Below are 72089 nucleotides of genomic sequence, written 5' to 3'. Positions count from 1 at the left end.
ATCTTGGCGGACCTATTATTACTACACAAGTAACTATTCCCAAAGATTTGGCTGGATCGGTTATTGGCAAAGGTGGTCAGTGGATTAAACAGATCCGTCATGAGTCAGGAGCTTCAATCAAAATTGATGAGCCTTTAGAGGGGTCCAAAGATCAGATCATTACCATTACAGGAACACAGGACCAGATACAGAATGCACAGTATTTGCTGCAGAACAGTGTGAAGCAGTATTCTGGAAAATTTTTCTAAGACTAGTGAAGAACTGAAGGAGTCCTGCATTTTTTTTTTTTAATCTGCTTCTGTTTAAAAAGCCAACATTCCTCTACCTCATAGGTGTTCTGCATTTGAGGTGTAGTGAAATCTTTGCTGTTCACCAGATGAAATGTTTTAGTTCCTTACAAACAGGGTTGGGGGTTGGGGGAGGGTGTGCAAAAACTAACATTGAAATTTTGAAACAGCAGCAGAGTGAATTTTAATTTTTGTTCATTGTTGGTGGTTTAAAAAAAGTCCCCCCATGTAATTACTGTGAACACTTTGCTTTGTGGTCGCTGTAACATCTGGGGGTGTGGGACAGGGAGGAAAAGTAACAATAGTCCATATGTCCCTGGCATCTATTCAGAGCAGTGTGCAGAATGTAATGCTTTTTTGTAAGAAACGTTTTATGATTTTTAAAATAAATTTAGTGAACCTAAAAAAAAAAAAAAAAAAAGAATCTGCCTTCCACTGCAGGGGACACAGGTTTGATCCCTGGTTGGGAAACTAAGATCCCACATGCTGGGGCAACTAAGCCCATGTGCCACAACTAGAGAGAAGCCCGCAAGCCACAACTAGAGAGAAGCCTGCATGCCACGACAAAGATCCCACGTGCCACAACTAAGACCCGACACAGCCAAATAAATAAATAAATATTTTAAAAAACACAAAAACTCCATCTCTGATTCTAGTGTACTTCCAAAATTGTACCCTGGAATTCCCTCTCCCTTCCTGCTTCAGCCTGAGAGTTCCTCCTCTCTCCCCTAGGTATTAGTTTCACCTTGGTTTTCTCTTCCCTCTCTGGGTTGAACAGTCAGTGAGACTTCTTCCTGAAATAGCAGGAGACAGGTTTGCTTGTATTTCTAATTAAAGAAAAAAAATTATATGTATATATACCTGTCACATATCCAACGTTGCAGGGCAGGGTATACATTTAGTCATACACTTCTAGAAGAAAAGGATCCTGGAGAGCATCTGGTCCAGCCACACTCTCTAGTTGAGGAAACTGAGGCCCAGAAAGAGGATGCGACTAGTCCAAGGTCATACAACAAATGAGGCACAGACCCAGAGACAAAACCCTAGTCTTCTGGTTCCAAGCCATGGTCCTTCCCTCCCCAGCCCCACCTTCACTCTGACTCTATTCCCTGGGGTGGAAAGTAGAAGACTCCAGGGAAGGATCTGGCTCTTTAAAACCATCCCCCATTTCCAGGCCTGTTCAGTGAGCAAGAGCCAAACCCCCGGGAGGTGACCTTGGGGGAGGGGAGGGTGCTCTCCAGAGAGATTCTGATGGCTCAAGATAAAGGAGATCTGCAGGGGGAGGGGACCCAGCCAGCTGAGACTATCACGTGGAAAGCAGAAAGCAGTGAGGCCTGCTTCTAACCACCTACTCACCACCCTGGGTAGGAGGCGGGTGGGGAGAGAAGGGGGGTGGGGAGGGGGAGCTGGTGGGGAGGGGAGGAAGAGGCACGATGCCAGGACTTGCAGATAAATAGCCCCCTCCCTACTGCAGAGGCCCTGGGCTGACAGAGGCCTGGAATCCGGGTGAGGATGAGTTAGGTCGGTGGCCCTCTTCACCCACCCCTAACACCTGCAGATCCTTCCCTCCCCTAAAGGGGTGAGTTGAGGGAGGAGGTGTGGGCAGGAGGGAACTCGGCCTGGCTGCCAAGCGGCAAGGTTGGGAGGGGGAAGCGGTGCGGTGTCCCAAAAATCACACACGCAGGCGCAGATTCAAAACACAAATCTGCCACCTCTTTCAACCGCGTGACCCGGAGCAAGTCTCTGAGCCAGGTTCCCTCATAAAATGGGGATAACAATGCCTGGTCCTTGAGGGGACTCTGAGAAAATACACGTTCATGTACGGTACAGGTGGGGCTCAGAAAATGGAAGGCAGCAGGAGGAAGGGTGGCAGCTTCCTGGGTTCAAATCCCAGCTCTGCCCCTTTCCACCTGGCACAGGACTGCCTGGTGCCTATTTCCTCTAATAGAACGTGGGGTGGCTGTAGCATCTACCCGATAGGAGTAAGTGAATTCATAGGCAGATGTGAAAGGCTTAGGACAGGGGGGCCTGGCTCAGTGGGTGCTCCAAAGTGTCAGCTTAATTTTGCCGCTGCTCTTGGTCTGTGGTGGGCACAGCCATCCTGTTGTACCCCTCAGAGACTCTGGACAAGTGCTAGGCCTAGGAGGTTTTCCTATCAATAGAAACATTTATATCACCTGGGAAAAAAATGTTTGGCCTCAAAATATGAAAGGAAAAGTGCAAAACCAAAACTAGTGAATGCCTTGGGAAGTGTCTACAAAACACTATTATTTTAACTTCCTTAACTGTCTTCGCAAACATTTAATAACATTTGAAATCCATTTATATGTTAGATTTTCTCATTCTACAAGAATCTTAAGTAATGACGACTAAGAATCAGAACCAATCGGAATGTAAGTAACTTGTAACCAGCTAACTTCAAATGCAAAACTGTAAAAATTATTTTCGTAAATCACTGTGATAGAGCTGAAAATGCAAACATTTTCAATCTGTTTCAGAAATATATATAAAGTTTAAGGAAATCAATGGGAACAATACACTCAAAATTCAGGATGGTAGTTTCCTCTGTAGGGAGGGGAGGGTATCAGAGAGAGGTACACAGGATATTTCAACTATCCTGGGAACATTTTATTGCTTAAGCTGGTGGTGAGTACCACAGGTTTTTATTATATTATTCTTTATTTTATTTATGAAAAATGTAATAAAATTTTACAATATATTTTTGTAGCAGAAAGAAGAGAAAGAAATGTCCCCACATCATTTCAAATGATTTTAGGGCAACTTTATATTTAATGTGAAATGTGGAGGCATTTTAATATGCTCTACATAATGTAAGGCAGGGCTCGCAAAAGTGCAAGTCCCCAAGGCCCTGCCTCTACCAGTGGTCCTCCAGGCCCCAGACCTCTTACCTGGGAATCAGGTGCTCACTGTGGACCCTGCAGAACCCAGCAGGGGCTCAGTTTCTTTATTAAGCATATATCTGTCTATGAAGTACAGATAAGTATACTTCTCCATATGTACTAATTAGGGAGGTCAGATACATGGAGTTGTGAGAAAGCCAGAGAGTTGCAGAAAAGTAGGAATCATGTGTAGGATTGGAGGTCTGAGCAGGCCTGGTGGTCCCCCCTACCAGCAGGTCTAAAGTGGATCCATCTGTGTGTGACAAGGTGCTGGCTCAGCCAAATGGCCTGAGAGGACAGCCTCCTTCACTTCTAGGGAGAGGAAGCGTCTGCCTGACCCCTGACAATTATAGAGAGATGCTGATAGGCATGCAGGGTAAAGAACAAACTGTGAGACTTCAAGGCCAGGCCTTGATGGACAGGGAGTCAGAGAGGGGAGGAATGCAGAGTGGGGAAGGGCCTCAGGGTTGAAAGAAGGAGAGAAGGGGGTTGTTTATTATCTGCAGTGTAAGCTGGACTCCACAGAGGGTCACCAGGCCCCACCCAGAACCCCGCTTGTTGGAGCTCCCAGGAAAAGGAAAAGATCTTAAATAAGAATCTGGAAAAGATGCCAACGGTCCTCTGGGTCATTCCTCTGGGATGGATTTGATTTGGGGCCTTGTTTGCCTTGAGATTAGGAGCCAGGGTCCAAGGAAGAGGTTAGCCAGCACCTGATCCCCTTTGGTTATCCTGGATGTGAAAAAGCAAGGTACATTGGTCTCTTTTCCAGCTCCTGACACAGGGCAACCTGAGTGTAAAACAAACAAACAAACAAAAAACACCCTTGTAAAAAAGTGATAAGAGCGTTTGGAGCATCTTTTGTTCTAATATTTGGTCTTTGACCTGTCCCTGACACATGGCTCCTAAATCCCTTGGAATTTTCTGGGTGATAGGAGTGTCTTTTGTTCTAGTGAGTTGACTCTGGGTGGGCTCTTGATGGGGGCTGGTCACAAGAAAGATCAAGCCATGATTAGAAGCTTGGAATTTTCAGCCATGCTCCCCATTCTCTAGAGAGGGGAGAGGGGCTGGAAAGGGAGTCAATAATTGATCATGCCCATGTGAGGAAGCCTCCATAGAATCCCAGTAGTGTGGGGGTTAGGGAGCTTGCAGGTTGGTAAACACATCCATGTACTGGGAGGCTGACATGCTCTAGCTCCACAGGGAGGGAAAATCCTGTGCTCCAGGGAACTCTACTTAATGCTCTGTAGTGACATAAATGGGAAGGAAATCCAAAAAAGAGTGGATATATGTATACATATAGCTGATTCACTTTGCTATACAGCAGAAATTAACACAACATTGTAAAGCAACTATACGCCAATAAAAATTAAAACAACAACAACAACACAAAAAACCCAAAGAAAGTGCTCAGGACCCTTCCAGGCCTCGCCCTGTGTATCTCTTCATCTGGCTGTTTATCTGCATCCTTTATCATAGCCTTTAATAAACTGGGAAACGTAAGTGTTTCCCTGAGTTCTGTGAGCTGCTCTAGCAAATAATCAGATCCAAGGGGGAGGAGGTTATGGGAACTTTTGATTTGTAGCCAAGTTGGACAGAAGTTGTACATAACTTGGGGACCTACTATGTGCCATTGGCATCTGAAGTGGGGGGCAGTCTCATGGGACTGAGCCCTTAACCTATGGGATCTGACACTCTCTCCAGGTAGATAGTGTCAGAATTGAGTTAAATTGTAGGGCACCCAGCTGGTGTCACAGAGAATTGCTTGCTGGGGGATAAAACCCACACAACTGGTGTCAGAAGTATTGTGAGTGTGGTAGTAGTGTGAGAGGAAAGGAGAAACACAGGAGGTGGACTGAGGTTTTCTCTATTTAAAAGGTTTCCCACGAAACGCTTGTAATCAACCAGCAATGGGAAAGAGAGCTAGTGGTGCAGGCTGAAGGCTGGACTCCAGTGCAGCCTCAAATGGGGCAGGAAGCCCAGAGCCTTGGCTAATCACAGGCCACCAGTAAATTAAACCCTGTGGGAATTGTCTTGATTCATGGCACAGACAGTCCCTGTCGTCAAGGGTCGAAAGGCCCCTGGAGAGAGAAGGTCAGCAAATAGACAACAAAGAACGTAAATACACCGATTACCTTAATTTACTGAAAAGCTATAGGAAACATCATTCTTAGTGGGGAAAATAGGAAGCATCCTTTTTAAAATTCAGATGAGGACAAGGCCCTCTATCATCCTTTCTATTTAGCATTATTCCAGAGGTCACAGTCAGGTCATAAAACGAATGGAAGGATAAGGATTGGAGAGGAGGAAATAAAACTATCCTTGCAAATTATGCGATTGTCTGCATGGAAAGCCAAAAGATGAATCTACAAACAAGTTGTTAGAAATTATAAGAGAGGGGCTTCCCTGGTGGCGCAGTGGTTGAGAATCTGCCTGCTAATGCAGGGGACACGGGTTCGGGCCCTGGTCTGGGAGGATCCCACATGCCGCGGAGCGGCTGGGCCCGTGAGCCACAATTGCTGAGCCTGCGCGTCTGGAGCCTGTGCCCCGCGACGGGAGGGGCCGCGATAGAGAAAGGCCCGCGCACCGCGATGAAGAGCGGTCCCCGCACCGCGATGAAGAGTGGCCCCCGCTTGCCGCAACTGGAGAAAGCCCTCGCGCGAACCGAGGACCCAACACAGCCAAAAATAAATAAATAAATAAATAAATAAATAAATAAGAAAATCCTTAAAAAAAAAAAAAAAAAAAGAAATTATAAGAGAATTTAGCAAGATGGCTGACTACAAGATCAATAAGAAATACATTGTACATTATAATAATAATGGCTAGGGCTTCCCTGGTGGCGCAGTGGTTGAGAATCTGCCTGCTAATGCAGGGGACACGGGTTCGAGCCCTGGTCTGGGAAGATCCCACATGCCACGGAGCAGCTGGGCCCGTGAGCCACAATTGCTGAGCCTGCGCGTCTGGAGCCTGTGCCCCGCGACGGGAGGGGCCGCGATAGAGAAAGGCCCGCGCACCGCGATGAAGGGCGGTCCCCGCACCGCGATGAAGAGTGGCCCCCGCTTGCCGCAACTGGAGAAAGCCCTCGCACGAACCGAAGACCCAACACAGCCAAAAAATAAATAAATAAATAAATAAATAAATAAGAAAATCCTTTAAAAAAAAAAAAAAAAAAGATTAATATATAATAATAATGGCTAACTTTTATTGAATTAACTATTTCCGGGTGCCACATGCTTTATATTTACTCTATGCTAAGTGCTTTCTATGGACTGGCTTGAGTCCTTAGAACAACCCTCACTTTAAGAATGAAGCAACTGAGGGTCAGAGAGGTCAAGTGAATTTATCATAGCAACACAGCTGTTGTGGGGTGGAGGCTGGACCGACTCTTGAACTCTCCCTTAACCACGACCACTATCCTACATACACAAGTGTGCAAATCTCTGACGTCCAGGGTGGGACTCAAGATCTAGGGCCCTTCTCCCATTCTCCATACATCATGAAAATTTTCATGTGTGAACAGAGAAAGAGAGAGAGGAGGAAAGCCCCAGTAAGAACTGAAATTGAATTCCCCTCCAGCCTATTGGAGTCAGACTTAAGCTGATTTAAAGAAAATAAGGAAGTGTGGTGCTTCTTGCACACCTGTGTTGTAGCGCAAAGTCTCACATGCCATTCACCTCTTACCTTATTTAATTCTCAAAAGATCTGTGCCTCCATTTTACCAATGAGGAAAGTGAAGCTCCTAGAAATTCAGAGACTTGTTCAAATTCACAGAGCTGGGAAGTGGCACAGCCAGCGTTCAATCCTGAGCATGCCCTCCTAACCTCACAACTCTCTAGACTTTTCCAAGGAACTAGAGGGAAAGGCAGGCAGGTGCACAGCATCCCTAAAGCATGTGATACATGAGTGGGGGGAAGACAGGCTGGGAAGGGAGCAGTTAGTTAAGGAGGGGCAGAGACAGCTTCCTGGAAAAGGTGGCCTTCAAGCTGAGTTTTCAGGAAGGAGCAGGAATGAGTCAGGGGAAAAAGGATGGGGAAGAAAGGTACAAAGTCCCAGAGATGAGAGTAAAACGGCAGATTCTGTCAACAGCTAAGAGTTCAGACAAGAGAAGAACTGACTGAGGATGAGCCTTTTATAGTCACCAGTAACCACTGACACAACCGACCAGTAAGACCCCTTGGAGGGACTTCCCTGGTGGTCTAGTGGTTAAGACTCCATGCTCCCAATGCTGGGGGCATGGGTTCGATCCCTGGGCAGCAAGATCCTGCATGCTGCATGGTGAGGCCAAAAAAAAAAGACCCCTTGGAGAGCAGCACATTGGGGACCTTGCCTGGTATTGCCCCTCTAGGCAGTGCAAGTGGATGGCGGGAGTTTGGCCTGGTGTCAGCTCTCAGCAGTCCCAATTCTTCAGGTTCCCCTCCCTTCCCTTCAATTCTCAGGGCTGCCTGGCCCTGGCTCTCTCCCCCGCTGAATTATGACACTGCATTCCCAATATGCCTCATGGCCAAGCTGGGCCAAGTCATACCATTTACTTCAGTACTTCTCAAACTTCAATGTGCATTCAAATCACTGGGGATGGTGTTAAGATGCAGAACCTGATCTGGCAGGTCTGGGATGGGGCCTGACATTCTGCATGTCTGTCATGATCTCAGGTGCTGCTGGTCCAAGGACTACACTTTGAGTGGCATCATCTAGGAAACTTCACATTGAGCCCCATGTCAGGCACCACTGTGCTAGCTACTTTCTATACATTTTCTAATGTAATAATTACAACATTGGAAGTGGAACTTACTCCTCTGAAATGGAACTTACTGTTTTTACTTTCCAGAATAGCGAACTGAGGGTCAGAAAAATGATTTTTTTTTTTTTTTTGGCCCTGCCACCTGGCTTGCAGGATCTTTAATTCCCCAACCAGGGACTGAACCCAGGCCACAGCAGTGAGAGCGCTGAGTCCTAACCACTGGACCACCAGGGAATTCCCAGAAAGATGAAATATTTTACAAAGTTAGTAAGTAGCAGAACTGGGCTTTGAACTTGAGTCTGTCTGACTTTATAGCTCATACTGGGCCTCCTGGTCAGCAAGACTGCTATGGACTGAACTGTGTACCCCCTCCAAATTCATATGTTTAAGCCCTAACTCCCAGGTGGCTATATTTAGAGTAAGGAAGTAATTAAGGTTAAATGAGGTCATAAGGGTGGCACCCTGATCCAATAGGATTAGTGTCCTCATAAGAGGAAACATCAGAGAGCTTGTTCTCTTTCTCTGCCATGTGAGGGCACAGTGAGGAGGTGGCCATCTGCAAATTAGGAAGAGAGCCTGCACCAGGAACTGAATTGGCTGGCACCTTGATCTTGGTCTTCCCAGGCTCCAGAACTGTGAGAAATAAATTTCTGCTGTTTAAGCCACCCAGTCTGTGGTATTTTGTTATGGCCCAAGCAGACTAAGACAGGGGCCCAGCTGCTGCAGATCAGCCAAGGATGCCAATTAAAATGAACAGCTCCTCTTCTATGGAATGTTGCTCTGCCCAAAAAGAGCAGGACTGGGGCAGAACCAAAATGATGATGATAATTATGATGATGATGACAATGATGATAATTCACACCCAAGCCAAAGCCACCTGTAACATTCACAAATGAAAACACATAAAAACAAGCTCAGAACAATAGAACCACCCCAAACATCACAACCTAAATCCAAACATTTTCCTTGAGAAGACAGGAAACGGCACAGCAATCAGGTATTACGCACTAATTTGCTGCACATACTGAGATGGCTGAGTCTGCAGCCTTGTAGAGTGGACAGGTGAAATGAATAAACAAAGCCCTGGCTCTTACAGTTTAGCCAAGCCCCCTGTGCCTGCAAGTCATTGGAAACCGTGAGTGTGGTAGGTTAGATACCTGAATGATTCTCCCAATGAGAAAATGAAAAAACTGAATACTGAATAAAATATTAAACAAAATATCTTTTATTTATTATTTTTTAATTTTTTGGCTGTGCCACGCAGCATGCAGGATCTTAGTTCCCCAACCAGGGATCAAACCCATGCCCCCTGCAGTAGAAGCATGGAATCTTAACCACTGGACAGCCAGGGAAGTCCCCAAAATATCTTTTAAAATGTATCACTGAACTGACACAAAAATGAGTAATGCACAGATCTCAAAACTGGGAGTAAAGGAGCCCCAAAGCCAGCTGGTACTCTGAGGCTTTCTGCTGGACACTGGAGACTGTGCGCTTGTACTTTGATGGCGCCCCAGGTGAGAGATCAAAGACAAATCTCAGGTTCCACCCAGTGATATGGGAAAAATGCATGCAGATATATGTACATAAATTTTACTGACATAAAGGATGTATGGAACCAATTTACAAATAATAATAAAATATACAATACTCCTTGTTGTAAATTCTACATAGAAAATTGATTCACACAAAACACTTGATGATTTTTGCCAAACTCTTGTATCCATAGCCAACCTATGGTTGCAATTCACTGCAGTTCTAACGTGAATGTTGGCTAACACTTTTATTTATGTTAAGGAGGAAGATAAAATGAAACAACAAAGACATACATTGGCACTTCCTTCATTAGTCAGTAATATAGGCTACTTCTTTGCTAAATCAGATAATAATTTTGAATAGTGGAGAATATTTCCTCAGTTTTTCTGTGCTATTCTCAATGTAATGGCTACACACACAACACACTTTTAAGTTTAAATTATTAACATTTTCCATCAGTTTCTTAAGGCTAGACAATAAAGCATTAAACCAAGCCTTCATTTGTAGCATTTGCTTATTTTCAGGTGTAAATACTCCCACCATGGCTGATTTCAAGCTACCAGTGTGACATCACTGAACATCACAATACTATTATATAGGATTTCCACCACCGTTGAGACCACTATAAAGACTGATGAAGCAGATTTGAAAAAGAACCAAATCAATTTATAATAATTGAAATAAAATATTCAATGGATGACCATGAAGAAATAGACGAATCCAGAATGTGGAACATACTACAAGCTCATTCTTTGGTTTCATCAAAAATCAATGTAAAAAAAAAAAAAGTGAGGTGAGGGAGGGGAGGAACAATCCTAGATTAAAGATAAGAGATAAAATAACCAAATGCATTGTGTGTTCCTTGACTGGATCCTGGTTTGAAAATGTAGCTATAAAAAGTATTTTAGAGTCAATTGGAGAAATTTTAATGCACTGGGTATTAGCCAGGATTAAGGGATTATTGTTATTTTTCGTGGGTGTGATAATGATATTGAGTTATTTAGGAGAATGTCTTTTAAAAAAGAGATACATGCTGAAGTATTTAATATTGAAGTATCATGATGTCTGTTATTTATTTTAAGATAGTTCAACAAACACATATAAATGAAACAAGTATGACAAGATGTTAAAATGATGGAATTTAGGTCACAAGAATATAGGTGGTTATTATACAATTCTTTCCTCTATATTTAATGTTTGAAATTTTCCATAATTCAAAACAAATTTTTTCAACAGTAAATGGTTTAAATCAGGGGTTAGCAAACTTTTCTTCAAAGTGCAAGATAATAAGTATTTTAGGCTTTGTGGGCCACATAGGTCTCTGTCACATATTATTTGGTTTTCTCTACAACACATTAAAACATTTTAAAAAAACATTCTTAACTTGAGGGCCATACAAAGATGGGCCATGTGCCAGATTTGGCATACAGGCTATAGTTTGCCAACCTCTGTTTCAAATAGGAGATTAGATACAGTAGAAGAGAGGATTAGTGAACTAGAAGATAGAGCTGAAGGAAATACCAAAAATCAGGTCAGAAAGACAATTTGAGAAGTCTCAAATATGTAAACTTAGAGTTCCAGAAGGAGATAATTGAGGGAGTAGGGAAGAGAAAAATATGCAGAAATTGTGGCTGAAATTTTTCTAGAATTGTTGAAACATACTAATTCTCAGATCAAGGAAGCTCAATGAATCCTAGGCAAATGAATAAAAAGAAACCCAAATTCAGGTACATCACTGCAAGACTGTTACACGCGCATGTGTGTGTGTGCATGCACACACACACACAGAGTGAGAGTGAGAGCAAGAGAGTCTAAAAAGCAGCTGGAGAGAAAGCACAGATCACCCACAAAGAAATAGCAATTAGACTATGGCCAATTTCTCAATGGCAACAAAGGGAACCAAAAGTGGGTGGAATAATAGCTTTAATTTGCTAACAGAAAATAACTGTTGACCTACAATAATTCTATACCTAGTGAAACTCTCTTTCAAGAAGAAAGGTGAAATAAAGCCATTCAAACAAATAAAAACAGAGTGTGCTGCCAAAAAAAATTCACTAAAGAAAACTTAAAGAATGTACTTCAGATATCCTGGATAGAAGAACTGAAATAAAATTAAAAAAAGAAATGGTGAGCAAAGATGTTAACAAATATGTGTATAAAACTAAGCACAGGGGCTTCCCTGGTGGCGCAGTGGTTGAGAATCTGCCTGCCAATGCAGGGGACACGGGTTCGAGCCCTGGTCTGGGAAGATCCCACATGCCGCGGAGCAACTGGGCCCGTGAGCCACAACTACTGAGCCTGAGCGTCTGGAGCCTCTGCTCCGCAACAAGAGAGGCCGCGATAGTGACAGGCCCGCGCACCGCGATGAAGAGTGGCCCCCACTCGCCGCAACTGGAGAAAGCCCTCACACAGAAACGAAGACCCAACACAGCCAAAAATAAACATAATAAATAAATAATAAATAAAAATTAAAAAAAAAACTAAGCACATATTGTCTGTATAAAAATATTAAATACTGTGAAATTTGTGTCTGTGTGACAAGGGAAACAGGCTACAGTGCTGGATGAGAATACCAAATAAATTAAGAGAGTGTGATTGGAATGAAAGAATTCTTAGATCCTTATGTACCTGGAAAGAATGCACAGATACTGATTGAACTTTAGACTTCACTATGTTAGGTATGCATGTTAAAGAAGATGCTACAGGGACTTCCCTGGTGGCGCAGTGGATAAGACTCTGTGCTCCCAATGCAGAGGGCCTGGGTGCGATCCCTGGTCAGGGAACTACATCCCACATGCATGCCACAACTAAGAGTTTGCATACCACAACTAAGGAGCCCGTGTGCTGCAACTAAGGAGCCCACGTGCCGCAACTAAATAGCCAGCAAGCCGCAACTAAGGAGTCCTGGAGCCACAACAAAGGAGACTACCTGCTGCAACTAAGACACGGTGCAACAAAATAAATAAATAAATATTAAAAATGAAAAGAAAATGCTACAAACAGAAAATAGAATAGTGGTTTCCATGGGCTGGGAGAGAGGAAAATGGAGATAATAATGTATCCATCATTACTTAATGGGTACAGAGTTTCACTTTGGGAAAATGAAGCTCTGAAGATAGATGGTGGTGATGGTTGCACAGCAGCATGAGTGCACTTAACACCACTGAATTGTACACTTAAAAATGGTTAAAATGTTAAATGTAAATTTAACGTTATGTATATTTCACCACAGTGAAAAGAAGAAAGAAGAAGCTAGGGTAATCACCAAAAGAACAGACATAAAGCACGTAAGTTGCAAACAAGTAGGAAGGTGGGAACAATGGAATGAAAAAATCTTTAAAAATCAAACGAAAACAAAGAAAGGGGGTAAAGTTCAGAGGCAGGCGCAACTAAATACTGTACTGTTTAGGAAACATGTATAAGTGGTTCAAATATACAGAACATCAGGGTAATGGATAAACCAGAATCAGGATAATGAGGAGGAGGAGGTGTGGAATCAAGGCGGGACACACAGTGGCTTCTAAGGCATTGGTCATATGTTATTTTTTAGCTGGGTGATGAGTATATAGATATTCATTCTATTATTTTGCTTTAAAATAGTTCAATTTTAATAATATTTTGTATGTATAAAATATTTTGTCATTATAATTACAATCATAACTTTTTTCAAGAAAGAAGGAAAAGGTAGTTGTAAAGGCAGATTAAAAATGGGACTCTGCAAAGGACTGGGGGTGAGCCATGCTGGGCGCCCTGCTTCAGCATCAAGTTCTGCAACTGGAGGACAATTTAAATGCAGCCTAGTTTGCTGTCCTCTCCCCTTTGGTTCTCCATAGATGGGGACAGTGTCTTCTCTACTCTCTGACCCTACAGTTCCTTACCTGTAGTTTAGGTGGGGCCATTGCACATGCCCCTCACTAGTTTGTTTTGTCTCCCTCTCCCATTTTTCATTTGTCTTTTATGATTCCTAACAGCAGGCCAACATCCTGCAAGTGTTTGTTCAAGGTCAGTTCTGTCTGGTGACCTCTGCCTTCCCTTGGTCTTTAGTGGTTTCCCAGTCTCTTGTGGGATTAGGAAAGAGTTAGGCGGCTCAGACGCTTTCCATCTGTCCTGTATTCATTGCGTGCAATGTAACTCTGGTGTGTGGATATGGACAATAGGGAAGACAACATATCTAATAATTACAATGAACATTCATTTAATCTGTATAAGCACTCTGCATGCATTATCTCATTTAACCCTCATAGCAACTCCATGAGCTGAGTAGTAGTATTATTCCTAATTTGCAAATAAGGACACTAAGACTCAAAGAGGTTAAGTGAGGCGCACATGTGGTCAGAGGAGAGCTAAGCAGTCTTACCAAGACGTCAGGCTCCTCTGCCTCCTCATGTGTGCTTGTCCAGGGAACTGAATACACAGAGAGCCACTGAAAACCCTTGAGGATCATGAGAAGAGACCCCTCATGTTCACAGAAAGCCTAGAGAAACGGCCTCATCCTCCAGACATTCTCAGAGTAAAAAGCCCTCCCAGAAATTAGGGTACAATTCTACAAACGCAATTCCCACTCTGCTTCTTACCCTTATGAGTAAATAGTAGAGAGTATGTGAAGGAGATGATATGACTTTGGGAAAGTCACTTAACCTCTCTGTGCCTCATTTATTTATTTATTTTAATATTTAAAAATTTATTTATTTTTATTTATTATTATTATTACTTTTGGCTGTGTTGGGTCTTCATTGCTGCGTGCGGGCTTCCTCTAGTTGAGGCGAGCAGGGGCTACTCTTCATTGTGGTGCGCAGGCTTCTCATTGCAGTGGCTTCTCTTGTTGCAGAGCACGGGCTCTAGGCATGTGGGCTTCAGTAGTTGTGGCACACGGGATCAGTAGTTGTGGCTCGCGGGCTCTAGAGTGGAGGCTCAGTAGTTGTGGCACACGGGCTTAGTTCCTCTGCGGCATGTGGGATCTTCCCGGACCAGGGCTCGAACCTGCGTCCCCTGCCTTGGCAGGCAGATTCTTAACCACTGCGGCACCAGGGAAGCCCCTGAGTATCACTTTTTTTTTTTTTTTTTTTAAATCTGATTAATATCTTTTTTTGTTTTTTTAAAGATTTATTTATTTTATTGATTGATTGATTGGTTGCTATGTTGGGTCTTCGTTTCTGTGCTAGGGCTTTCTCCAGCTGCGGCAAGCGGGGGCCACTCTTCATCGCGGTGCGCGGGCCTCTCACTATCGTGGCCTCTCTTGTTGCGGAGCACAAGCTCCAGACGCGCAGGCTCAGTAGTTGTGGCTCACGGGCCTAGTTGCTCCACGGCATGTGGGATCTTCCCAGACCAGGGCTCGAACCCGTGTCCCCTGCATTGGCAGGCAGATTCTCAACCACTGCGCCACCAGGGAAGCCCTCACTTTTTAATAAGAAATAATATTTAAGAAATGAAATCAGGATAAACACACAAGGATACTCAAAGAGTAGCCATACTAGGTAAGCAAACAAGAACTGAGCTGACCCAGGACCATGCCTTTAAGGTCGGAGATGCTTAGACAAGAGAACACCAGGCTTGTAGGTACCTGCAGGGATGTTACACATCTACTCATCAACTCTGACTCTCACAGTATTCACTGTCATCCTCACCACTCACAGTTACCACACTAATCACAGGGTGGGGAGGGGCAGGATGGGGTGACCAGGGCAGGATGCCACAGGCCCTTAGCTGAAAGAGTCAAGTCATCTTTGTCTTTGAGAGCCTTTTGATTATCTGGCCCTTCCCAGCCAGCCGTACCCCACTCCACCCCTGCCAGTTCTGGCAAGAACAACACAGGCTGGTGCCCTTGCTCTCAGGTCAACTGAGCAGTCACCCAACATGGTAGTCAAAGCCAGCAGGCCAGGGGGCAGGATGGTGCCCCAGTGACCTGTGGTTTTCAGCATGTAAGTCTTGCACATCTTTTGTTAAATTTATCCTTAAGTATTTTCTGTTTTCGTTGTTGTTTTGCTATAAATTGGTTTGCTTTTCCAATTTCACTTTTCAATTATCGACTGCCAAAGAAATATGAAATGCTTCACAAATTTGCATGTCATCCTTGTACAAGGACCAGTTTAATCTTTTGTGTCATTCCAGTTTTATTATATGGGCTGCCAAAGTGATGTTATATGTATTTTAAGTAAAAACATAATAAGATCCACTCTTGTGAATTTTTAAGTAAAAATACACTCCAGGCAGGTAAGTTCCTTCTCTCCCGAGGCCTCCTGTGCTCCTAGACACTGCCACAGACCCCTACCGGGGGCGTATGGGACCTCTGCCCGGAGAGTATACCTTCTGCTGCATCGTTAGCTGGCTCTTTCAGCCTGGATGCAGTCTGCGTTCTCCATTGCAAACTTCACACACTCACACCAGCTAAGATTCTGTAAAATGGTTCAGCAGTCCTAAAGCAGGGTGCAAAAATGCCAGGGGCTGACTTACTGGCTCGGTCCTCACATGCACCCTGAAATATTACTGGAGAGGAGAGAGACAATCCCATCTCATGGACCTAAGGATAGCCAGAAAGGGTGAGAAGGGAGGCACATCTGACAGGCTTTTAAGAATTCATTTCTAACCCCATGGGCAGATCATTTTGAGCCTTGAGGGGAAGATGATGCCTTCCCCAGAAGCCTGCAGGCGCCTCTGGAAACCTCTTTTCAGCCTCAGATGAGACTGTCTGATGATGTGCTTTCTGGTCTGGTGTGCTTTCTAAGCTAACCGCCGTTAAATCTCCTTTTTCTTTTTTTAAACTGTAGTAAAATACACATAACATAAAATTTACCATTTTAGGACTTCCCTGGTGGTCCAGTGGTTAAGAATCTGCCTGCCAACGCTGGGGACACAGGTTCAGTCCCTGGTCCGGGAAGATCCCACATGCCGCAAAGCAACTAAGCCCATGCACCACAACTACTGAGCCTGCACTCTAGAGCCCTCGTGCCACAACTACTGAAGCCTGCGCGCCTAGAGCCCGTGCTCCGCAGCAAGAGAAGCCACCGCAATGAGAAACCTGTGCACTGCAACGAAGAGTAGCCCCTGCTCACCGCAACTAGAGAAAGCCCGTGAGCAGCAACGAAGACCCAAAGCAGCCAAAAATAAATAAGTAAATAAATAAATTTATTAAAAAAAAAAAAGAATGAATTAGGGAATTCCCTGGTGATCCAGTGGTTAAGACTTCGTGCTTCCAATGCAGGGGGCGTGGGTTCCATCCCTGGTCGGGGAAGTAAGATGCCACATGCCGCGTGGGCAGACAAAAAAAAAAGAAAAAGAATGAATTAAAAGCAGGTTCCTAGGGCTTCCCTGGTGGCGCAGTGGTTGAGAATCTGCCTGCCAATGCAGGGGACACGGGTTCGAGCCCTGGTCTGGGAAGATCCCACATGCCGTGGAGCAACTAGGCCTGTGAGCCACAATTACTGAGCCTGCACGTCTGGAGCCTGTGCTCCGCAATAAGAGAGGCCGCGATAATGAGAGGCCCGCGCACCGCGATGAAGAGTGGCCCCCACTTGCCGCAACTAGAGAAAGCCCTCGCACAGAAACAAAGACCCAGCACAGCCATAAATAAATAAAATAAATAAATTTTTAAAAAAAGCAGGTTCCCCAGACCTCCACCCCCAAACTACTTGGCAGCCCCAAGATGAATGGTGTGATAGAAATCTTTCTTTCCTTGTGGCTTCTATTAGCTGGTCCAGGCCTTACTGGCTTAGCCCAGCTTGGGGCTGTGAAACTGCAGGTCTACTTGCCTAAGTGGAAGGGTGGGTGGATTCCTATTGGGAGGGGCCCTCCAGATTAGCTCCAGCCCTCCCCTCTGCTCTGGCCATGGCTCCATTAGAGAGGCTGCAGTCCTGCCCACCCCCTAAATTGTCTGGGGTCTGCATTACTTCCCAACGTTCCACCCCAGACCCCATGGCTTCCCTGAGCCAGGGAAGGATGGGCAAGATGCCATCCAAGGCCCTCCAACAGTAGGGAGGGGAATTTGAGCTCCTTCCTCAAAAGTGAGGCTATCCCACCTTGGGCAGAGCTTGAGGCTGACGGTCGGTCATCAGGATGAGAACTGCCCCAGTCTGTGTGCAGACTCTGGATCTTTGCAGCGTAACTGGCTTCAAAGAAGGAGTTTAATCTTAGAAGGAGTTTCAGCCTTGCTCAGCAGCTCCAGAGCCCCCCTTCTGCTTTAGTCCCATCTCTTGGCAGGCTTCTGTGAGGAGCCTGGGCTGCCTCCCCAGGGGACCTTCCTTTTGTCCTTGGGTTCTCACAAAAGTGAATGGACCCAGTGTTCCAGACCATTTCCATAGGACCCAACGTGAGCTGTTTCTGGGCTCTGTGCGGTCCTGATAAGGCAGGCCTGGGACATGCCTCACTGGCTTCATCCACAGCTTGGCTCTCTTTGCCAGAAAAGGGAGGGCCAGTCCCACAGGGCTCTGAGATTGTACTGGCCCTCAGACATGGTTTGCCCAGGGACTACTGGTGGGTGGGAGTGGAGGTGGGGTTGGAGCAAGACGGTAGGGGTCCCAGGCCTCAGGCTAGCAGGGGTCAAGAGAGATGATGGGGCAGACGTGAGGCAAGCACCACCCAGCCGTATACCTCCACTTCTGCACCCCACTCCACCCTCCACCATGTCTCTGAACCGCAGCACTGCCCCTCCAGTAAGTACAGGGACCACTCAATCAGCTGTGTGATGTCCAGCAACATCCTTAAGCTTTCTGAGCTGTAAAAATGGGGATTCTAGAAAATACCCAGAAGGGTTTTTGGAAGGTTAAATATGAATGTTCCTTGTGTAATGCCAGACACTCAGAAAGTGTGCAATACATATCATTTTCCTCTCTGCTTTCTTCTCTGTAACAGTTTTATGCACATTGCTTTGGTTCTATCAGGGAAGCTAGGCAAGCTGGCAGTTCCCAGAAGAGGTGGGGAAGCCACTGTCTTCTCTTTGTGCCCAGAAATACTGCCACCAATGGATGGCTTCCTCCAGAGGCCACCAGCTAACACTGGAGTACTGACACACTGGGCGGAACCGACGGCTGGGTAAATGGCTGCTGCGGAGGAGAAACGATGTCCTCGAAGACCCACCCTTTACCCAGACCCACCAAGGACACCTATTCTTCATGTCACTGCCAGTAAAAATTCCCATCTTGAGACTCAGTCCAGTTCAGTTAGAATCTGTGGAGGTGGGGCCAGCTTTGGGTATTGTTTAAAAGTCCCCAGGTGCTTCTAATGTGTAACCAGGGTTAAGAACTACTGGTCTAGTCCAACCTCCCCATTGTAGAGATAAAAACACACAGGGGGAAATAAAAAACAACCTCAGAAAGGTTAAAAGAAATAAAATATTTAAAGTGGCAGGGAGAATTTAGTGCAAAGTAGGTGCCCCAAAGAGGGAAGCTATTATTATTTCATTATTTCTATTATTGCTCTAGACAGGGCTGGCTTCAGGGACAGGCGACTTGCACAGTCACACAGGCCCTCATGCTTAGAAGGGCCCTATGCTTGGTTTAATGCTCTGCTGTTGCTGTTTTGAAATTTTTAATTTTTTTTAACAAGGGGGTCCCACATTTTTTCACTTTGCACTGGCCCTGGCCCAAGATCATACAGCTCTTGAAAGCAGAATGGATTATCACCCCTCTAAAGAAAGATGAGGAACACACTCAGGGCTCAGAGGCTTGCTGGGTGTGGGGCTGACCTGGGTTCATTGCCCAAGGAGGTTCCTTCTCCTGTTCATTCCATCACAGGGAGAAGGCCGCCCTTGCATCTCTTGGAGGAAGCAGTGTAAGAGCTTCAGAGCTCCCTCTTACTCTCTGTGAGAGGCTCTCTGAGCCTCAGTTTCTTCATCTGTAAAATGGAGGAAATAATGCCTGTGAATTATTGTGAGGAGTGCCCAGAAGCATGACTGTCCCTCTAGATGCTGGAAATATGTGACTTCCCATCCCTTTATTGGGAAGAGGGGGACCCATGTGCTCCCAGTACAGCCTTGTCAAGTCCTTTTTTTCCCCCCTGGGAGGCCCATCGTTAAGTTCCCAGACTTCAGCTTTTCTCACACAGACTAAGAGGAAGTAGTTCTGGGGAAAGGTTTCATTCTGGAGCAGGGTGTGTATGCTCCAGAGCCCTTAGTGACGTTTTGCTGCTACTGCCCTCTGGTGGTAATATATCTGTATCTGCCCAAATTCCTAACATCCTTCCGGGAAATACAAAAGTGCTTGATAACACACTACAATTCAATTAAAAAAATAATTTATTGCTACTCTGCTAGACACTAGGGATGCAAAGACGAAGAAAACACAGTTCTTACCCTCATAGTTTAGAATGTGAAACAAACTCCTAAAGAGATAGCTTGAATTATAGTGCAGTGTGATATTTTAATAAAAACAATGACTCCCGACTTCTGGTTCCAGACAAAATGGAGTAGACATATTTATTCCTAGTCTTCCCACTAGTAAAAGCTAAATATCCCCTGGACATTCCACATAAACAAACATAAGAAGACTCTGAGAGGTTGAGAGAATAGGCAGACTGGCTAGGGCTCTCTTGAGACCCAAGAAATGATATGGCAGTGAGTACCCTGGGTTTCCTTTTTGCCTTTTATATCTAACTGGATACTGGAGAAGCTGGCAACCTAATACGCCAATGGAGGCAGGCAAACAACAACAAAACAACAACAAAGCCTGCTCTCTCTAGTCAAAAGACGAGGAAAGAGGGCTTCCCTGGTGGCGCAGTGGTTAAGAATCCGCCTGCCGATGCAGGGGATATGGGTTTGAGCCCTGGTCTGGGAAGATCCCATGTGCCGTGGAGCAGCTAAGCACCACAACTACTGAGCCTGCGCGTCTGGAGCCTGTGCTCCGCAACAAGAGAGGCCACGATAGTGAGAGGCCCGCGCACAGCGATGAAGAGTGGCCCCCGCTTGCCGCAACTAGAGAAAGCCCTAGCACAGAAACGAAGACCCAACACAGCAATCAATCAATCAATCAATCAATAAATCTTTAAAAAAAAATACAATACCATGTGCAATTGCTCAAAAAAAAAAAAAAAGACTTTAGGTATAAACCTAGCAAAACACGTACAGGACTTGTATGTTGAAAACTACAAAACAAGTTTTCTTTTTAACCAAAAAAATCAAAGATCTAAATAAATGAAGAGACATTACCATGTTCACATATGTATTGGAAGACTCATAGTAAAGATGTCAATTTTCCCCAAATTGATCTATAAGTTTAAAGCAATTCCAGCAAGATTATTTCTAGATATAGGTAGGCTTTTTCTAAAATTTATATGGAAAGGCAAAAGGAACTAGGAGAGCTAAAACACTAGGAGAGCTGCCACATTATCTTACTATAGACAGAGGTTGTCTCCTCCCACTTTAGGCCGATACTCAATGCCTGCATTAAATTTTTCATGCTTTAGGGACTTCCCTGGTGGTCCAGTGGTTAAGAATCCGCCTTCCAATGTAGGGGATGCAGTTCGATCCCTGGCTGGGGAACTAAGATCCCCCATGCCGAGAGGCAACTATGCCTGTGCGCTGCAACTACTGAGCCTGCACGCTCTAGAGCCCATGCGCCACAGCTAGAGGGAAGACCGAGCGCTGCAACGGAAGATTCCCACGTGCCGCAACTAAGACCCGACGCAGCCAAAAGTAAATAAATAAATGTTAAAAAAATAAAATAAAATAAATTCTTCCTGCTTTAAATACCTGGAATGGTTTCTGAGTCCTGCACTGAACCCTCAGCCCTTTTTTTCCAGGCAATCTTCATCATCTTGATTTTAACCATTTACAGCTTTGTATATCCCCTAAGCTGACCCCATCTCCCACCCTTCCTTGACCTCCCTACAGTGTCTTCTGGAATGGTAGTGTACCAGGAACAAACTCCCCTATGTCCTCAGCCCTTCACCTTCCTGCTCTACTGAAAACCTGGCTAATGCCTGCGGATATTACTTCCAATGTAGTTTCCCCAAGTAAGGGCTGTTCTCCCTTTCACACCCCTTATTCCACCTGGCCTGCAGGTGGGAGTAGCTGTCCTCCTTTCCCCTTCTCCATAAAACCCCAGCCACTTAGACATTAGACTATACCCTGCCTCCTTGTCTCAGTCATCTGTAGATCTCTTCCTCTTCACTGAGCATTTTGGCCACTGGCTCACTGTCTCTCTCCACCACTGCTCCTGTCATCATTCTTGGTAACTTCAGCATCTGTGAAAATGATCCATCCAACACTAGACCTCTCAGTCAATCATAACAATCTCCCCGAATTCCCCAGCCTCCCTTGCAGCTAGAGGTAGTGCTATGTGACCCATTGAGACTTAAGTCAAAATCTGACGGTGGGATGGTTTCTGTGAAAGTTTTGCTTTCCTGCTGTGGGATCTGCTCTCTTCTTCCTAACTTGAGTATGAATGGGGTGTATGCAGCCTTCTTGTGATTATGAGCATGTGGAAAAGGCAGGAGGATGGCACACTTGTTGGTCCTGACATCATTCAACCAAGGAACTTACACCAGAAGCCACTTACCTCCAATCTTCTTGTTATGTAAAGGGAAAAAAAGCTGTTTTTTAAGCCACTGTGGTCAAATTTTCTGCCCTTGCAGCTGAAATAATTTCTAATCAGTAAACCTCTCCCTGGGGCACATCCTCAAATCCCTCACCTTCCTCTTTCACCTATTGTTCTTGTCCAGCATCACCAAATCCTGGGGTGTCTAAGGCTGCAAGTTATTCCCCAGTATCCATTCTCCCCTTTTCCCTTTAGTAATAGAACCGCAAAGTTGTCACAGAGCCCATGGTCACCCAGAAAAAGGGAGGAGCCCACCCTTCTCACCCACCCAGACATCAGGCTACTGCACTACTGCAGTCCTCTCCCTCCCCAACCCTTTTCTGTATCATCAGATTTTCAGTCCTTTTTTTTTTTGGCCATGCTGCGCTGCTTGCAGAATGTTCCCTAAACAGGGATTGAACCCACGCCCTCAGCAGTGAAAGCGCCAAGTCCTAGCCACTGGACCGCCAGGGAATTCCCCTTCACTCACTTCTTGATCATTCCCAACCACATACACTGTAATGTCTCCTACCTTACAAATACACACACACACACACACACACACACACACACACACACACACACACACACACACAAAACCTTTCCCTGGCTACCACCTCATTTCTCTGCTCTCCTTTATGAAAAATCTGTTGGCCGGTGAGAGCAGTGAGGTAGGTGTCATGGTCAGTGGGTGTGTGACAGAACTTGCAGAATGGGTGAGAATGGTTTGAAAGTAACTACCAGAGGCAGTAGTGGAGCATTCTTTTGAGAAATACTGCATTGCCAACACTCCTGATGGCAGACAGGATGGATGATAGTTTATGAAAACAGATGGACCCTGGAGAATGAATTGAAAAGTGATTGACTGGGATTCTGAAGAAGTTTTAGGAATACTTTAACCAATTAATTTTGCTTATATTCTTTTTTTCTTTCTTTCATATGTACAAGAGTGATAAATGATTTTTTAAAAATTATGTCTACATAAATCTAAAGCAGTTCTTTCATATATAAACCCCCCAAATTTGAAGTGATTAGAAAACATTGGGTTATAATTGGCTGAATTTTTCTTTTAGTGTGACATAAAATAATAAAATCTCACTACCTATATTATCCTACAGTTGATAAATGATAAAAACTCAGATAAATGTTTACCTGCTCTATGAAACCTCTGCAAAATACTGTCTAGTACACAGTGAACACTCAATAAACTAGCTCTCACTATGACGATATCTTCCAGTGGGGGTGGGAGCGCAGTTTTCTAGTATCTAACTGGACAGACCAGTGCCTTAACCTTTTCTCTGGTAAGATTTAAAAAAAATTAAGGACATGTATATTTCTATTTTTCATCATGATTTTGTATTCGGCTCCAATTTTGGAGCACTTTAAACCAAATATTCCACCACTGTCCACAGTGATGTGGAACATTTCCTCTGCTGTTTATTTCACACTATAGAAATAAGCATTTAGCAAGTTGCTGTTTTGATTGATATGTGACCTCTTTAAAATAGGAATCATTTTACTTTTGTCACTACAAGAAAGGTGCTCAGCTGCTGAGTTTTCACTTAAATTAGTTAAGCAGTATGGCAAGGAGGTATTTTACTTTTATTTTAAATAAAGAGACTTTGAATGTGTTTGGGCCACAAGCTCACCCCCCTCTATTTCCCATTTATCACTAATGCCCACCATGTCTCATTTCCTTTACCTATCTGGTGCCTAAAGGCATCCAAATTTTCCAGCAATGATAAAATGCTTCTCTCACACTCTCACCCTTCCCAGCCTGGTGTGAGGGTGGCATATCTGGAAACCCCAGCTCACTGTGATGGTTTCTTTTTGGATGGTTTCTTCTTTTGGCAATACTAAACATTCAGTTTAGCATTGAACTGTCTCTTAAGCATTCTGTGTATTTTTGTTTTTAATTCCCCCTAGGGAAAAATATTAAACTTATTCTTCCTTTACATCCATCCCTCACTTCCACTAACAGTAGGCAGATAGGCAATAACTTTTCGTTAACTAAATAAAAGTGTAGAAGACAGGGAGAGAAAGAGAAACAAATATTAAATAAACAAACAACCTTTAAGGGAGATTGTTGAATGGAGAGGGGAGAAGAAATGCAGATTAAATAGCCAGATCCTGTCACTGTTTTCAGTGAAGACCTAACCAATCAACTTTACTCTTAAAAGTATACTAAGTCCCACTCCTTATGAAGCTAGTTTTTCAATCTAGGTTGCAAGCATTGCGCCCCAGGAACCTGCTTTTTGGAATCTCAATTTGATTCCACTTGTGGTTCTGCTGTGTATAAAATCATGGCGGAGATTCTTCAATTGCTCTGAGGTTCAGTTTCCTCTGTTTATAAAAGCATGAGTTTAATAATAACTCTTTAGAAGTTAGCTTGGCGAATAGGGAGCAAAATCCTGTCCCAGGGCCTTTGCATTTGCTGTTCCCTCTTCCTGAAACCCTCTTCTCCCAGATGTCCATGGTGCCTCTCTCCTTATCCTGCATACTCCTACCTACTTCATATTCTTTTTTCCACTTAATTCTTCTCCAAAGATTTTTATCACCACCTAACATATTGTATCTTTTACTTACTTGTTTGGCTTCCCCTATTGGAATGTAAGCTTCCCAGGGGAAGTATAGTTAGCTCTTTTGTTCCCTGTAATGACTATTTGTTGAATGATGAACAACACAATGGGTGTGTACAGTTTAGTAAGCACCTGACACATTAAGACTAAAAAAGGTTTGTGACTCTAAAATGACAGTCAGTGGATCAGGAAAAGTCCATGAATAAAATAAACTGACAATCTACGAAGTATCATTGGTGGTCTTTCTTGAAACAACTGGTTCAGAGAATCTCAGGATTGGAAGGATATTTAAAGGTAGGCCAGTCCTAGCTAGAGAGAGTTTAAATTCTCCTCTGCTGTTAGAACCAATAATAGGGATTTCTCCCATCTAGAGTCACAACCTTCTCTACAATTGAGGATTCTTCTATTTGCAACAAAAGGATCCTTTTCATTAAGAATATTCCCCCCTCCTCGAATGTAAAAGTAAAATAAAAATATAGAACTTCAGAATTAAAAGAAAAAAAAACTTTTAAAAATCACCATCTCGTTACCCAGGTACAATTAAAAACAACTTTCAGTACACAGTATTATCTTAACAGTTTAAAAATATACACATAGGTAGATAGAAAATTTGGGGATCTCACTGCATGTGCGGTTTTGCAGTTTTTTCCATCTAACATTACATATAAAAACATTACTTTAAAAAGCTGCACGATGTTCCCCTTGGGGGTGCACCATACCTTATTTAATCATTCCCAAGCTGTTTCCTTTTTTTCTCAAATTAAACTTTTATCCTGATCTTCGATTACCTTCTTCAAGAGAAACGCTTAGAAATTACTAGGGCAAAGGAAGTGAACTTTTAATTTTTAATATATATTTTTTTAAATTACAGAAAATTAAGTCTTCGCCATCAGATCCCGCTCCATAGAAAGTCTAGGGTTGCTTTAAACCAGTTGGATTCAAACCATCCCAAATTCTCTTCCCCTACTATTTTCAAGGTCTTAGTAAACCTCTCCCAGTACAATCGCACGGAGCCAATCCTCCTTCGGAAAAGAGAAACTTAAAGCCACAGGCCCCCAGCACCACCTCTTTAAATTTTAAAACGAAGGCCCAGGCCAATGAACGTTAAGTTTCTCCCGGAACACAGCGTCCCGCCCGCCGTCCCGCAGTCCACCAATCAAGCAGGGCTCTTCTCCATAACCCTTCCAATCAGCGCCAAGGATGAAAGTTGCTCACGTAACTTATGTGAGGCAAGCGACCAATGGGAGCTGACCTTGGGGGTTAGCTCCGCCAATGCCAGCAGCCCTTGGAGAGCGCGGGAGGCTTTCGATCTGGGTCCCTGAGAGAAGCAGAGAATGGCGCTGGTTCTCTGAAGCGAGGGCCTAGGAGAGAGCGGCGCCGGCCCTGGCTCTAACCCTGAGGCGGCTGCGCGGCCGACATGGCCTGCTGTCACAACGTAATGCTGCTGCTGGATACCGCGGGAGGCGCCGCTGGTGAGAGCCCGGTCCGGCGGGTCGCCCTGCGCCTCCTCACCTACCTGAGTTGCCGGTTCGGCCTGGCCAGGGTCCGCTGGGCCTTCAGGTTCTTTGACTCTCAGGGTGCGCGGAGCCGGCCTTCCCGCGTGTCTGACTTCCGCGAGCTCGGGGTCCGCTCCTGGGAGGACTTTGAGGAGGAGCTGGAGGCCAGGCTCGGGGATGGCGCCCACGGCGCCCACCTGCCGGGCCCGGCGCCCAGGGCCACCCACACGCACAGTGCCCTTATGGAGACGCTGCTAGACTATCAGTGGGACCGGCCCGAGATCACATCGCCCACGAAGCCGATTCTGCGTAGCAGCGGGAGGAGACTGCTGGTCGTGGAGGGTGAGGCCAAGGAGGCCGAGTCTGCGCTCGGCGGCTTTGTGAACGCCGTCTTCCTCCTAGCCCCCTGTCCGCATTCGCAGAGGGAGCTGCTGCAGTTCGTGTCCGGGTGCGAGGCCCAGGCCCAGCGCCTGCCGCCTACTCCTAAGCAGGTGATGGACAAGTTGCTGCCCAAGAGAGTCCAGGAAGTCATGATAACCCGAAAAATCACCTTGTACTGGGTGGATACCACCGAGTGGCCTAAGGTAAGATTACACAGCGAACTCAGATTTTAGTGCGTGGTGCTGGTGCTGATGAACCAGAACTTGACAGCGTCTACAGAGCAGCCCGTGAACCCAGAGTGAGACTAACATGACCAACAGGTGTCCTTTCAGAAGGAAAGTTCTGGGGTCACAAAGAGGGACATTCATCACAACGGGATAGGTAGGTCCTCGGTACCTACTGAGTCAACACGTTTGAGGTCCTTCACAATTTGGGTCCTATCTGTCTTCCCAGACTTAATCTTTCCTACACACGACCCTTATTCCAGACTGTTGAAACAGTTTAATTGGCCAACAGGCCTTGACGGCTTGTTTTGTCTTAGCAGTGAAACGCCACTGCTCTCTCTTCTGTGCCAGTTTAAATCACACTCATTCTTTAGGGCCTTTGCCCACGTGGCAACTACTCAATCTCAACTTCTGAATTTCCAAACACTTTTGTGGCACTTACCCTTTCTCCATTATATGTTCCAGTCGTGCACTCCCTCACCTTCCATCTAGCCTAGAAATAACCTCAGAGGCAGGCACACACATCTCTGTATCTCCTGCAGATGTGTCGTTGCTTGTTATAGGTGTTCAGTAAATATTTGTTGACCAAATGAACAAATTCGTATGTACTTACAGTCCTAAGTGGCTAATTTGGATTTTCGTTGAGGCAGTGGAGCCCCTGCTCCAGTGCTTAAGTATAAATTTCTACCTCCATCATTTTCTTCCTGTCACTTCATTTTGTCAATAAATAACTTCATTTGAGGAGCCACTACATTGAGTACCGACTACATTGTTTTAGCTGCTGGGGATGCGGTGGTCAGCAAAGTGGAGTTTACCTTCCGGGGGAAGATATATTAGACAGGTATGGTTAACAGATTAAACAGATAAACAAGTGATAGGATTTCAAATAATGCTGTCAAGAAAATAAAGCTGAGTAAGGGGCTGACCGTGGGGCAGAGGAAGTAGAAGCAGGAGACAGTTGTAAATAGGGTCGTAGTCAGGGAAGGCCTTTTTGAACAGAGAACTGAATGGTGAAGGAGGAGGATAGTGAAGGTTGGGCAAGAACATTCCAGGCTAAGAGAAGAGCCAGTGTAAAGATTTGAGCTGGAAATGAGCCTAGTTTGTTTCAGAAACAAAAAGGCAAGGAATGCTGAAACCTAGTAGGCAAGGGCAAGCACGGTAGGAGAGGAAGTTAGAAGGTAGCAGAGGCATATCTGTAGGGCCAAGGTAATAAATTCAAATTTTGTTCTAATTGTTGGGAAAGTGGCTTAACCAGGTGAAAGATGTGATTGCATCTGTTGGAAACATATGTCACTAAAGCAGGGGTGGGTTAAATTGCAAGGTTGCAAATGGGAAATGAGCAGATACTTAACACAAATAATGATATAGTGGGTTAAAATTTCCAAATTGCTTTCACATGCAAAGCCTAAGGAAGACTTAGCAAATGCAACGTAAGGCAGCAGTGGCTGGTCAAAAGAAAAGGAAAAGGCAAAAGTGTTTAAGGGAATGGTAAACATTGACGGAGAAAATGGAATCCTATAATTTAGTTTAAGGCAGGAAATCAAGTGTTGGACACAATACACAACACATAAGGGCTCGATTTAGGATAGTTGATATTAAATCACATCAAAGACTTTATGCTGGAATTGTATTTTATCAAATACTGGCTAGAAATAAGTCTTAGCAGATTGGGCTTGGAGATTCTTTTTCTTTTTTCTGAATGGCATTAAAATAAGTAGGTTGACAGGATCTTTTTAAAGATTCTTCCAGTTCGCACATCCCATCATCTGTGGAGATGGGTCTTCTCTGAGGCTTCTTATATCTGTTATGTTGTTTCCCATAAGAAAAAGCCCATCAGATAATCTTAAGCTTTTCTGGAATTTTTTTTCTGGTGTAGATCTGTCTTTTCCTGTTCAAAAGCCTCTGCCTAGCCACACTGTGGAGGCAAAAGGGAGACTTAGGTTCTGTCTTTGGGGAGCTCTCACTACGAGGGTAGAGAGAAGAGAAGAGAAATTCCAGGGCCTGGCATGTGGAGCTTACAGTCTGGGAAGTAAAACTGGGAGAAACAGACTCAGGGAGGAGGGAATCCAAGCACACGGAACTCTTGCAAAGATATAGGATAGAAGGGAGCATAAGAGACCTCTCTCACATTTTCCACTTTATGCCCCTAATTTACTCAACACATACCTGTTGTTGAACAAACTGCGAGGTATGCTGAGTACTGGATGCACCATTAGTGAGCCAGACAGATGTGGTCCCTGCTGTCTTGGAGCTTATAGTCTTGTGGACATTTATAAATCCCTAAATTTGAAACTACCACTAGGACTTGTCTGTTACTTAGCCCATAATGTACATAAAAATGAAAAATGTAGCCATACTCTATATACTGGTTGTGGGTTTTTTTTTTTATCATGTTCATATATTTTTAATCAAAGCTGATGTCCTTTTCAGCTCCTTTTAAAGTTTTACTTTTCATTTGCCAAGCAATTTTTTTTTCCTGGCCGGTCCTCTGACTGAAATAATTTCAACAAATTTTTTGTTTCCCTTTGGCAGAAAATCCTAATCAGGATCTATGATGCCTGAACAGGCTTACCATTCTCCCCCTTGGCAGTGAGCACAGGTGTGGATATATGGGTGGTAACATCAAATACTAATTGATTAATCTACCACAGCATTTTCCAAACTGATAGGCATAACCAAAACAAAAGTTTAGCAGTACATTGCTTATCTTCACTACATGTGATAGTTTCTGTTGTGCTCTGATATTTTCTTTCCGGTTTTTTTTCTTTAACACTGATCTTAAACCATTCAGTTGATTCATCACAGGGTCCATCCAAGTTCATCAGGATCACGATCCTCATTTTAAAAGCACTATCCAAGAGAGTCGTGGGTTCTTAGACTGGACTGTCATTGCCTTGCTGTGAACTGGGGCACCCTCTGAACTTCAATATAATGGAAAGTTTGGAGAGGACCTAGAAGACCCTTCCAGTTCTAATTTTTCACATTCACATAGCAATTTATGGTTCACAGTTGTCAACTCACCTGTGGAGTAGGCAAAGCAGCATGATCAATGTATTCTAGGGTAGGTTCTCCTTCATGTTGCCATAGTACCTGAATATTGTCATGGCATATTGTGATTGTGAGTTAAATATTTCATGTTATTGCTTTTTTACTCACCCCACCCTTGACTTTAAGATCATAGAAGACAGGGACTATGTCTTGCTAGTTCATGGTATTATCAACCTGGGTCCTTGGACTCTTTAAGCAATAGAAATTGATAAGAGGCCAGATGAGAAATGCAGGCAAGGCTTTATTGGGACTCGTGCTGCACAAGGGAGCAAGAACAAGAAACAGGGGCCCTTCCTACTCCCCAGAGAGGGGCGGGGGCCTGGTTCCTTAAATGGGGGTGTAGCCCACCAGATTGGTGGGCTGGGCAGGAGGCGTAGCTTAGGTGGTCTGTGCACCCCCTTGGTGCTGTGTGCAGGGATCATGCTCAGTACCCTGCTTTTGCTCTCAGCACCTCAGAAATGGCAGTTGATTTGTGGCCTTTTTGTATCCTATTCATAATTGTCCTGACTGCATGCAGTTATTTTTAGTCCCTTATAGTTTCTTTGTATTCGTTTGTCCAGGTGCAAGCACTCCAATAAAGGGTCCCATGTCCCAGCCTATCTCAATGGCACATAAAGGTTGCTCAATAAAAGTTTGCTGAAAGAAGGTTGGACGAAGAGTCAGCTATGTGTGAAGGAGTGAGGAATGGGTTTTACAGAGACAGCAGGGTTTGAGCTAGATAATTAAGTATAATAAGCATCCAGTTGGTGAAGATGGAAGGGGAATACACAGCAAACAGAACCGGCAAAAACATGGAAGCATTGTAAAATGTGGCATGTTCAGGAAACAGCAAATGGTTCAGTGTGCCTGGAAGGTAGGGATGGGTGAGGGAAGGATAATGTGTTTGGAAATATTGTTTAGAGCTGGGTGGTAAAGGGCTTTATGGCTATACTGTAGGGCAGTGGGAAGCCCTTCAGAGTTTTTACAGAAGTAGCATGATCGGATATGTAGTTTCGAAGAATACTTCTTAACACAAAGGAGGAAAGATTGGAGGCAGAGCACAGACTCTGTAAGCTGCAGTTAAGAGTCCAGACTTTAGTGAAAACACTGAAGATAGAACTGAGAAGACCTGTTTGGTCTCCACACAGACCCGTGGGTGCGGGCAGGGTGGGTGAGTCAGTGGTGATCACTCTCTAAGGGAGGTGCTCCTGCCTCTCTCCTGTGACACTTGGCCGCTGTTGTGTTGTGGAGGACATGATTTTTTTTATTAATGTGTAATGACTTTGCATTCCTTCTAACATTTTATGATTTATCCCTCGTGAGTTGCATCACTTCTGTTCCTTGACAGAAGATAGAATTGAAGTGCTATTTTCACTAAATAGGTGCTTTCTTGAAGGCATATTATATAGCAGTTATTCAAGTAATGGGATGCTGACCATTATTTGTGTTTGGTTCAACAAATACATTAATTGTGTAATTTGATCCTTTAATGTACATATCAACTTTACTTTCTCCTGATTTCCCTTAGCTTTATGAATGCCTAACTTACAATAACCCAAGATTCTTTGTAATTTTTATTTTAGTTGTGGGAATCTCCAGACCACCTTGGGTACTGGACAGTATGTGAACTGCTCCACCATGTAGGAGGCACTGTCTTGCCATTTGAAACTTTCAGCCAGGATTTTACTAAAGCTGGGGAAACACTGCTTGGTAGTGAAAGAAAGCTGTCAAGGGAACCTCACCTCTCTTCATGGATTTCAACTCTGCCAACTGATTCTACTTTAAACTGTTTGCTCTGTAATTCTCCTGAGTATGAAGCCTCATTTCCACTGGTGGAAGGAACATTATTTTTCCCTGTTGAAGGTAAGCAAATAATACTTGGGGGCGGGGGAAGAGTGGTGATGGGGTGGTTGATCTGGGTTTCATTCATTTCTGCAAGGCAGGCCCATGAATTCTTTAGAATTTAGAATTTCCAGCAGCCTAGGCACTCCATTAACGCTTGTCATTGAAAGATATCTAAGCAAAATCAGAGATACCACAGGAAACGACTGAAGTTTGGTACAACTGTAAGCCCATGTAAAAAGGACAAGTGAATGTTTTTTTTTTTTTTTTAAATTTAAAGAAATTCACGTTCTTTTATTTATTTATTTATGACTGTGTTGAGTCTTCGTTTCTGTGCGAGGGCTTATCTCCAGTTGCGGCGAGTGGGGACCACTCTTCATCGTGGTGCGCGGGCCTCTCACTGTCGCGGCCTCTCTTGTTGCGGAGCACAGGCTCCAGACGCGCAGGCTCAGTAATTGTGGCTCACGGGCCCAGTTGCTCCGTGGCATGTGGGATCTTCCCAGACTAGGGCTCGAACCCGTGTCCCCTGCATTGGCAGGCAGATTCTCAACCACTGCGCCACCAGGGAAGCCCCCAAGTGAATGTTTTTAAAGAGTTTCCCAACTTTTTGCAAAGAAGGATAATATTGCTCAGGTGCCCAAGCAAATGGGTAGTAAGGTTTCACTGCTTCATAAAAGAGATTGATAAATTGAAGATCATAGAAAATCAGTGATTGACTAAGAGAAGAAATAACAAATTAGTCAATTGAAGCAGAAAATGGTGCCTGGTACCACGAAGAGCCAGCACGTTGGAATCTTAATAAATTTGCTTTATCATATGATTTGCTATATAGTGAATCTAATTTCTGAATCATTATGTAGTCACATAAATAATACCATATAGAGATATGTACATAAAACTATATTATACACTATGGACAATTTAAGGAAATTTCAAGAGTAGTTTTGAAACTTTCAGCCAGGATTTTACTAAAGCTGGGGAAACACTGCTTGGTAGTGAAAGAAAGATGTTAAGGGAACCTCACCTCTCTTCATGGAAAGCAGTTTTGTCTTACATGGTCTTTAGAATTTAAACTCGTAAGATAGGATGTACTGTATTTTATGGATTTAAGAAGCAGTGGGTTTTGTGTGTGTGTGTTTATTGCTTGAATACTTATTTCTAAGTCATAATTACTGAGAAGTTCTGAAATCAAATCACACCATTGTAATTCCAGTCATATACAGCTTTTCCTATAGAACTGAATGAACTTACTATGATAGCAGTAGAATGAGGGTTGAAGTGTGAACTAAGTGACAATACTAGTACCTCGGCTGGCAATCTAATTTTTTTTTCTTACTATTAAATTTCTTATTAGAAGCTATTTCTTATATTAGAATTTCAATATTCTTTATTTCGAACAGGCAAAGAGATTCAAGAAACATGGACAGTTACTCTAGAGCCCTTGGCCATGCATCAGAGACATTTTCAGAAACCAGTCAGAATTTTTCTAAAAGGCACAGTGACCCAGTGGTCCCTCCCAGCAAGCTGCACTTTGGGCACTGATAGCTGGATGCTACAAAGTCCAGAGGGTAACAAATCAACTCAAAGGATGTTATTTCAGCAGTTGGTAAACAGGCTGACTGCTGAAGAGTTACATCTGGTAGGTATCTTCCACATGGCAAGTTATTCTAGTCTAATAACACACTGGTAAAGAGAAATAAGTGCATTTATGAAATGCCAAGGAGTGCCCTACATAATACAGTCTCAGTGTAACAGATGATATTTTTGCAAGTATTATAGCATCATGACAATGCTCATTAGTGAAGAAACAGCTTATAAAAATTGCATGTACCTTGAATCCAGTTAAACCAAATTATATTCACATAGGGAAGAGGCAGTGGGCCAAATGGAATGATTATATTAGGGCAGTGAAGTGATGGGTGGTTTCTCATTATTTTTTAAATGTTGCATTATGTATTTATTACTTTTACATAATAAATATATTTCATTTTTTAAAAAAACCCTACATTGTAAAATTAGATATACTAGTGTCCAGTAGTTATACAAATTTAGTAATGTCTTCTGAAAAGGAATACATACATACCCAGGTTTGATATAAATTTAGTAGTCTTCTGAAAAGGAATACATACATATCCAGATTTGATGTAAAGGTGATGCTAATTTTTTAACTACCAGTAATTCCTTACCTTACTTGTCTTTTGCTTTTGTAACCTCAGAAAGCTTCTATCTTCTGGATTCCACTGTAAAACATTCCAGAGAAAACTGGATAGTCATTTGGACAGATGTTGTTCTAAGAGTTGTGAGCTCTGACAGAGCACTGGAGTCAGGGAGTCAGGTGACCTGGATTAGATCTCAGCTCTGCTGCCCACCATGTGATCTGAATAAATCCCCTTAAGTAGTAGAATTGATTCCTGGTTAAGAGCATGGGTTTAAAATTCATACACTCTTGGCTTCTGCCTCTTATTAACTGGGTGACAAACAGGTTGCTTATTCCTCAACCTCAATTCCTCCTCTATAAAATGGGGATAATAATCTTTTTTTTTTTTTTTTTTTGCTGTGCCTCATGGCATGCAGGATCTTAGTTCCCCAACCAGGGATCGAACCCATGCCCCCTGCAGTGGAAGCACAGAGTCTTAACCACTGGACTGCCAGGGAAGTTCCAATAATAATCATTTTTACTTCAGAGTGGTTATGAGAATCCAGTGAGTTATAATAAGTACATAATAAGTGCTTAGTAAATATTCCTAATAACCTTAGGTTTTTCTTATCTGTAAATTGAGGGATTAGGTTTAGATGATCAGTAAGTTCAATTCTAGCACTAATATCCGTGAAGTCTGTCTTTTCCAGTTTTCTCTTTTATATTAATCATTGGATGAAACTATCATCTGTCTCTTACTAAACTACATGCCTTTTTAGGCATATGTCAACAATATTCCCAACTAATTAGATCTTCTTATGTAGGTTACCAGTGTGGACCCTGGTGAAGGCTGGCCCCCCATCACTGGAGTTATTTCCCCCTTCTCTGCCAGTGCTACAATTCTCACTGTGTTCCACACCAAGGAGACTGAATTTCAAAGACATTTTCTCCAAACAGTTGTGGCAGAGAGCCCCCAGGATTTAGCTTCCCTTTTTTCTGAGGTTGTGGATGGTGTATTGAATCAGATTCACAATTCACTTGAAGATCCTGCTACCTCAGGTAAGCTTCTGAACCAATAACTACCATACTCTAGGTTAGTGGTTTACCATCTTTTCTAGCAACATAACTTTTTTTCAGTGTGCTCTTAGTAGAGCCCAATATCTGTTATAAAACAGATAAAAGTAGGCTACAATATTTCTGGCAGTTTAAATCATTATTTATAGAAATTCTGAAGCACTTCTGAGGAGGCCAAAGGCTCTTGTGAAACCAGTTTGAAATCGAAGGTATAAGAGGAAACCTGGTTTTTAATATGTTTAATAAAGTCTGCACGTAAAACTGTTATGATTCTGTCTTCCTTCCACTTTGTTGCACTGTTACTGATATGATACAAACCTTATTTATGCTAGATAGATATAAATATAATCAATTTGATATTTCTTCCATTCATATTTACTCAGTAGATTTATTGAGTGCCTGCTGTATGTCAGGCTCTGTTCCAGGGGCTGGGAGTACATCAGAGAACGAAATAGACAAAGGTCTCTGTTCTTAAGAAGCTTATCTAGTCAGGAGAGACAAGACAATAAATTAAATAAGGAAATTATATATTATGTTTGAAAGAGTTAAGTGCTATAGTTATAAAGCAGAGAAAAAGGAATGGGGAGTGTTAAAGGATAGGAGGGTTGTAATTTTAAACAGGCCTTGTTAAAAAAGTGATACCTGAGCAAAGGCTTTGAAGGAAGTGATAGGGAGACAACATTGTAGAAGCAACAGTAAGTGCCAAGGTTTGTGTGTCTGGTGTGTTGGAGGAACAGTGAGGAAGCCCGTGTTTGCAAATTTTTCATAGACAACATAGGCCTGTTGGGATTGGGGGTGCAGCTGAAGGAACATTGTTAACGATGCTGCTTTGTATGTCCTTTGGAAGAATGCAATCAGTCCAAGGGAGGAGCAAGTGCTTGGAATTCTCTGCTTTGCTTCTAATGCCTCTTTTCCTCTCCCATCTCTGCTCCTTTGTTTCTGTAGCTCCGCCTACTCCAGAATGGGCCCAGCAGGAGCTTGGCCGCACAGCTCCCTGGAATTCCGCTGTTGTGGAGAAGTGGTTTCCCTGCTCTAACTTTAGTGGTGCCAGTTCAAATTTGATGGAGTCATTTTGGTAAAACTTATTTTTTTCTCTGGGTATTGATTATTAAAGTCAGCTCTCAGTTATCTGCATGTGAGTTTGTTGTTGTTGTTGTTTTATTAATTAATTAATTTATTTATGGCTATGTTGGGGCTTCGTTTCTGTGCAAGGGCTTTCTCTAGTTGTGGCAAGTGGGGGCCACTCTTCATCGCGGTGCGCGGGCCTCTCACTATCGCGGTCTCTCTTGTGGTAGCACAGGCTCCAGACGCGCAGGCTCAGTAATTGTGGTTCACGGGCCTAGTTGCTCCGCGGCATGTGGGATCTTCCCAGACCAGGGCTCGAACCCGTGTCCCCTGCATTGGCAGGCAGATTCTCAACCACTGCGCCACCAGGGAAGCCTGTTGTTGTTGTTTTTAACAGACCACCTTTTCTGAGTATAGTCCAATAATATTAAAAACTAATTACAAATGGAGAATATTGTTTAATGGGTATAGAGTTTCAGTTTTACAAGGTGAATTCTGGAGATGGACGGAGTTGATGGTATTATGAATATTCTTAATACCACTGAACTATGTACTTAAGAGCGATTAAGATGATAAATTTATGTTGTGTATTTTATCAGAACTAAAAATTTAGAAAAAGTTAATTACAAAAACAAAATACACTCATAGATGTCAGAAAATATTTAGTATTAAATTTCAATAAAGGAAAATAGCAAACTTGAATAATGCAGCTAAATTAATACTTAAAGGAAAATTTTTAATATCTTTTGAAGAGAAAAATTAAAAACCAATTAGCTAAGACCAACACACGAAATAATACAAGAGAGTAAACCCAAAAATTAAAAAAAGAAGGTAATAATAAAAATAATAAATGAAATAGAAATCAAGAGAAACAAAAGATGATTCTTTGAGAAGCCAAATAAAATAATCTATAGCAAGATTGAGCTACTTGTATGAGCAGTCATAAATAATATTGGAAATGTAAAAGATACGGCAGAAATTCAAAATATTAAGAAGTAAAGTTGAGGTTTATTTTTTCCATAAAGATACCCAGTTGTTCCAACTCCATTTGTTAAGACAATCTTTTTCTCAATCACTGTGGCACCTTTGTCAAAATCAGTTGACCACCAATGTGCAGGTCTATTTCTGGAAAGAGTCTAGTCCAGAAATTATGTTAATACCACATTATCTTGAGTAGTGAAATCAGGTAGTCTGTGTCCTCTCAACTTTGTTCTTTTTTTTTTCTCAGAATTGCTTTGGCTATTTTAGACCCTTTGCATTTCCATGTAAATTTTAGAATCAGCCTGTTTCCACACACCCAAAAAAAGCCTGCTAGGATTTTTGATTGAGTGTGTATTGAGCTTATAGGTCCACTTGGGAAGAACTGACATCTTATAATAATGAGTCTTCTGATTCATGGACATGGTACAGCTCAAAAAGGCTAAGAGCATAACAGGTGCACCTTCCCATATGAGATAGCAAAATTTACCATAAAGCTCTAGTAAATAACATAGTGTGGTATCGGTGCAAGGATCAACAGATAGACCAGTGGAGTAGAAGCAGCAGGGAAAGAATAGACTATTCAGTAAATGGTGGTGTTGATGATTGGCTATCCAGAAGAAAAAAGATAAAAAATTAGATTTCTACTTCACAGCATACATAATGATAAATTCCAAATAAACTGAAAAACCAAACGTGAAAAGTAAAAACTTTAAAACTGTAAGAAGGAGAAACACGAGAGAAGATTAGGCTAAGGGTGGATTTCTCAAATAAGACCTAAAAAATTCAAACCATGAAGGAACATATATGACTATAATGAATTTTAAAATGTTTATATGATGACTAGTCATAGACTCAGGTAGCTGTAATCCATATAACCAGCAAAGGATTAGTATCCAAATTAGTACAGATCTCCTAAAAATAAGAAATCCAATAGAAAATCGGGCAAAGAATGTGAACAAGCGGGGTTTCCCTGGTGGCGCAGTGGTTAAGAATCCACCTGCCAATGCAGGGGACGCGGGTTTGATCCCTAGTCCAGGAAGATTCCACATGCCGCGGAGCACCTAAGCCCATGTTCCATAACTGCTGAGCCTGCGCTCTAGAGCCCACGAGCCACAACTAATGAAGCCTGCGCGCCTAGAGCCCATGCTCTGCAACAAGAGAAGCCACCGCAATGAGAAGCCTGCGCACCGCAACGAAGAGTAGCCCCCGCTCGCTGCAACTAGAGGAAGCCCGCGCGCAGCAACAAAGACCCAACGCAGCCAAAAATGAATAAATTTTTTAAAAAATTGTGAACAAGCAATTCAGATGAGGAAATCTAACAGAGCAGTAATTTGGAAAGATACTCAGCATAGGCAAGTGGAAATTAAAACCACAACATGGAAAAACCCACCAAGTTCTATTTTATACCTATTAGATTGTCAAAAATTAGCATGTGGGGAAATGAGCACATTTTAGATGGTAGAAGTGTAAAATGGTTACCATTTTAGAGAACAATGTTCCTAGTAAAGCAGAAACTTCGCATACTCTGACACTCAGCAATTCTACTTCTAGGTGTCTGCACTGAAGAAATTTTTGCACAAACACAAGGAGAGCTGTGCTAGAATGTTCATTTCCAGTGGAAAGGACTAGCAGACTCTCAGCAGGGAAATGGATAAATAAATTACAGTATCGTTATACAATAGAATATTATACATAGATTAGTAAAACGGTATAAACCAGAGCAACACGTGAAAAATATGTTGAGTGCAAACAAAATTGCCAAAGGATGGTGTTGTGTGATACCATTTTCATAAGATTTACAACATATGAAACAGCATTTTATTCGTTTTGTTACATATGTATGTCTCTGTAAATAAGGTACACACAAATCTAGGAATACCTCTGGGAGGAAGGGATGGGAAGAAATTGGGTGAGGCTTTCTCTGTGTCCATGATGCTTAATTTCATTTAAAAAAAAATCTGAAGCAGATACAGTAAATTAATGGGGGGAAAAAGCAACCCTCCTCACTGCTCAAGGAAATACCAGCACACTTAAGAGAATTAGGCTGCTTCAGACCTGCTGCTTGTATGAACTAATTCAACTAATGGCACCATAACTTTCTCCTACTTTTAAGTCAGATGGTATCAGATAATGGAAGATAATGAAATAGAAATAATACATTTTGAAAGTTGTGCTATTTTCATTATTTCCTTAGTGACTAATACTTAGCTCTAGGCGGGAAAGCAGTTAATAACTAATCATCTCCCCTGCCCTGTTTCTTTCCCTGCTCATCAATCCCAAATTAGTTTACTGGAGTGCGAAATAATTATTTAAAAGTTATTCTGATACTCACTACACTGTATTACATCATCTTGTACTTTAATGTATGGAAACTGGGTAAAAATTATGGAAGCCCAGAAGTGAGTGAAATAGTTGCCATAATTAGATATGTACCCTAGGACATGAAGAATCTTATTAATAAAAGTCAATACTGTATGTATTAATACATTAATGGTTTTGTGAACAGGTAGCTTCTGCCCCTGAATTTATACAAATCATAAATGAGAAGAGGGACATTTTCCCTCCTGAGAAAAAATACTTTTGAAGGCATCTTGTGGAGACATCTTTTGACTAGCTTTTAAAAGGATAATGGATATTGCTGTTGCTTTGTTTTTAAAGCATTTTGGAAAATCAGAATTTCAACTTTGTACTAGACATCTTGACTTATTCACAGGTTACTACAGGCTGCTTCATCTAATAAGGAAGAGCCTTCCAAAACTGAAAGTGAATTGACACGTTGCCTCTCTGAGCTCTACCAGAGAAAGTCTCGTGAAGAATACACTGTGTCCAATCAGGAAGACAGCAAAAAGAAGCGTAAGCACATAGAAAGGCTGTTTCTTACAGTCTTTTTTGACACTGTATGTTTTAAAAGATTGATATTCCTTAAAATGAAGTTGAAATGGTAACTGAATAAAGGACAAGTTCTTATATTTCGTATTTGAAAATAATTACATTAGTACAGTAGTGATTTTAAAAATCTCCCACAATCCTAACTTCTTAATGAATTAAACTATTTTTGTTTTTAGTTATAATAGAAATTTAAATACAACTTTGTGTGCTGCTTATAAATACTTGTTCATCTGCTACTTTGCTTTTTTAGTTACCTCATTGCTTAACAAAATTTGCAAATTTCTTATGTTGTTGAACATGTAGATTGTTTTCAGTTTTTACCATTATAAATAATACTATAGTGTACATCATGCATATGATTTACCTTTGAGTGATTTCCTTAGTATAAGTTTCCATGAACAAGTTATTCATGGAAAAGGGAGCTCTGGATGCAGACTGCTTAATTGCCTTTCAAAAGAGTTTCATCACAACTCTGGGACTACTGGGTAACACCAAAATGAGTCTGTTCGGCATTTGTCTGTTGTCTGTTTGGCATTAGATGTAAAAATCATCTAACCACCTTGAGATATTTAGTTCTTAAACTTCAGTTAAAAAAAGAGCTCTCTTTCTACCCTGTGTTGTAGGTAGAAAGAGATGCAAGAACTACCTAATTCAGATCATTCTGAATGGATATACTTCATTTCAATATTCCTTCACAGAATATTTCATCTGAATTAAAGTAGTTCTTGATTCTACAGAAGTAAAAGTTATTTTACTTTTCTTCCCACGATGTCGTTTTGGTAGGAGGTGTCCCTCGTACTCCAGTGAGGCAGAAGATGAATACCATGTGCCGTTCCTTGAAGATGCTGAATGTTGCAAGACTGAATGTAAAGGCTCAGAAGTTACATCCAGATGGCAGTCCAGACACAGCTGGGGAGAAAGGGATCCAAAAGATAGCCAATGGAAGAACAGCAGATAAATTGGAAAACAAAGGAAGGACACTGAGAAGTTCTAAACCTAAAGGTATTCGTCAGTTCCATTGCATTTTGGTATCTAAATTCATGTTTACTCTTCTGTACTCTCATATTTTTAAGTTTTAATCATATCCCTCGCTTAATGAACATTTATTGGCTATCTACTGTATGTCCACAAGTGTGTTATGGGGAGTACAGTAAATAATAAGATAATTTCTTCTCCTTAGATTTATGATCCAGCTACAAAGAGTAATAATGAACATATATATATATATACACATACATATACACAACGAATTGGTAAAATGAATACGTAAGAGAGCCAAGAGACTGTAACAGAAAATACTTGTTCATTTTGGAAGTAAAGACATACTAGGAGTCAAGAAAGGGAAAGTCCAGTCTTGAGCAGAACAGGCTGAGAAGGCTTTTACGGAGCCAGTGGAGCCCAGGTTAGACTTTGAAGACTGAGCAGAGTTTAGAAGGCAGAAAGGTAAAAGAAGTGTGTGCTACATGGAGGATTAGCATAAGCAAAGTCACAAAGAAGGGCTGTGTCTTGGCCCTTTAAGTGGTTAAAGAAGTTAAGTGGTTAAAGAAGTTTTATACATTTGTGAATAAAGAGAAGGGAAAAGGTTCGTGAATAATCTAGGGTTAGATTATTGAGGTCTTTCAAAGTCAGGCAGAAGAATTTAGTCCAGTAGCTTTTATTTTCCTATTTGTTTTTTTCTTCTTTAAAAATGGATTGAATTACAGTATGTTTCTCATTCTCAGGATACATTCTTAGCTTACACTGACAGTGCCAGTACTGTGGGGTGATTGTGACAATAGCTTATGAACTTCGGGCAATAATTACCTGATGTCACCTTTGAGTTCTTTTGAAAATTCTGGAATGAAAGTTTTCTGCTTCTTTAAACATTTTTTTTTCCTGTGGAATACTGGATCATAGATGATAATCAGTTTGAGTGAGATAGCACATCTTCGATGAGCTAGTATGGTATACCAGAATGCGGATGGGAGAGCAGAATTAACAGTAATGCAAGACAATGTGGCATTACCATAATTTCTGGACTAGATCCTTTCCAGAAATAGACCTGTACAACAGTGGTAAATTGATATTTGACAGTAGTGCCCCCAACAATTCAACAGGACAAGGATAATCTTCAAAAGATAGTGTAGGAGACATTACATGAAATTTCTAAAAATCTTATATTTGTATTTGTATGGAAATATGTATGGAAATATGTTAATATAAATGTTTCAGACATTACATGAAATTTCTAAAAATCTTATATTTGTATTTGTATGGAAATATGTATGGAAATATGTTAATATAAATGTTTCAGACATTAAAAAAAAAAAAAGATAGTGTAGGAATAATGATATGTTTATGGAAAAATTGAACTTAAACCTTATCTTTTAATAGTATTTTGAATTTCTGCTTTATTTTCTCGAATCATCTTTGTTTTTGTTGCTCTCTCATTTCTTTTTTTCCTACTTAATTCATTTCTGTTTTTATCTTTATTATTGCCTTCTTTATTATTTGGATTTACTCTTTTGTGTTATTTCTTATGTTGGACCCTTAGCTAATTTGGTTTTGAATTTTTCTTTAAAAAGATAATTTGTCTATAAATTTTCCTTTAGATATAAATTTAGCTGCATTATATAAGTTTGCTGTATTCTGTTTTCATTGATACATCTAAATATTTTCTGACATCAGTAATAGAAGGGAGTGTTTTATTTTTGTAATTAGCTTTTAATTTTTTTGGACTGTGCACAATGTGTTCTGTAAGATATTGAATCTTTAATATTTGTTGAAACTCTATGGCCTAATATGTGATTGTTTTGTTAATATTCCATGTATACTTGAAAATAATGTGTATTCTCTAATTTTGGGGTACTTGGTTCCATACATATTCATCTTAATATTTGAATATTCAAAATTCTTATTAATTTTTTTCTACTTAAAAGAATCTATAACTGAGATGATTGTATTATAGTCCTCCACCATGTAGATTTGTCTAAATTTCCTTGCAGTTCTGCCAATTTTTGCATCATATATTTTGAGGCTTTCTTTTTAGGTCCATACAAAATCATTTATGTTTTCCTTGTGATTATACCTCTATTCCTTTATTTCCAATGTTTCTTTGTCATGTGTTTTGGATATGTCTTTTGTAAACAGCATAATTTCTTTTTTTAACCCTGTCTGACAGTTTCTATCTTTTATTTAACCAGTGTATTCGTAAGATAAATATTTATAATTATTATGATTACTGATAAGCTAGGGTGTATTTTAGTGTCTTATTTTGTGCTTTCAGTTGTATTTTTCCTTTCTAGCAGGCTATGGGATTAATCAAGTTTTCTTTATGCATCTTTTTCCTTTCTGCTGAGTTTGGAGGTTGTATAGTTTATTTCTTCTCCATTACTGGTTATCCTTAAATTTATAACATGTACACGTGATTTGCAAACCCTTAAAATTAATCACTATCTCTGAACTTTTCAACCTCAGCATTTTTGACATTTTGGACCAGATAATCCTCTGTGAACTATAAGATGTTTAGCAGCCTCCCTGGCCTCCACCCCATTAGATGCCAGTAGTACCCTCCCTCTCCCCACCAGTCACTGCCACCCAGACATAGCCAGATGTCCCCTGGGCAGCAAAACTCCCAGTTGGTAACCACTGGCTTAAACAATACAATGACTTAAGCTGGGTCTGATGATCAATTTGACTTTTTTTCCCACAGATTTTAAAACTGAGGAGGAGCTACTATCTTACATACATGAAAATTACCAAAAGACTGTGGCCACAGGAGAAATCGTGTTGTATTCATGTGCTCGGAACATGATCTCAAACATTAAAGCATTCCTAAAGTCCAGAGGCACCAAGGAATTAGAAGTAAGGGAATCCGGATATTGTTGTTCGTCATAACAGTGTTAGTTGCTTGTTGGTGGGTCTGGCTCATATGTCTTGGAAAATATCTGTTATGCAGTGCACATTTCAAAAATGATGAGTGAGGGGGTAAGCACAGTTCTAGGTCTTGGAAGATGGACATGGTCCACTGAGAAGGCAGAAATCAAGGAAACGGGCCAGGTGGGAGTAATTACATGTACTTCCCTTCCAATGAAAGCTCTGTCCTCATCTAAGTTGCATGTTAGCTGCATGAATTAAGCCAGTGGTTCTTAACCCTGGCTGCACTTTAGAGTCACCTGGAACGTTTCTTTAAAATGTTGATTCATTTTGCTTAGACTTCTCAATCACTGCTTTATGGAATCTTCCTTTTATGAAAGTTCAAATCTGCAGGCTTGCTGTATCCATGCCCACTTGCTCTCAAATACTTTTCTACATGTTCTTTTAAAAAATATAAAAGAATATTACACTATTTTTCATTCAAATGAAAGAAAGAGGATGTACTTCCCTTCTTAGGGCATTGGTCAGCTGTGAAGAAATTAGAAATAATGATAAGCATTAATATTAATATTCTCCTACGTAATTTTGTATTTTCAGATGAACTGCCTACATCAAGTAAGAAACAACCTCTTGAAAACTAGCAAAAGTCTTCGACAGAATGTAGGAAAACTGGATAAAGAAGATAAAGTCAGAGAGTAATTAACTTCCTTTTTAATTTTTTTTAAAGATTTATTTATTATGATTTTTAAATTTTTTTTAATTTTTGGCTGCATTGGGTCTTAGTTGCGGCATGCGGGCTCTTCCTTGCGGTGCGTGGGCTTCCTTCTAGTTGTGGCGCGTGGGTTCCAGAGCACGTGGGTTCTCTAGTTGAGGTGCACGAGCTCAGTAGCTGTGGCGTGTGGGCTTAGTTGCCCCACGGCATGTGGGATCTTAGTTCCCTGTCCAGGGATTGAACCCACGTCTCTTGCATTGTAAGGCGGATTCTTTTCCACTGGACCAACAGGGAAGTCCCCTTTTTTTTTTTTTTAAACCATTACTCCAAAACAGAGCTCCCAAGATTTACTTGTATCAATTTAATATTTCATTTTTAAAAAATTCTTTTCCATTATGGTTTATTATAGGATATTGAATATAATTCCCTGTGCTACACACTAGGACCTTATTTATCTTTTTATAAAAATTTTTATTGGAGTATATAGTTGCTTTACAATGTCATTGTTTATCTATTTCATATATAATATAGTTTGTATCTGCTAGTCCCAAACTCCTAATTTATCCCTCCCCCACGCCCTTAGCCCTTTGGTAACCATAAGTTTGTTTTCTATGTTTGTGAGTCTGTTTCGGTTTCATAGGTAAGTTTATTTGTGTCATATTTCAGATTCCACATATAAGTGATGTATGTTTTTCTCTTCCTGACTTACTTCACTTAGTATGATAATCTCTAGGTCCATTCCTATTGCTGCAAATTGAATTATTTCATGTTTCTTTTTAATGGCTGCGTATATATCAGTTTAAAATAGATTGCCAATTGCTTGAAGAGGCTTTTGTAGCTGATTCTCTGTAATGTTCTAATGTTCAGTTTGCAACACCTGTTTACCTAATAACCATATTGCTATTTAGAAAGCAATGGCTCTTCTTTTTGGTTGTTGTTTCTTATGTAAGCAGATCTCTGCATAAGGAAGGAACTTTCATTTCAGTTAAGTGACACTCAAAGCAGATAAAACCAAGCTTTTTTTTTTCTCTCAAGGTGCCAGCTCCAGGTATTTCTTCATTTGGAGATGTGTCGGCAGTGCCCTTCAGTATATGAACGTATAGATGAAATGGAGCAAGTAGTGGAGGAGGCAAGTATACTGCTTAGTGCCACTGGGGATGTGCTGTAGATGCATTCAGCTTCCTGCAGAGGCCATGTGGTAATTTTCTAAAATCTTCAGGTGACAGATATGCTGCGCATGGTGTATTTAACTGAAGATTCGGCATACCTAGCAAAGTTTCTGGAAGAAATTTTGGAATTGTAAGTTTGATGACTACTAATTTAAATTTAAAATAATTTTACCAAGAACTTATATAGGTATTGTCTCAGAATTGTAGAATTGTAAGGACTATTTCTCCTGCTGGGTGAGGAAAGGAGTAGAGAGGGTGGAATGGTGACTGACTGTTCCATATTTAATCAATCTATTCCACAGGTATATTGATTCAGTCCCAAAGATACTTGGAAATCTTTACGACAGCCTAGGATTTCTGATTCCTCAGAAGCTGGCTCGTGTCCTTCCTACAGATTTTTTCGGTGATGACTCCATGACACAAGAGAGCAAATCACCCCTTTCTGTGCCTCTTATGTCAAATGCTCATAGGTCAGTGTCGGGTGGCACTGAATCTGACCAACTGGAGGAGCTTCGTACCAGATCAGCTAAGAAGAGAAGGTAGGAGCTCAAGGAATTAAAGGAATTACTTGCACTGTTACAGTTCTGGTATAGGGTATGTTTAAGCCATAGTCCAGTTGTCTTTGTCTATAATATATTGAATTAGTAGTTGCCCTTATGTCTGAATCACAGAAGCCAATTATTAGAGTTCTTAACAAGGAGCATCTGACACTTTATATTATCTGGGGAACATATAGTCTTGTATTGTGTAGTCACAGACCCCTCTTGACTCTCCACATGGGGTCTCCAAGAACTAGGAGCCTTCCATGAGATAAGCTTAGGGTTTCAGCTTACTTTGTATATTTTCCATGATGCTCTTCGTTGTTCATAACTAGTTAAATTTATAGTTGTTACTTTTAGAAATTCTGGGCTTGACTTGTTTTACTGTAAGTTCAGGCCAACCTCAAAATAACCGACTTTTATTTAAGTGTTTTATTTTAAACTTCAGTTCCATTCTCATCTAACTAGCTGTAACCTGTATTCAGTGTATATTGACTGTTTCTTTCTATTTTTAAAAGGAAAAATGCAATAAGACATAAAAGCATTGCAGAGGTTTCACAAAATCTGCGACAAATTGAAATTCCCAAGGTATCCAAGAGAACTACGAAAAATGTAAGTCATTTCCAGGAGATAGAAAGTGGTATCACTTTGGGCATGAGTTCATACAATAAATAAGAATGAAACACATGGTGTCTTTACTTTTAAGAAATGAGCATTGGAGGATACAGAAATAAAATTAGGTATTTTTATGAATGTGTCTACAACTGTAATCTAAGGAATAAAGAAATATAAGTTTATTAAAGATTAATCATTTTTCCCAGAAGTGTGACAGAGGTAATATTAAGGGGAAAAAGATAGTAAAAGTTAGGAATGAATAAGTTAATTCAAAGTCTTTAATGTAGTTAAGAAAACTCATGAAATAATAACATAAGCAAAAGAAGCCATTGAAAAATAATGTACAATCATAATAGGACTTTGTGTACCAGAAAGTACTTTTCAGTAAGTATTTTTTACGTCAATAGCAAGTTACAAAAGCAAACAAAAAAACTCATGAAGCCAGGTGGTAATTATTTTTCTGTGGCAGTAGATGTTAGGACTTGTTGGTTGCAGAAAAAGAAATCCAGCTGGAGTCTATTTACTAAGTAGAATTAATGTCTTACTAAGAGAAGGAGAGAGACAAAAAAATGCATTGAAACTTTGAACTGCATGAATTATGAGAAGAGTTAAAATTCTAGGAGAACTAGCTTTAGAAGCATTAATCATTACAATAGTGGTTTGTTTCTAGAGATTTATAGCTGTGCTTTAGTACTGGAGGTGGGGTTTCTTTTGAAGAGTTAGTGGTGTTCATTTTCTTAGTATACCTTAATACGTATGAGTGAATAAGATGCAAATTTTAGATATCTTGGAGATTTTGTTCAAAGAGTATGAAGTCTAAAAGGTATCAGACCACCTCTCTCACTAGATTTTACACGATTAGCAGTCCTTTCTAGCACTCCTTTTGGAAAACTTTTGTTTCAGATTGGCCTAGAAAGTTAACTTCTTTAAGACCAGATTTACTGAGATCAGGATTTGATTGTGGTTAAAAAAGAATATCATTTGTTAAGTTTCTGCTATTTGGCTGTTTATTCTTTAATGATTACAGTGGCATAATTGAAAAAACAGCAACAAAATCTTTAAAAACAATTCTCTTGTTTAGATGCCATTTGAGTTTAGGCACTTGAATCCTCTACTATAATAGCAAATAAATAGCAGGTGGGTATTATTTTTTTCTGCCGCGCCACACGGCATGTGGGATCTTAGTTCCCTGACCAGGGATCGAACCAGCACTCCCTGCAGTGGAAGCGCGGAGTCTTAGCCACTGGACCACCAGGGAAGTCCCCAAATAGCAGTTTTATACAGAGACGTTCCTAAGAGTATAGCCATCCTCTAATATTATGGGGTTTCCCTGATGATTTAGTTATAAAAGATATACAGAAACATCGTTTAAAAATTGAAATTATATAAAGTTAAATGTTAGTGCCTCTTCACCATCCATTCCTCAGAAGTAATCGCTGATGACAGTTTGTTGTGTATATTTCCAGGCCCTAGTTTTGTGCATTTTACAACTATTTCTGTTACAGATTCCTACAAGTGGAATTGCAAGGATCAAAGGGTTTCTTGTGGAATTTTTATTCTTTTAAATGAATTCCTATTTAAATTTTCTTATTGGATTTTCTCATCTTTCAGGAGAATTCTCACCCTACTCTTCAGCAGCCTCCACTCCCAGTGAAAGACACGGTACAAGGTATACTTTGTTTCCTTGTTGTACTCAGTGACAGTTTTATTTTGATTACATATATTTAAGCAGTTGCATATAGTTAAAAATTATAGTTTTGTGTAATTGTTGGTTTATGAAATATGTCCATATACTGTGTGCTAGAGGAGTAGGATGTTCACATGGTCTCAAAATACTGCATTTTGTAAAATAACTGGTCTAAAATTTTTTTTTTAATTTATTTTTTGTTTGTTTATTTTTTGCTGCATTGGGTCTTCATTGCTGTGCGTGGGCTTTCTCTAGTTGTGGCAAGCGGGGGCTACTCTTCGTTGCGGTGCGCGGGCTTCTCATGGCAGTGGCTTTTCTTGTTGCAGAGCACGGGCTCTAGGCACGCAGGCTCGGTAGTTGTGGCACACGGGCTTAGTTGCTCCGTGGCATGTGAGATCTTCCCAGACCAGGGCTCGAACCCGTGTCCCCTGCATTGGCAGGTGTATTCTTAACCACTGTGCCACCAGGGAAGCCCTAAAATATTTTTTTAATGCCATTAACATGAAAGCTGAAAAAGAAAAGAGGCAGTGGAGCTGGTTTAGATGAAAGGAATTTAAGTGTGATATAAGTGCACTACATGATCCCTGCTTGGGTCTTAAATTTAGGGTAAAAAGCTATAACGGGATTACTGAGACGATGAGAGAAATTCGAAGATGGATTAGATATATGCCCTTGTTCTTTGGAGATACATGCTGAAATACAGGAAACTGAAGAGTTGTGATGTCTGCAACTCACTCTCCAGCATTCTGGGATGGGCAGTTGTACAAACGTAGAGAGAGAGACGGAGGGAGAAAACAAATGTTGACAGTTGGTGAATTTTAGTGAAAATTCTATGTGTTTTTTTGGTTTTGGTTTTTTTAAATATTTATTTATTTGGTTGCACTGGGTCTTAGTTGCGGCTCGCTAGCTTCTTAGTTGTGGCATGCAAACTCTTAGTCGCAACATGCATGTGGGATCTAGTTCCCTGACGAGGGATCAAACCCGGGCCCCCTGCATTGGGAGCGTGGAGTCTTATCCACTGCGCCACCGCGGAAGTCACCATGATTCTACATTGAAATTTTCTATAGATATTAAACTTCTCCAAAACTTGGGAAAAATGGAAAACAAAAGATCAAATTTGGCTGTCAGGCCGTAAATCAGTTTCATAGACAGCCTAAGGCAGGTAACAGAGGCTTTTATAATGGAGATAGAGAAACATGTTTTTGAAACTTGGTGTGCATTATTGGTGTCCTTAATGTTTATGTCATTAATGGGTAAAAAAGGCTTCTCCCAGTTTGTGGATCCTGGTTTATTTGGTTTTTATTTAAGTGACTTGCTCTTAGAATTTTTTTACTCTTGGTGAATTTTTTTTTTTAAATAAATTTATTTGTTTATTTTTATTTTTGGCTGCGTTGGGTCTTCGTTGTGGTGCGCGGGCCTCTCACCGCGGCGGCCCCTCCCGCTGCAGAGCACGGGCTCCAGGCACGTGGGCTCAGCAGTTGCGGCCCACGGGCTCCAGAGCACAGGCTCAGCAGCTGTGGCACACGGGCCCAGCCGCTCCGCGGCGGGATCCCCCCAGACCAGGGCTCGAACCCGCGTTCCCTGCACTGGCAGGCGGATTCCCAACCACCGCACCACCAGGGAAATCCCGGTGAATTTTTTTTTTTTTTTTTTTTTTAAAGATTTATTTATTATTTTTATTGATTGAGTGATTGATTGCTATGTTGGGTCTTCGTTTCTGTGCGAGGGCTTTCTCTAGTTGTGGCAAGCGGGGGCCACTCTTCATCACAGTGCGCGGGCCTCTCACTATCGTGGCCTCTCTTGTTGCGGAGCACAGGCTCCAGACGCGCAGGCTCAGTAGTTGTGGCTCACGGGCCTAGTTGCTCCACGGCATGTGGGATCTTCCCAGACCAGGGCTCGAACCCGTGTCCCCTGCATTGGCAGGCAGATTCTCAACCACTGCGCCACCAGGGAAGCCCCCGGTGAATTTTTGAGTAGCCTCCACCACGCCATCTTGCTTAAGATTAAAATGCTAGCCTGCTAGATTTGTCAAGTATTTCCTGACTCTTCAGCTATTTTTCCTAACTTTGAGTCTAGATGGTTACAACTCTCATGCTTTGGAGTTAGGAAGAGGATTTAAAATATAGTAGTTCCCCCCTTATCCACAGGGGTTATGTTCCAATACCCTCAGATACCTGAAACTTCAGATAGTACCGAACCCTATACTATGTTTTTTCCTATACATACATACCTATGATAAAGTTTAATTTATAAATTAGGCGTGGTAAGAATTAACAATACCATAATAAAATAGAACAATTATAAGAATACGCTGTAACAAAAGTTACATGAATGTGGTCTCTCTCAAAATATCTTGTTGTACAAATTTAATGCCTTTTCCATCTTAACTAAGCACTTTCATGCGTTGTAGCCATAATTTTTGCAGTTTGAGTTGTGACAGCAAAACTAGCATGAATTTTTCCTTCACAGTTTCACAGATAGACAATTCACTCTTACCATAGATCGTAGCAACCTTAGCATACGATTTTATTTTTCCCTTAAGTTGAGAAACTTTTTATTTATAGGAAGCACTTTATGACTTCTTTTCAGCATATCCAAGTTGCCAGCATCACTACTTTTGTGCTTTGGGGCACAAGAAGTATTTAAGTAAAATAAGGGTTACTTGAATATAGCACTGCTATACTGCTACAGTCGCTCTGATAACCCAGCTGGCTACTAAGTGCCTAACGGGTGGGATATGCTGGACAAAGGAATGATTCATGTTTTGGGTGGGACAGAGCAGGATGACATGAGATTTTATCACACTACTCAGAAAGACACACAACTTTAAAACTTATGACTTATGTATTTCTGGGATTTTTCATTTGATATTTTCGGACTGCAGTTGACTGCAGGTAACTGAAAATGTGGAAAGTGAAACTGCGGATAGGGAGGGACTACTGTATCCCAGCAAATTAGTAAAATACTCAAAAGAAGAAAAATGAAATCTCTGGGGTTGAAAAGAACAGTTTCTCTGCTTGACGCTGAATACAAAGCAGCAAAAAGTTCCAATGTGAGAAAAATATCGTAACACTGGGATATATTAAAAGGACTATGATTTACATTATCCAACCTCTTACTTAAGGATTATGTCCATTTTACAGTGAATAAAACTTCTAATTTAAGTGATGTGGGCCTTCCTTGTATTCCTGAAAGGTTGGGTTTAAATTAAATTTATAAATGTAAGTAGTTTTTTTTTAATTAAAAAAAAATTTTTTTTTAATATTTATTTATTTATTTGGTTGCACCAGGTCTTATTTGCAGCACGTGGGCTCCTTTAGTTGTGGCAGGTGGGCTCCTTAGTTGCAGCATGCACGTGGGATCTAGTTCCCTGGCCAGGGATCAAAACCAGGCCCCCTGCGTTGGGACCGTGGAGTCTTAACCACTGCGCCACCAGGGAAGTCCTGTAAATAGTTTTGATATACCATGTGAGTGTACTGTTTAAAGAAATCCTATTAGTAAATGTGAATATAGCAGTCAGCCTGTAAAATAGTTTCCTCAAGCAGATTCTCTGTTTTGGATATCTTTCTTTTCCCACATGTGGCTTTTATTAATGATAATATTTGACTTTCTTTTTTTCTTAATGCTTTCAGAAGTGACCAAAGTTCGAAGAAATCTCTTCAACCAGAAAATAATTTCTCCTTCAAAGAGATCTGTAAAGCGGGGGTTGCCTAGAAGCCATTCTGTGTCAGCTGTGGAAGGTCTAGAGTATAAACTTGACAACTTCAAGAGGACCAAAGGTACTACATTTTAGGGTAACCAAGAGAAGGGGATTCTTGGACCCAAACCGGTCTCCAGACTCTTTGTTGCAGAAGCTCATTAATCTCATGTTTTCCTCTCCTCTTTGGTTACCATCAGTTAATTTTCCACTTGGGGTCTCTCCCTCCAAGTTTAGATGAAGAATTAATCCTGGTCTTTCTCATTCCTCCCTTTCTAGTTACCCCTACAGACAACAGACAAACATCTATTTTATAAAACCAATTAAACAAAAACGAAAGATAGTGACTAGCAATTTTCTAGTCTTTTGGTGTGTTGGTTTGTTTTTTGCTTTTTTTAATAATTGAGACCATTCATGTATCATAAAATCAACTTTTAGTGGTTTTCAGTATATTCACAGAGTTGTGCAACCATCATGACACGTTCCAGAACATTTTCATCACTCCAGAAAGAAGCCCTGTACCTACCCATTAGTAGTCACTCTCCATTTCTCCCAGTCTTCCCAGCTGTAGGCAACCACCAGTCTACTTTCTGTTTTTATAGATTTCTTATGGATATTTCTTTTAAGAGGAATCATATTATGTGGTCTTTGTAACTGGCTTTTTTTACTTTAGCATAATGTTTTCAAGGTTTATACATGGTGTAGTACGTCTCAGTACTTCATTTCTTTTTATTGACAATAATATACCATTGTATGGATAAACTACATTTTACTTATCCGTTCATCAATTGGTGGACATTTAAGTTGTTTCTGCTTTTGGCTATTGTGAGTGATGCTGCTGTAAAACATTCATATATAAGATTGTGTGTAGACACATTTTTAATTCTCAGGCATATGCCTAGAAATGAAATTGCTGGGTCATATGGTAACTCTATGTTTAACTTTTTAAGCAATTACCAAACTGTTTTCCAAAGTGGCTATACCATTTTATATTCCCACTAACAGTGTATGAGGGTTCTAATTTCTCCACATCCTTGCCACCACCTTCCATTGTCCCTCTTTGATTCTACTCATCCTAGTGGGTGTAAAGTGGTGTGTCATTGTGGTTATGAGTTGCATTTCCATGATAACTAATGTTGTTGAGCTTCTTTTCATGTGCTCACTGGCCATTTGTATATCTTCTTTGGAGAAATCTTTGCCCATTTTTAAATTAGGTTGTTTGTCTTTTTACTATTGAGTTGTAAGAGTTCTTTATATATTCTAGATACCAGTCCCTTATCAGATATACAATTTGCAAATATTTTTTCCCCAACCTGTTGGGTTTTCTTTTCACTTTCTTGATAGTGTTCTTTGATACAAAAAATATTTTTAATTTTGATGATATCCATTTTTTTAAATTTATTTATTTATTTATTTATTTATTTATTTATTTATTTATTTATGGCTGCATTGGGTCTTCGTTGTGGTGCGCGGGATCTTTAGTTGCGGCATGCAAACTCTTAGTTGCAGCATCTGGGATCTAGTTCCCTGACCAGGGTTCAAACCTGGGCCCCCTGCATTGGGAGCATGGAGTCTTAGCCACTGGACCACCAGGGAAGTCACAATTTTTTTTCTTTTTTTAATAAATTTATTTATTTATTTATTTATGGCTGCATTGAGTCTTCGTTGCTGCATGCGAGCTTTCTCTAGTTGCGGCGAGCGGGAGCTACTCTTCATTGCGGTGCATGGGCTTCTCATTGTGGTGGCTTCTCTCGTTGCGGAGCATGGGCTCTAGGCACACAGGCTTCAGTAGTTGTGGCATGTGGGCTCAGTAGTTGTGGCTTGCGGGGTCTAGAGCGCAGGCTCAGCAGTTGTGGCACACGGGCTTAGTTGCTCTGTGGCATGTGGGATCTTCCCAGACCAGGGCTCGAACCCGTGTCCCCTGCATTGACAGGCAGATTCTTAACCACTGCACCACCAGGGAAGTCCCCCCCAATTCTTTTTAAATGTTAGGTAGAATTCAGCAGTATAGCCATCTAGTCCTGGGTATTTTTTGGAAGTTTTTTGATAACAATTTCATTTTTTTACTTGTTATAGGTTTATTCAGATTTTCTATTGCTTAGTCTGTTTTCAGTAGTTTGTGTCTTTCTAGAAATTTGTCCATTTCATCTAGGTTTTCTAATTTGCTGCTATACAGTTGTTTGTAGTATTACCTAATAGTCCTTTTTTATTTCTGTAAGGTTGGTAGTTTTATTCTCTCTTTCATAGTTGTTTGAGTGTTCTGTATTTTTTCTTGGTCAATCTATTTAAAGGTTTGTTAACTTAAAGATCTTTTCAAAGAACCAACTTTTGGTTTCATTGATTCTTCTATTGTTTTTCTATTCTTGATTTCGTTTACTTCCTGTGTAATCTTTATTTTTTCCTTCCCTCTACTTGCTTTGGTGTTAGTTTGATCTTTTTCAGTTTTTTAAGATTAAGGTTTTGTTATTGATTTTTTAAAAATACATGCTTTTTTTTTTTACATCACTCATTGAACAGTTTATCACCACTGTTCTTTTTTTTTAATTTTTATTTTATATTGGAGTATAGTTGATTTACAATGTTGTGTTAGTTTCAGGTGTACAGCAAAGTGATTCAGTTACACATTATCATATATCCATTCTTTTTCAGACTCTTTTCCCATATAGGTTATTATAGAATATGGAAAAGAGTTCCTTGTGCTCTACAGCAGAAGCTTGTTGATTATCTGTTTTATATATAGTAGTGTGTATATGTTAATTCCCAATTCCTAATTACCCCCACCTTTCCCCTTTGGTAACCATAAGTTTGTTTTCAAAGCCTGTGAGTCTGTGTCTGTTTTATAAATGAGTTCATTTGATCATTTTTTTAGATTCCACATATAAGTTACATCATATTTGTCTTTCTCTGACTTACTTCACTTAGTATGATAATCTCTAGGTCCATCCATGTTGCTGCAAATTGCATTATTTCATTCTTTTTTGTGGCTAATATTCCATTGTATATATGTACCATGTCTTCTTTATCCTTTCCTCTGCCAGTGAACATTTAGGTTGCTTCCATGTCTTGGCTATTGTAAATAGTGCAGCAGTGAACATTGGGGTGCATGTATCTTTTCGAATTATGGCTTTCTCCAGATATATATGCCCAGGAGTGGGATTGCTGGATCATATGGTAGTTCTATTTTTAGTTTTTAAAGGAACCTCCATACTGTTCCCCATAGTGGTTTATGTACCAATGTAAATGTACCAATTTACATTCCCAACAACAGTGTAGGAGGGTTCCAGGCTTCTTTGTTGTTTTATTTGTTTTTGTTTTTGACCACGCTGCATGGCTTGTGGGATCTTAGTTCCCTGGCTAGGGATCGAACCCGTGCCCCCTGCAATGGAAGCACGGAGTCCTCACCACTGGACTGCCAGGGAATTCCCCAGACTTCTTTTTTAATACAGCTTTTTACAGGTACAAATTCCCCTCTAAGCGCTGCTTTAGCTTCATCCTGTAAGTTTTGGTATGTTGTGTTTTCAATTTCATCATCTCAAAATATTTTCTAATTTCCCTTGTGATTTTTTTTCTTTGGTCCTTTGGCTATTTAGGAGGGTGTAAATTTTCACATATTTGTTAATTTCACAAATTTCTGTTTATTAATTTCTAATTTCATACCATTGTAGTTGAAGAACATACTTTGTACGATTTTGGTCTTTTTAAATTTTTTGAGACTTGTTTTATGGCCTAACATTTGGCCTGTTCTGGCGAATGTTCTGTATGTACTTGAGAAGAATGTGTGTTCTGCTCTTGGGTAGAATGCCTATAGATGTCTGTTATGCCTAGTTGGTTTATGGTGTTCAAGTCTTCTGTTTTCTTGTTGATCATCTGTATAGATGCTCTATCATTGAAATCAGGGTATTAAAGTCTCCAAGTATTATTGTTGACTTATCTATTTTTTTCTTCCTTCAATTCTGTCAGTTTCATGCTTCATAGAGTTTGGGGCCCTGTTGTTAGTTGTGTGTATATGTTCATAATTGTATCACTTAATGGATTGAATTTTTTAAATCAACATGATGAACTTTGTCTTTTGAACCTTTTTTGACTTAAAATGTATTTTGACAATAATATAGCCATGCGAGCTCTCTTTTGCATACAATATCTTTTTCTGTCCTTTTACTTTCAACCTCTTTGTATCTAAAGTGAGCTTATAGACAGAATATAGTTGGATCATATTTTTAAAAATCCATTCTGCCAATTTCTGCCTTTTTTTTTTTAACATTTATTTATTTTATTTGGTTGAGCTGGGTCTTAGTTGCGGCTCACCAGCTCCTTAGTTGTGGCATGCGGGCTCCTTAGTTATGGCATGCATGTGGGATCTAGTTCCCTGACTAAGGATCGAACCTGGGCCCCCTGCATTGGGAGCATGGAGTCTTAACAACTGCACCACCAGGGAAGTCCCCAATTTCTGCCTTTTAATTGAAGCACTTGATCCATTTACATTTAATGTAGTTACTGATAAGGAAGGACTTCTGCCATTTTCTACTTATTTTTTTATATATCTTATACCTCTTTTGTTCTTTCATTTCTCTGTTACTGCCATTTTTGTAGCTGATTTTTTTTTTGTAGTGTACCGTTTCGATTCCCTTCATCTTTTTTTCTGTATATTTTCTAATTATTTTCTTAGTGTTTACTTTGGAGATTACAATTAACACCTTAAATTTAAACCTGTTGAATAATACGACTTAGTTTCAATAGTATACACTCTGTTCCTATATATTTCCATCATATTTAGCAAATTTACAACCATTATTTCTCCCGACTTTTTTCTGCCCTTTTCTCTCTTCTCCTTTTTCTTCCAGGACTCCCGGTGTCTGTATATTGTTATGCTTGATGGTGTCCCACAGTTCCCTTAAGCAGGCTTTGTTCATTTTTCTTCATCCTTTTTTCTTTCTGCTCAGATTGGATAATTTTGATTGTTTTATCTTCAAGTTTATTGATTCTTCTGCCTGCTCAAATCTGAGGTTGAACCCCTCTAGTGAACTTTCATTTCAGTTATTGTACTTTTCAGCTCAAAAATTTCTGTTTGGTTCCTTTTTATAATTTCTGTCACTTTATTGGTATTCTCATTTTATTTATCCATTGTTTTCCTTATTTCTTTTAATTCTTTGTTCTTTTTTTCCTTGAGCTCGTTGAGCATGTTTAGAATATTTGATTTAACATATTTGACCAGTGATTCCAATGTCTGGGATTTCTCAAGGGTGGTTTCTGTCAAATTCTTTTTTCCTGGACACACTTTCCTGTTTCTTTGTATGCTTTGTAATTCTTTTTTGAGAATTAGATATTCTGAATATTACAGTTGGTTAACTCCGGAGATCAAATTCTCCCACTCCTGAGGAATTGCTGATCTTTGCTTATTGAGGGCCTGTCCATTTGTGCCTTTTCCAAACTATTTTTTACAAAGCGTGTATTCCTTCTTGTGTGGTCACTGAAGTTTCTGTTCTGTTATCTCTGTGGTTAGCCAGTGACCTGACAAAGATTTCCTTAAGTGTCTGGCTCCAAAAAGGGAAAAACAAAAAGGTGTTCCTGTCCCTCTAAATCTTCTGTTAGATGCAGTGGGGGAAAGCTGCTACAGCCTGAGAGAGCAGAAACCAAGGCGAATGTCTGCACCAGCCCCACAGGACTCCACTCTCCAAAGCACACTGACTGAACTGTATAACCCCAAATTTGGAAGACAGGGTCCCCACTGTCTGCCCTACCACCAGCCAGCTGCTCCTAGGATGTGGGCCGCTGTCCCCACAGCTGCAGCAGGACTGAGGAAAGGAGGCTGGTAGCTGGTTCGTGCATGTCATTTCCTTACTAAATATCAGCCTCTCCCTTCATCAGGCACTTCCCTGGTTGTCGTAAGTGCCAGTCAGGTTCCAGAGTTCCAAAATAGTTTACTCTGATCATTTTTTTTCCTAGTTTACTAGTTGTTTTGGGGGAGGGACCAAACCCTAGAGCTTCCTACTTCACTGTTTCATGTGATGTCACTTTCCCTGGGGGTTACAATTAAGTATCTTAATTTATCTAGTTGAGGTTAATACCAACTTAATTTCAGGAGTATACAAAAACTTTGCTCCTGTATAACTCTGTTTTCTATCCCCTTCTTTGGGCTATATTGTCATACAGATTACATATTTATACATTGTATGCCCATCAGCACATTTGTAATCATTGCTTTATCTTTTAACTCAAAGGAGAAAAGAATTACAAACAAAAATACTTTTATTCTGTCCTTTGCATTTACTTGTATAGTTGCCTTTACCAGTGCTCTTTAATTCTTCACGTGGATTCATGTTGCTCTATAGTGCCCTTTCCTTTCAGCCTGAAAGACTCCCTGTAGTACTGACATTACTTTTAGGGCTGGTCTGCTAGTGTCAGATTCTCTCAGTGTTGTTTTTTGGGTGTTTCTTTGTGGGTGGAGAGGATGTGCTGATTTCTCCTTCATGTTTGAGTAACAGTTTTAGAGGATATAGAATCCTTGAGTCTTTTTCTTTCAGCACTTTGCCTTTCATCACAGTACCTTTTTGTTATCCTATGTTTCTGATGAGAAATCAGCTGTTAATCTTATTGAGGGTTCCTTGTACATGATGGATCACTGCTTTCTTGATTCTTTCAAGATTCTCTCTTCCCCTTTGGCTTCTAACAGTTTGATTATGATTTGTCTGGTGTGGATCTCTTTGACTTTATCATACTTAGGTTTGTTGAGCTTCTTGGCTACGTAATGCCTGTCATCAAACATCAGAAGTTTTCAGCCAGTATTTCTTCAAATATTTTTTCTGCCTCTTTCTCTCCTCTTCCTCCAGGACTCCCACTGTGTCTATGTTATTATGCTTGATTGTGTCGTATGGGTGTCTAAGACTGTTCATTTTTCTTCTTTTTTCTTTTTGTCCCTCAGACTGGATAATCTCAATTACTTGTCTTCAATTTTGTTGATTCTTTCTTCTGCCACCTCATATCAACTGCTGGGCCCCTTTAATGAGTTTTTCATTTTAGATAGTGTACTTTTCAACTTCAGAATTTCTATTTCGTTCTGTTTTTTAATGATATCTCTCTTTATTGACATTCTCTGTTTGGCAAGTCATCAGGCTCACTCATACATTCCTTTAGTTCTTTAGATATGATTTTTTTTTCCCTTTGGACATATTCCTGATAGGTAATTTAAGGTCTTGGGCTAATAAATTCAATGTCTGGACTTCCTCAGGGATGCTTTCTGTTGAATGATTTTTTTGCCCACTGTGTATGGGCCATTCTTTCTTGTTTCTTGTCTCATATTTTTTGTTGACAACTGGACATTTTAAATAATATAATGAGTCAACTCTGACGATCAGATTGCCACTGCTCCAGGGCAGGGTTTGTTGTTACCATTACTGCTTTTGTTTGTTTACTTTCCTGAACTAAGTCTTTTAAGTCTGTATTCTGTCATGTGTAGCCACTGAAGTCTCTGCTTGGTTAGCTTAGTGGTCAGCTAAGGGTTGGACAGAGATTTTCTTACATGCCCGGAACCAGTAAGTTTCCCAGCCTTTGCTGAGGGGCCCTATGTGTGCATTGGCCCATGTCTTCAATACTCAGCCAGACATTTTACAACTCTTTCTGTTTTCCAGAGCCTCAAGGTCAGCCAGAGGTGACAGCTAAGGGCCTTCTTAGGTCCATCCTGGGCATGCACACAGCCCTACCACACATGTACTTTTAGGGTCCCAGGAGTGTGTCAGAAGTCAGCAGAGTCCCTTAGGGTCATCTCACTCCCCAGTTTTCCCATCTAAACTTTTGGTCAGCTTGTGGTTTGCCCCAAGTGTTATCACCACCTCAGGCAGCTGTGATGTTTACAGTTGCTGCTGATTGTTTTCAGTAAATGCTCCCTGGGAAAAAGTTGTTTGCATTGGATGAGTTCTGAGTCAGGTCAAATAAAGACAGGCCTTGTGAGTGGGATTTTCCAGGGAACCGCCAGACAGGCCAAATAGACAGTTATCTGGGAATGGGGCTTTGGAGGAGCTTGGATCCCATTCTGTTCCATCCAGAGGCTCCTGGGCTGTTGGTTTTCACTGTAATTATGGGCTTTTGGTTCTCAAGGCTACCACAGGCCTAGGGAGAGGAGGTTGGGATTGGGGCAAGTTAAAGTTCCACAAAGCTTGCTCTTCTTAATGAGATTCAGCTGCTTTTGTTGAATAAATACTCCCTGGATTGTTCCAAACTGGTTAATTGCCAGAGTTCTGGAAAAATTGATTTTGAATTTTTGCCAGTGTTCTCGTTCCTTTTATGGAGGAGAGTTTTTTTAAGAGGTCCTTACTCCACATTCCTGCTGACATCACTCCCCTTTCTAGTCATTTTTATCTCCCTTAAAACCAGTCCTCCCATGAGTAGCTTGCATACCTACTCTATTGAGAAAACTTATGCCAGAGCATAAGTTAGATTTATCATTATATTAAATGTCTTATTGCATGACACATCAGCATTTTCACATGCTTTATTTCATTTAATCATAAATACAGGAACCACCAAGTAGGTGCACAGATGTGTTAGCCCAAATAAATGAGAACTTTTCACTTTTTCAGGAATATTATCTTAAAATTTTATAATATTTTACATTGGCTTATTTATTATTAAACTCTAATAGTGCTGATAAATTGTTATATCATGTTAAATTGAGTCTTATGGTTAGACCTTGGTCCAAAAGACCATTAAGAGCCACTCCGGTTAAGCATTAAACCATATTTAAGTTCAAACTGTTCCCTTTGCCTTGCTGTTCCTTCTTGATAAGACTATGTGAAATTTATCCTTTTTACATTTTAGGTTATCGCAAGCTGCTAACCAAGAGTGTGGCCGAGACTCCAGTACATAAGCAAATCTCCAGAAGGCTGCTTCATAGACAGATCAAGGGCAGGTAAATGACATCCTTGTCTAGCTTCTTCATACACCTACACAGCCCTCCTAATCTTATGGGCCATGTTTACCTTCTCATGACCTTTGTGACTCTAGTCTGAACTGTGTTGCTTATAACCAGAGCATTCTGTAGATTTTATGGGGGCTGGAGATCCCATACAGAATGCACTCTTTGTGTCTGGCCTCTTTCACTTGGCATAATTATTTTGAGATTTATCCATGTTGTTGCATATATCAGTAGTTCATTCCATTTTATTGCTGAGTAGTGTTCCATTGAATGCATACTGCCTGATTTAAAAATCTATTCATGTGTTGACCTGGGGAAGGAGGGAGTCTCACTGCCAGGCAAGGCTGGAAGTCTGGGATCCCAACTTGGCGTGTGGTGGGACCACAGCTTTCTATGGCACTTGGTTGGAGTAGGGCAGTTCTGGTCTGAAAGTTTCTGTCTTGCTTGGCTGCCTCTTTCCTGGTTCTTTGGCAAAGGAGAGCTAGCTTTCCTTAGGGCAGTTTTCATCTGCACCTCTTGGTGTATCGGGGTTGTCAGCTTGTCAAGCGCCCAATCCAGGAGCTCCGGGAGCTCGCTGCCCTGTCTCTCCTCAGGTCCTAAAGTCCCAAGCCTCTTCTCTCCACCTTCGAGAGTCTTACGCTTCCTTTATATGTAATATCCAGGGTTCTTAGCTGTACATAACAGGAAGAATGGGGAGAAGTGCATCTACTCCTTCTTGTCAAGGCTCCCTCTGGACATTATTTGTGTGTGGATTTTACACACTTGTGCTTGTTTATCTTCAGGGTAAATTGTAAGAAGTGAAATTTATGGGTCAGAAGGTATACATATTTTTAACTTTATGTTGTCAAACTGCTTTCCAAAAAAAAATATTCTTACCATTTCACTCTTGACAGTAATGTGTGAGAGTGCTTGCCAAAGACCACTTGTGGTCTTTGTTACCTTGTGAGGTGTGAACCTGTAGCTCTTTGACATGCATCATTTATGAGTGGTGTTGAATAATCCTTGTACTTGCTGTTCCTCAAGGTCCTCTGATCCTGGTCCTGAAATTGACGTTGTTGAAGAGTCCCCGGAAAAAGGAGAAGATGGTATTACCTACTTTTGTTTTGTTTTAGGGTTCTCAGTTTTTGTGTTTCCTCTGCTTTCTATGAAAGCTATTCTATACTGGTATTATCGCTCAGCATAGCCTAAGATATTTTACAGACATTGTGACAGCTCTGGGCCCACAATGTATATCAGTACATATTTACTGGTGAATGGTCTTTTACATACAATGTACTGAGAGTTTCTGGAGAAGAAATATTTTGACACAAGAGAAATGGGATTCAGAGTGGAAGCTAAACTACTACATTAATATAAAGTGCTGTGGCTTTTTTTTATATATATTTATTTATTTATTTGTTTATTTTGGCTGCACCAGGTCTCAGTTGCAGCATGCAGGATCTTTTAGTTGTGACATGCGGACCCTTAGTTGCGGCACGCGTGCGGGGTCTAGTTCCCCGACCAGGGATTGAACCTGGGTCCCCCTGCATTAGGAGCATGTAGTCTTACCCACTGGACTACCAGGGAAGTCCCCTGTGGCTTATTTTTAAAGTATACATGATGAAGGAGGGGTTTCCAAAAACTAACTTCTTTAAATCAAGTAGTTTATGTTTATTGTAGAAAAATTAGAAAACACAGAGAAGCCAAAAATTTATCACTTGGTAATCCCACAAATTAGAAATAAGTCTGTTGAGGGAGGAGATATGGGGATATATGTATACATATAGCTGATTCACTTTGTTATACAGCAGAAACTAACACACCATAGTAAAGCAATTATACTCCAATAAAGATGTTTTAAAAAAAAAGAAAGAAAAGAAATAACTATTAACATTTAGCTTTAATAATACTCTTACAGGTGTTGTTTCTATACAAGTATGTGTAACATAAATATGAAAACTGATTTTTAAACTTTTTAACAAGTCACACTATACAAACCTTTTTTCACTCTACATCATTCTTAAAGGTGGCAGGTTATGAGACTTCTGCAGATTATAGTGGGGGGGGGTCGGGGTGTTTTTGGTTTTTGTGGGGTTTTTTGTTGTTTTTTTTTGGTACTTTGTTGGGGCCACGTATCATATCCCTCTTAGCTTTGTCTCACTTCAGAGATCTCAAAGCCAGTAGCTTGTCAAATTTCTATCTTGTACGTGGTGTTGCATAGATCTTACCCATTTAATATGTGGGGAAACGTCAAGTTTGCATTTCTTCTTGTCAGAACTAACTGTGATCAGTTCTTACAGAAGTAAGTTTGAGACGAAGTCCTCGAATCAAGCAGTTGGCATTCAGCAGGAAAAATTCTGGTTCCTTCTACTCTGTGTCTCAGCCAAAGTCTCGAAGTATACAAAGAGTTCACTCATTCCAGCAAGTCAAGTCAGGTAACAATGCTTGCCTACCTGTCTTCAGAGGTCCATGCAAATTTGGTGGGAAGTGTTGTTGGGAAAAGAATGAAGTTTGACGTTGGAGAAATAGAATCGGTATAAATATTTGAGGTTCAGAGTGATGACCAGATGAACAATCCATGGCCACCGTTATCAGAGTCATCCCTTTGGATTCCTACGGCTGGCTGTCCACATTATCCTTGTGGGTAATTCATTCATTCAAGAGGAAATTACCTGTAATTTCTACCATATGTTCAGATCCTACAGAAAGGCATCTCCAGGTGGAAGGTGCTGTTTGTCCTTCATTCTTTTATCATTATTAGCTTGGATTATCAGATATGTCTTTTTATATTTGTCTTTGCAAATTAAATTATTTCAGTTGCCTACATCTAACACAGGGATTGGGCTTGATATGCAGTCTTAAAATTCAAGAAGGCAGCAATTATTGGCACTGCTGTCATAATTAGGTGGGATCTGCCCCTATTTGCTCTAAAAGAATTATCATCTTTCTCGTATGGACTGGCTGTTTTATGAGTATTTGGTGCGGGAGGTGGGTGGGGGGCGCAGGAGTTGAGAAAGAATGAAATATTGTCACTGTTTTTGACTTGCAGACCAAAGAGAAAATTCTCCAATCCAAAGTATTCGGTCTCCCAAGAGGCTTCTTTTCGGGGCAGTGTCTGAGATGATCAGTCCCTCCGAGAAGGGTTCAGCTCGAATTAAAAGGCCTTCAGGAAACACACTGGGTTCTGAAATACCTATAGCTTATCAGGTATAAAATTACGATGATGTTTCAGATAGTATAGTTTGGGGAGCATGTAGTCATGGACAAGGAAAGCCACTGAGTCCAGTAGGGAAGAGAAGATAATAACAGAGATTTGAGGTGGTTGGGGTTGACTTGAGTGAACGATTATTGGGTGTATGGGGACTTAGGTTAGCAGTTGGACTGAGGCCAAAGTGGCAGGGAGGAGATAGAAAGATCTCGCCCTACTCTCTTGGCTTCATCTTCCATTTATATTGGACACTACATATATACCCTTCTGAAATGTGCAGTAGCATTCATCTGTTTCTGTTAGATTCCCCACTCGATCCAGTCACCCATGTTAGAAACCTGGGAGTCATCCTGGACTTCCCCCTCTCCTCAGGCCTGGCTGCTCAATTAGTCCTGCCCATTTTATTGACAAACTATCTCTTACCCATTCCCTCTTCTCCATCCCTGCAGTTCCTGCCCTAGTTCAGTTCTGCCTGGAACACTTCAGTAGCCTCTTCTCTCTCAAATTCATCCTGTCCCCAGAGGTCAAAGGGACCTTTGTGACCCCATTGGACGCTCCTCTGACCACATCACTTTGCTTGAAGCTCTACAGACTCTTCATCTGTTAAAGCAGGGTTTTCTAAGTTTTCCTAAAATGGAACCCTGTGTTCAAAGATAATAATCTTTGTTTGGAAACCCAAAAACTGCTTAGAGAATGGAGGAGGATACGGAGGGAACTGTGGGGAAGGGTTTGAAAACCACAGATCTATAGGACCATGTTCATTCTCCTCCCTGGACAGGCGAGGACCTCCATGATCTGATCCCTGCTCAGCCATCTCTGCTTCACACTCCACCTTCCCAGCAGCCTCAGGATGTACACAACTGCTGTTTTTCGCTTTTGTGCCTTTGCTTATACTGTTTTCTGTGCCTGAAGTTCCCTCTCCCCCACTTTCCCACCTTTTGTCTTCACCTGCTGACACCCATTCTTTTAAGACCTGACTCGCTATTCCTATTCCCTCTTTCTCCCCTTTGCTGGATTAGATAGCCAACCCTCCCGGTGCTCCCATATTGTCCCATGCGTGCCCCTGTCATTGCATTGGCCATACTATATATCTGTCTGTATCCCACATGAAATGCCAACTAGACCAGGACTCCCTTGAGATGATCAGATAAGATTAAACAATAGGTGTCGGACCTCCTTACCTGTTGGAGTATTTAACTGCATTTTTGCAAGAAGGAAGGGAAGTCTTTTGCTGGAGAGTTTCCTTTCTGAGATGTTATCTTTGAGGCTGTGCCTTATATATCCATATATTCCATGTTCCACCTCATCCCCCCGGCCTCCTCCCGCACACACATTGCCTGGCACATAGCAGGTACTTAAAAGCACATGTTGAATGCAGGTCAACAGCAGGTGATGTGGCTCTGAAAGGTTACTTTAGGCAAAGATCAGAAATAGTTGTCTCATTGAAGAAGAAGACAGCTGTGAGTAGTGGAGTGACATAGTTAGAGGCAAAGCATGTTTTAGCTGTAGTATGCAAATTATTAAAACTGTTTGTCTTAGGAGAAGAAACTAAGATTGGATACAGTGCTTGGTGCTAGAAAAAGTGGACACATGAAATCTGGGTCATGTTTTGGAAGTGGAAACGTGTCACTATACGAAATCCAACTGAAGATCATTCCTTTGGCTGACTATAAATCTTACAAATTTGACTTTTTAATCATCTTAGACATTATTAAAACACTCTTCAGAGAATATGATGTTCAAGCACTGAAATAAGCATTTTTCTTTACAGACTCCTGAGAAGAGTTACTGGAAATCTCCAATCTCTTCTAAAGCTACACCAAGAAAGTTCCCTCATACACCACGAACTCCATTGCGCACTCCTGAAAGGCTGCAAAAATCCCCTGCAGAAATGACCCCTGCCAAACAGGTCATTTTTAAGGAGTTCTTAAAAGACTCCTCACACGGCTGGCATTCACCATCTCGACCAAAAGCCACTCCTCAGAAAGGACACTCCCTGGCAGAAGGTCACTCTCCTCTTGAAGAAATACCGAGAACTCCCCAGAGACAAGGTGGTCAGCCACCTAGATTTTTGCAGAATTCTACTTGGCCACATTTGGTGAATTCCAGTCCAGAAAGCACCTCCTGTCCGGCAGCCCTGGTTTCGTCAACTGCCCAGACCAGGAGTGAGTGTCTGACTCCCATCAGATACTCTCCTCGAATGCCTCTGAGGGCAGCAGCCTCGGGGGTCCGAAGACGAGCTGCCTTTGTGGGCACACCTCCAAGTCAGAAACGCCAGCTCCCCCGTGGCTCCGGAGCGTCTCAGGCAGAGAAGCTGGCACAGCCGTGGAATGATGCTGTCGGAACCCCAGAGAAACCAGGGAACACAGCTGTGACTTCTCCAAAGAAACCTGTTACCTCTCCTTCACGTGGTATTTCCGAGGAGACTCCGCTTGGGGGTTTTTCTATAGAATCTCCTCCCTCTGGAGAACTGGATTGGCAGGAGGCCCAGAAATCACCCAGTGTAGCCACATCTCCCTCCTGTCCTGCTCCCTCGACTCCCCACAGAGCCTCACAGATAGCTAGATCTGACCTCCTACCCCCTCCACCGCCTTCTAAAACTGGGAAAAGGCATCAAAAGACCTCTAAAACAGAAAGAAACTTCCCGGAGGGCCAGCCTAACAGCTCTGCTGTTCTGAGGGTTGCCATAACTGACAACCCAGCTGCCATCACAGATGCTAGAAAGAACCAGAAGGAAGCGACCCTCTCTCCTCCGTCTCCTCCTGAAACACATAGTTACCCTGGGACTAGCTTTGGGAGTCACTGGCATACATCCTCTCCTTTGCTTATTGCAAGAGACTCGGAGTATCTCACTCTCCTGGATGAAGCTGCTGAGCACCATAGCAGCGATAACTTAAAAAGCAACGTTTCACTGGTGGAAGAAGGTGAGGGGTCAAGGATGGGTACTTATGAGAAGCCGTCTCTGTGTAACCCCGGGATCCCTCCCTCTTCTCCTTCCTCTGGGCCCAGCTCTCCCCTGACACCCTGCTATGACCTGCACTGCACTGCAGACAGGAAGCAGTGCCAGGCTGCCGCACAACTAGAGAATCTGCAGGCGTCAGCCTGGCCCTCCAGAGCCTCTGCCAGCCCACAGACCTATGAGGTTGAGCTGGAGATGCAAGCTTCTGGCCTTCCCAAGCTTCGAATTAAAAAGATAGACCCCAGCTGTCTGTCAGAAGCCGAGCCCCTGCGAAGGGAGGAGAGCTCTCTGGGAGAGGAGAGCTGCCTCCCTGGTCTCAGCGTGCCCAGGGCCAACAAGTCCTCAGGCAAACCCGAAGCCACCTACCTGTCGCCCCCCTGCCTTCGCCCCTCGCACGGCACCCCTGGCAAGAGCGGGGGACAGACCTATATCTGCCAGTCCTGTACTCCCACCCGCTGCCCCTCTAGTACCCCCTCTCCATTTCAGACAGAAGTCGGGGTTCCTTGGACACCATCCCCCAAGCACAGTGGGAAAACAACTCCTGACACAATTAAAGACTGGCCCCGCCGGAAGAGGGCAGTGGACTGCGGCCTCAGCGCCTCTGCTGGGAGGAGCGAGGTCGGTACAGACCTTCCTGGGGGAGTGTCGCTGCTGGAGCCGGAGGGGAAGGAGCGAGGCCTTGAACTCAGCATCGCCAAGACCCCCGTCTTGGGGGACTTTGAGCTCGAGGGGGTGTGTCAGCTGCCAGACCAGTCACCTCCCAGGGACAGTGAGCCTAAGGCTGAGGGAGCCTTCTCCTGGGGACAGTTTGGGTTGGGATCTCGGAAGAGACTCCTTTCTGCCAAGGAGGAGGCTGAGTGTCAAACCAAAAGAGTCTGTGACAAGCAGAGAGGAGACTCCCAAGTCGGTAAGAGTGACGACAGGTCTCCAGGCCTGGGTGTGCGACAGCTCCCCTCCACGGCAGGCGACGAGGTGTTTGTTTCTGGTGAGTTGGCCGCCGCGCAGCTCTGTCGGGCATGTTGGCCAGGAGGCACTGCAGAGACGCCCCTCGGGAAGGCTGGGGCTTCCTTGTGAGGGCTGCGGGCTGTGCTGACCGTGCCGTTGCTGCAGGTGCCACCCCGCCTCCCGGCTGTGCCGTGCGGAGCTGCCTCTCTGCCAGCGGTCTGCAGGCGCTGACCCACTCTCCGCTGCTGTTCCACGGGAAGGCACCCTCCTCTCAGTGTAAAGACACCAGAGGTAATTTGTTGAAGGTCCTAGAGATGTTACCAGGATCAAACTTCTATCCTTTGGTTAGCTCTATCCCAAGCTAGCTCGGGGTTTTCAGGCACTTGCGTCTTGGAGGAGTCGTAGGGACTGCCACAGTTTGGGATGGTTTTATCCCCGCAGTGTCATGTGCCCTTCCCAGAGAAATACCACTTTAGAACTTATGTGTATTTGAACCAAAAAAACCCTCAAAATCCTACCAAATTACTTCAGCTTCTTGAAGACAGTGACAGAAGCCGGCACACAATCACTTCCTGCTCGTCTGTGGTCGCTGGGATCTGAGGGGAAAGCAGCATGGGTGGTAGGTGGTGTGTGCAGAGCCAGCCATTTCCCCTCGGGGGTTATACCCCTGTGTTTCCATACATTCAGTCTGAGAACGGACTGGCTATTATAATCAGCCTTCAGACCCTAGGATTCCCCTCGACCCCACCTGGAAAGAACGGGATTCACCCTGTTAGCTGCACTGGTTAGAGAGGTTTCCTCCTTCTGCTAGAACTGAAGCAGGGTGCAGGAGGTGGGGCTCTTCAGTGGCTCTCTTCCCTCAAGACCATGATAGAAATCATGCAAAACAGCAAAACTGCCACAGATCTGAGACAAAAAGAACTGCAAAGTATCTAACTGAAGCGCCACAGGTATTCTGCATTTTCACAATTACTTGTCAGCTCCGTGCTGACAGTAAGGGCGGAGGGCCTTGAAAAAGTACAGGTAGTGTGTCTGTGGGATGGGAGAACCTACAAGCAATGCTGGTTTTAAGTCCATCTTAACATGTAACCCTCTGTATTTGAAGCCCATTTTCTTTTGTTCTTTTCTCAGTTACTTCCTGTATGCTAAGTCTTTCTGCCTTTTTCTAGATGAGGATGTGGAGGTATTTTCCCCCACGGCAGAAGACTCTCCTTTCAGCCGAGCATTCTCCAGGAGACGTCCCATCAGCAGAACTTACACACGGAAGAAGCTGATTAGCTAGTTAGGATGGAACTGGTTGGGGGACTTATAACTACAAACAAACACTACTGAGCCTGCCCAGAGCTACCACACTTCTTAACAGAAGTGATCTGACAGCAGTTTTCTCTGGACGTACAAGGAATTCCAGACATGTACCATAAAAGAATTCTTAGTAATGTACCCAGAAACTCGGTTCATTTGAGCCAGGGCTCTACTGGTCTGTTCATCATGTGTAACCCTCAGTTTGCTGCACAGAAACAGGAATAACCAAGGCTTAATGGAACTGAGGAAATAATTTAAAACATGAAGGTGAGGTCAGCCAGGTCCCCATGGGCATAAAGAAACTGGGGCCTGGTCCCAAGCCTCCGTTACCATGATCAGCTTTCAGATTCCCACGTGAATGCCTTCAACTTTTCAGATCCCCTGTGTGGAGTCTGTCCACCTCCAAGCCCAGCCCTAACCCACGATGCCTGCCCTGCCTTAGTAAGGTGGTATAGCTGGTGGTGTAACTCAGAGGCAGCCTGGGAGTCAGCAACCAGACAAGGAACTGTTAAGATCAGGATCCCATTCCACGCCACCCCAACCGTGACCATGGCAAGTTCAGACCACTCTGCTTCACTTATGAAATGGGAGAAGGACCCCTACATTGGTCCCTCACAGAGCTGCTATAGGCCAGGACCCCAAGACAGAGGCAGTGCCTGGAGATGGAAGCAGCATACACCAAACAAACAGAAGACTGTGGCATGGGGGCAGAATAAATGTTTTGCATTCCCTGTGTAACAATAAAATCATCTCTAGCTACTTGGCGTTCAGTGCATTTCTGTATAACATTCATTCCAGCCTGAGGTTAAGTGTGACCGTGGTCCAGCTCTAGTGGTTTCTAGAGCAGCCACATCTCAAGGTCTGCCCTGAGAGTCGGCTAGTCCCTGGCACGGTTCCCACCATTCACAGGGAGACTCACCTGAGTCGTGGATCTGTCCAGAGCACCCCGTGGACCAGTTTGCTGTCAAGTCTTGGCCAGGAGCTTGGCTAACAGAGCTGATTCAAAACGGTCTCATGGTCTCTGAAAAACTTTCAAGCCTGTTGTGTTCCCAAACGTGAGTCTTACTATGATCTTGTAAATCAAACTCTTAAATGAAAACTCCCATTTCTCCCTCCAGAGATTACTGTCATTTATTTTTAAATGGTTTTCGAAAATCCTGATACTACTAAGCTTTTCAGTACCCCCCCCCCACCATATACATAAGACCATTTAAACCACAACCCTGTTGCCATTGACTGCTCTGTGACAAGCCTTGGCTGAACTTCAGAACCAACAGCACACACACATCAGCATGAGACCAGAATCATCCTTCTGAAACTCAAGCCAAAAGGTGGCAGAAGGAGAGAGACAAGATGGCAGAGTAGAAGGACTTGAGCTCACCTCCTCTCACAAAAACACCAAAATCACAACTGACTGCTGAACAGCCATCAACAAAAAGACTTGAACCTACCAAACAAGATATTCTACACCCAAAGACCAAGAAGAAGCCACAACAAGACAGTAGGAGGGGCACATTAGTGATATAATCAAATCCCATACCTGTGGAGGTTCTCCCACGAGTGAGAGTTCTGAGCCCCACGTCAGGCTCCCCAGCCTGGGGGTCTGGCATTGGGAGGAGGAGCCCCCAGAGCATTTGGCTTTGATGGCCAGCTAGGCTTGAGTACAGGAGCTCCACAGGACTGGGGGAAACAGGGACTCCATTCTTAGCACACAAAAAGTTTCACAAGCACTGGGGCCCAGGACAAAGCAGTAACTCCATTACAGCTTGGACCAGACCTACCTGTGGGTCTTAGAGGATCTCCTGGGGAGGTGGGGGTCAGCTGTGGCCCACTGTGGGGACAACGACACTGGTGGTGGATGCCCCAGGCAATACTCATTGGTGTGAGCTCTCCCAGAGGTCGCCATTTGGCTACCAAGACCTGGCCCTGCCCAACAGCCTGCAGGCTTCAGTGCTGGGATGCCTCAGGCCAAACAACCAATAGGGTGGGAACACAGCCCCACTCATCAGCAAACAGGCTGCCTATAGTCATCCAGAGCCAATAGCCTATAAACACCCTTTAACATGGCTCTGCCCACCTGAGGGACAAGACCCAGCTCCACTCACCAGTGGGCAGGCACCAGTCCCTCCCACCAGGAAGCCTGCACAAGCCTCTTAGACCAACCTCACCCACCAGCAGGTAGATACCAGAACCAAGTATTAAAATCCTGCAGCCTGAGAAACGGAGACCACAGACAGAAAGTTAGACAAAATGAGATGGCACAGAAATATGTTCCAAAGGAACAAGATGAAACCCCAGAAGAACAGCTAAGTGAAGTGGAGATAGGCAATCACCCTGAAAAAGAATTCCGAGTAATGATAGTAAAGATAACAAGATCTCAGAAAAAGAATGGAGGCACAATACTGAAAGGATACAAGAAATGTTTAATAAAGAGCTAGAAACTTTAAAAAACAGAGATGAACAATAACTGAAATGAAAAATACACTAGAGGGAATCAATAACAGAATAAATGAGACAGAAGAACGAATAAGTGAGCTGGAAGACAGATTAGTGGAAATCATTGCTGTGAAAGAGAATAAAGAAAGAAGAATGAAAAGAAATGAGGACAGTCTCAGAGACCTGGGACAACATTAAATGCACCAACATTTGCATTATAGTGGTCCCAGAAGGAGAAGAGAAAAGGGGTCTGAGAAAATATTTGCAGAGATAATAGCCAAAAGCTTCCCTAACATGGGAAAGGGAACACTCAAGTCCAGGAAGCACAGAGAGTCCCATACAGGATAAACCCAAGCAGGAACATGCTGAGACACATATTAATCAAACTGACAAAAATTAAAAACAAAGAGAAAATATTAAAA

General features: G+C 41.9%; 1 protein-coding gene and 2 pseudogenes across 2 annotated transcripts; 2 read left to right on the top strand and 1 right to left on the bottom strand.

Moving 5' to 3' along the window:
* The window catches only part of LOC103016875 (heterogeneous nuclear ribonucleoprotein K-like), a 1655-nt pseudogene extending 1285 nt beyond the window's left edge, over positions 1–370 (top strand).
* Positions 371–15491: 15121 nt separating this feature from the next.
* On the bottom strand, positions 15492–15592 carry LOC114235563 (U6 spliceosomal RNA; annotated as a pseudogene).
* A 10250-nt stretch (positions 15593–25842) lies between these two features.
* Positions 25843–69982, top strand: TICRR (TOPBP1 interacting checkpoint and replication regulator). 2 transcript variants are annotated; one of them, XM_057544665.1, is made up of 22 exons: positions 25843–26620; positions 31252–31531; positions 32911–33149; positions 34472–34706; positions 35667–35796; positions 39481–39620; positions 40440–40658; positions 43348–43499; positions 44109–44206; positions 45259–45352; positions 45443–45522; positions 45695–45931; positions 46450–46543; positions 48158–48215; positions 51866–52012; positions 60742–60832; positions 61862–61923; positions 63118–63252; positions 63867–64024; positions 65797–67969; positions 68095–68220; positions 69099–69982. In XM_057544665.1, exons 1-22 carry the CDS (start codon positions 25958–25960, stop codon positions 69209–69211), a joined length of 5724 nt encoding a protein of 1907 aa, XP_057400648.1. In that variant the 5' UTR covers positions 25843–25957; the 3' UTR covers positions 69212–69982. The 2 variants fall into 2 exon arrangements, with proteins under 2 accessions (XP_057400648.1, XP_057400647.1); XM_057544664.1 differs by having other exon boundaries at positions 63109–63252.
* The last annotated feature ends 2107 nt before the right edge of the window (positions 69983–72089 follow it).

Source organism: Balaenoptera acutorostrata, chromosome 3, assembly GCF_949987535.1.
Source record: "Balaenoptera acutorostrata chromosome 3, mBalAcu1.1, whole genome shotgun sequence".
Classification (NCBI taxonomy): domain Eukaryota; kingdom Metazoa; phylum Chordata; class Mammalia; order Artiodactyla; family Balaenopteridae; genus Balaenoptera; species Balaenoptera acutorostrata.
Note: the sequence above shows the minus strand (reverse complement) of the source record. Positions and strands in the feature narration are given on the sequence as shown.

Coding starts and splice junctions, on each gene's coding strand:
- TICRR (XM_057544664.1), top strand. CDS start 25,958: ATGGCCTGCTGTCACAACGTAATGCTGCTGCTGGATACCGCGGGAGGC. Junction 26,621..31,251: donor ATACCACCGAGTGGCCTAAG/GTAAGATTACAC, acceptor TTTTTATTTTAG/TTGTGGGAATCTCCAGACCA. Junction 43,500..44,108: donor GAGGCACCAAGGAATTAGAA/GTAAGGGAATCC, acceptor TTGTATTTTCAG/ATGAACTGCCTACATCAAGT.